This window comes from Pongo abelii, chromosome 18 (assembly GCF_028885655.2).
Source record: "Pongo abelii isolate AG06213 chromosome 18, NHGRI_mPonAbe1-v2.0_pri, whole genome shotgun sequence".
Taxonomy (NCBI): domain Eukaryota; kingdom Metazoa; phylum Chordata; class Mammalia; order Primates; family Hominidae; genus Pongo; species Pongo abelii.
The window spans coordinates 29,848,205-29,920,293 of NC_072003.2; the positions used below are offsets into that span (position 1 = coordinate 29,848,205).

Sequence of the window (72,089 nt, forward strand, 5' to 3'; positions counted from 1 at the left end):
TGAGCTGAGCTTGGCTCATCCTGCCAAGGAAACGCAACCCCGTCTGCAGGTTGGAAAAAGGAGAGACAGGGAGGGGACACCCGCTTCCTTATGATCCTGAAAAAAGAAAAAGAAAGCTAATGTATCCAACTCTCCAAGTTTTCAGAAAAGCACAGGCTTTGGCATCAAATGGAACTGTGTTAAATTTCTCTTCTGTTGTTTACTAGCTGTGTGACAATTAGCAGGTTACTCTCCCTCTCTGAATATTTTTCTTACCTGTATCATGAAGCTAATAATGTGTACTTTTCAGGGTCATTGTGGTAGTTAAATAAAATAATCCATTTCATTCATAAAGTACTTAGCACTGGCGTCAGATACATGTTCATCACCACGACCAAGATATCACCATCATCAATATTAGCAAAGAGCAGTGAGATTCTTTGGATCTGTCCGCAGTTCTTCCTGGTGATTGGGAAGTGCAGGGGCATTGAATGGCAACAATAATGCTTATCAGAGTAAGAGAAGTAGTAATAAAAGGAGAGAGACGGCCAGGCATGATGGCTCATGCCTGTAATCCAGCACTTTGGGAGGCTGATGCGGGAGGATCGCTTGAGCCCAGGAGTTCTATACCAGCCTGGGAAACATAGTGAGACCCCTTCTCTACAAAAAAATTAAAAATTAGTTAAAAATTAGCCAGAGTGGCCAGACGCGGTGACTCACGCCTGTAATCCTAGCACTTTGGGAGGCCAAGGCGGGTGGATTGCCTGAGCTCAGGTGTTCAAGACAAGCCTGGGCAACACGGTGAAACTCTGTCTCTACTAAAACACAAAAAATTAGCCCGGCGTGGCACGGTGCACCTGTAGCCCCAGCTACTCGGGAGGCTGAGGCAGGAAAATCACTTGAACCTGGGAGTCAGAGGTTGCAGTGAGCCAAGATCACGCCACTGCTCTCCAGCCTGGGCGACAGAGTGAGACTCCATCTCCAAAAAAAAAAAAAAAAAAAATTAGCCAGAGCATGGTGGTATACACCTGTAGCCCCAGCTACTTGGTACTTGGGGGGCTGAGGTGGGAGGATTGCTTGGGCCCAGAAGGTCGAGGCTGCAGTCAGCCATGATCCGCCCACTGCACTCCAGCCTGAGTGACAAAGCGTGAACCTGTCTTCCCTTAAAAAAAAAAAGGTAAAATAGGAGAGAGACATTAACATTCAGGCAACCTGACTTTGGCCCAGAAAGCATATGTGGCTATTCACTCCAGGCCCGGTGGCAGCAAAAGCAGTTAGGAAAGACCTTTCAGTGGTTCCTGGAAGCCCTGGTTCCCTTGGGCAGGGACGAAGAGGACACCACAAGGGAAAGTGAGTGAACAGTGGCAGGAAAATGAATCGGGGAGTAGGGAGGAGTTGCCTGCCATTAATCATCATGAAGAATAGGGCCTGGAGAGCTGCCATTGGCTCCACGGTGATTAATGACCTTTTTAATTTCTCTGCGCATTGTCCCAATTATGCAGGGGCACCGAGGGAGGCCCCGCCTTCCCTGGGGAAGCAGGGAGGTCTATGCAGTGCCCTGGAGTGAGACAGAGGACGGCTGTGGGGAGACCCGGAGTTGTTTTCCAAAGAGCTTGGACCTAGAGGGCAGGGCTGGGAGGATTTGCAGCCCAGATTTCAGAACCTGGCCAGTGAGAGACAGTCTGGTCTGTAGAGAAGGCTTGTGATGGACACCATTCTTACCCTGAAACTCAGTGCAAAAAGTAGAATCATTTTCTTACAAGCTCAACTAAATTTTCAGTTTGAGTTCCCATTCTTCTATGGTGACAGAATCTTACTCTTGTTCCTGAGATGTGTCTAAGTTCTGGGTGTCAAGCATGGGCTGGAAGTCTGGAGCAAGGGGCTACTTAAGATTCTTGAACAGGCAACTAGGTTCCGGTTCATCCATCATCCAGTCAGACCCTCAGTTGTCAGTCCATGGAGGCTGCTGCTACAAAACCTCGCATTTCTGTTCACATCCAATGGCTTTCTCTTTGTTGTTACTATGCACCGAGGAGCAATGGGCATCTCGTAAAAGCTACCTATGGTCTCAACTACTGAGAAAGACTGTCAGACCTGTCTAAGCTCTGTGGCCCTCCAAAGTGATGTTCTATTGAGAGTCAAGATGTTAGGGCTACCTCTGACCTATGCCAATCTCTCTCTCATCATCCCTCCTCTTCTCTCTGCAGCTCAGCCCAGGAAAGGGCACAGTGCATCAACCATCCTCTCCTGGTTCCACAGACGCTGGGCATAGAGCCAGTCCTCTAAGCTTCGGCCTCCACCAAGAGTTCAGGCTTTTCCAGCACAAAAGCCAGAGACTACCAGGTTAGTTTTGGTTGCCACCCTGCAGAATTAAGCACAGTACTAAAGTGGGAGTTCACTTGCTTTCTCTCTCTCTCTCTCTCTCTCTCTCTCTCCTCCCCTCAATTTTGAGAAGTAAGGTGGAGGAAGGAAGAGAAATAAAGAGAGAACCAACGGTTAATATCTTATAAATATTATCCTGCCACATGCAGAATGCTATGGAGAGGTTCAGAAGGAATGAGCACATCCCATAGAAAAATCAATAAAATTGTTCATGCAGAGAGCAATATTTCTTCATTATTAAGAGCACAGGCTTTGGCGTCTGACAGATCCTGGTTCAGTCCTGGCACCTATTTACCGCTGTGTCACCTTGAGCAACTGGATTGGTTTCCCCAATCCTCAGTGCTCTTCTCTGTAGAGTGGGGATTACTGGGGGACGAGTTGGAATGGTGCATGTAGAAGGGCTTTGCAAAGTCCCATGGCTGTACCTGTGACAAAGACAGAGCAATTTCATTTGTTAGAGATGGAAGGAGAGAGTGAGCAAATGGGGGAGAGAGTGAGCGAGTGGGTGAGAGAAGGTAACTAAAATTTTGAAAATAAAAACGGGAGGCCAGGCGCAGTGGCTCACACCCGTAATCCCAGTGCTTTGGGAGGCTGAGGCACGTGGATCACATGAGCTCAGGAGTTCGAGACCAGCCTGACGAACATGGCAAAACCCCATCTCTACTAAAAATACAAAAATTAGCCGGGTGTGGTGGTTCACGCCTGTAATCCCAGCTACTCAGGAGGCTGAGGGAGGGAAATTGCCTGAACCCAGGAGACAGAGGTTGCAGTGAGCTGAAATCATGCCACTCCACTCCAGCCTGGGCAACAGAGTGAGGCTCCATCTCAAAAAATAAATAAATAAATAAAATAAATAAAAATAAACACATAGGGGAGTTTGAGAGTTTGAGGTCTCACCTTAGGCCAGCCAGAGAAGTCACAGAGTCAGGAAAGAAATTACAAGATCTAGAAGAAGTAAGGGAAGACTAGTCGCTGGACTTGAATGGTTGGACCATGCCTCGTGGACACAGTGGTGTCAGGAAGGAAGCAAAAAGGAAACCCAAGGCAGTAGAAGGAAAGAGAAAGACACCATGACTTTCTCTTGGAAAGGAGAAACCATGACGAAGAAGTATGACATGAGAGAGACACCATGACTAAGAAGCATCTGAGGGAAAGAACGGTGACTCTTCTCTCCCTCTTCCTTCCTCTCTCCCTCCCTCTCTCCTTCTCACTCCCTCAAACACATACACACACACTCTTACAAATGCACATATGGAGAGAACTTCTCAGTGAGTCACAAACCCATCTATCCTGAAAGTTTCTCAGCAACAAGGGAGACAAGGCTTGGGTTGGCTGAGTGGAGCCTAAAGACAGGAGATGGGTGAGGTAGCACTTTCCAAATTCCAAAGTGCAGATGCAGATCTGAGTCAGGAATTGTGGGGGAACACACACCTCTGCCTGTCCAACAGGCTCCACATGGTGCTGACGCTGCTGTCAGCTATATGCACTGTGTGGCAAGGGATGGGCCATGTGGCATTTAGATGAGATGGCATTACTCAGGGAATTCAAGGGGCCTCCTTCATTGTGTGTTCTGGGAGATAAATTCCCATTCCTTCGTCTCCAATAGTCCTCAATAATCTCTTGGTAACCTGGAAGTGTCAGGTCCCTTTGCTTTTTATTAACTGATTAAGTGAGAGAGAAATAAGGAAATCCAATCTGTCATTTAAGCTTCAGAGGTTGTCTTGGTTTCAGTGAGCCAAAGTTTCCACATCTCCAGGGCCATATTCCGCCAGGAAAAGCTGTGATCCCTCCATTCCTCTCAGAAGTCAGAGAATGAGGACTGTCCTTCTCTCCTTCATTTTCCAGTTTTTGATCTTCCCCAGTCAACACAAAACACACACACACACACACACACACACACACTATCACACATACTGCATGAGTGGAAATAAATAAATTTATTCTACTGAATAAAATAAAAGTCAAGCTCCTCATAATGTCATCCAAGGCCCTGAATTAGAATCCACCTTTCCTTGGTCCACCTTTCCTTCTATCTCTTTTCCTCCCTCACTAAGTTCCAGCCATAGTAGCCTCCTTTCTGCTCCTCTAAGGCAGTGGTCCCCAACTCTGGCTGCTCCTTAGAGTGAGCTGGGGAGCTCTTAAAATATATCAGTGCCCAGGTCAAGCCCCAGACCAATGAGCTCACAAGCTCTTGGGGATAGAAAACAGGTATTCATAAATTCTAAAGCTCTCTAGGGGATTCCAATGTGCAGACAGGTTGAGAATTACAGCTCTAAAGTTCAAGAGCTTCCTACTCTCAGCACTTTGCCTCCCTCCCTCTGCCCTGTCCTTTGCAGCTGACTCCAGCTCTTCTGTCAGCTCTCAACTCAAATGACTCCTCTTCAGTGAAGCCTTCCAGGAACATCTTTGTTTCCTTCCTAGAATTTGTCATACTCTGTAATTCTCCTATTTATTTATATGTGTGTTTATTCTCTGTTTCCTACAGTTTAATGTTAGTCCCATAATGTGAAGAACCACGTCTGGTGTTGTTTGCTGCCATACCTAACATGTAACATAGTGTTTGATCCATAGTACGGGCTTATCAAATGGTTGGTGAATGATTGAAAGGCCATTCAATCATTCTTTATAGAACAATTCAGCATCAGATGCCCAGAAGTTGCTACTTAGTTTAACTCACCTGTTCGTAGAATCACCCTAAGTAAGCAAGCCCCCGAGGCTTGGGCCTTCAGAAAGATGGTGTCTCATATGACTGTATATCTTTCCTTACCTTCCATGATGTCTCCTTAGTCTGTAGTGCCCTCAACCTGGGGACTCCTCAGCTAAGCCTGCTAGCTCAGCATCCTCACCCAGTTCTCTTAAGAAGCCACATCACTCCAGAAAGGAGGAAAACATTTCTCTTCCAGTGTTTCCACCTTCTTGTATCATGTACATTGTGGAACCCAATCATGCATTAAGGTCAACTCAAGGCTCCCAACTGCTGAATTTGCTAGCTCCAAATGAGAAAAGGTGGTACTGGATCCAAAGAGAAGAGTATGTTTGAGGTGCTGCAATCCTAATTATCTTCCTATTCACAGAAGAATTTCTCCACAATTCCCTGACAAGTATGCACCCTCATCAAAATCAATATTCACTTCTACCGGAGCCATGCAGTCATAGTTTTATGGAAGGAAATCTAATCTCTCTGGTTAGCACAACTTTGTCCCTTCCTTTACTAAGCAATAACCTCATCATTATTAACTTAAGGACCATTCACTGATATGGTTTGGATCCGAGTCCCCACCAAATCTCATGTTGAATTGTTTTTTGAAGTTTTTTTGTTGGTTTTTGTTTTGTTTTGTTTTGTTTTGTTTTGTTTTGTTTTGTTTTGAGACAGAGTCTTGCTCTGTTGCCCAGGCTGGAGTGCAGTGGCTCGATCTCGACTTGCTGCAACATCTGCCCCCCCGGGTTCAAGTGATTCTCTTGCCTCAGCCTCCCGAATAGCTGGGATTACAGGCACCCCCCACCGGGTCCAGTTAATTTTTGTATTCTTAGTAGAAATGGGGTTTCACCATGTTGGCCAGGCTGGTCTCAAACTCCTGACCTCTAGTGATCTACTGGCCTCAGCCTCCCAAAGTGCTGAGATTTTAGGTATGAGCCACCACGCCTGGCCTTATGTTGAATTGTAATTCCCAATGTTGGAGGTGAGACTGGGTGGGCGGTGACTGGATCATGGGAATGGGTTTCTCATGAATGGTTTAGCACCATCTTCTTGGTGCTGTTCTCATGATAGTGATAGTGAGTGAATTCTCACGAGATCTGGTTGCTTAAAAGTGTGTGACACTTCCCCCTCACTGTCTCTCACTCCTGCTCTGGCCATGTGACGTGCCTGCTCCCTTTTCTCCTTCCACCATGATTGTGAGTTTCCTGGGGCCTCCCCAGAAGCTGAGCAGATGCCAGCATCATGTTTCCTGTACAGCCTGCAGAACCATGATCCAATTAAACTTATTTTCTTTATAAATCACCCAGTCTCAGATATTTCTTTATAGCAATGCAAGTACTGCCTAATACACTCACGCTTCTCTGAGTGGGGCTAACATGACTGGAAACATCATCAGCTGTGAATTCCTGTATCTTAACCTATCAGGGAAAGGAGTGTCAGATCCCCAAATCTCTCACCTATGGCTCCTCAGTTTATCTAAACATCCAGAAGAGCAGTCCTTCTTGAACTTTTTTTTTTTTTTTTTTTTTGAGATGGAGTCTCGTTCTGTCCCCCAGGCTGGAGTGCAGTGGCGCCATCTCTGCTCATTGCAAGCTCCGCCTCCTGGGTTCACGCCATTCTCCTGCCTCAGCCTCCCGAGTAGCTGGGACTACAGGCGCCCACCGCCACCTCTGGCTAATTTTTTGTATTTTTAGTAGAGACGGGGTTTCACCGTGTTAGCCAGGATGGTCTTGATCTCCTGACCTCATGGTCCGCCCGCCTCAGCCTCCCAAAGTACTGGGATTACAGGCCTGAGCCACCACGCCCACCCCGAACTTTTCATATCCTCCCTAGCCCAACATGAGAAAAAGGAATATTCCCCCCTCTCCCCATGAGATATGCTTCCAGCAGAAATGACCAACCGTAGAAAAAATAAGGTTATCTGCAGATTATGAGCTAATAGCTATAAAGTTTACAGCAGGAGGCCTGGTCCATAGTAGGTGGTTAATTAAAAAAAAAAAAAAAGAAAGAAAAAAAAAGAGAAGTGCAGTTATTACTGCAGTTGCTGCTTCTATGTCTACTACCACTATTACTTGTGTCCCTAGCACTTAGCAAAAGACTTAGTATACATTAGCCGTTTGATGAATGCTTGGTGAATAAATAAGTGAATGAAGGAAAAAGCTGAAGCACCTCTTAAAACTGTATCATCCCACATTCCACAGATGGAAAAGCTGAGTCGTTGCTCTGATGCCAAGGCATTTACCTAAACTGTGCTCATGAGGCCAAAGCTCTGGCACTTGGCTGGTAATTTCCCTGCAATAGGCCTGCCCAGCCTTCTGAGGCTCAGGGACGCACACATTCAACTCCTGTTGCCTGGGAGAATATTTACACAGGACACCACTTCACATAGTCATTAAAACAGGGCTCCAAAATTGATTTGCAGAAACCAAATTGCTAGTATGGATAACTAAATGCCAAATCAGGACTTTATAGATCCCAAAAGGTTGATTCTCTGAAGATGACATTTTTGTTTTAGAATAAAGGGAAGGTACACCTATATTTAAAATTCTACTGAACCAGTTCAGAGTGGAGAAGAATCATTCAGTTGAAGCCTAGTGAAAAAGAAATGGTATTGGTATTTACTTTGAAATGAGCTTATGAACAAAGATATTCTTTTTGTTTTTGTTTTTTTGTACGTGTTTTTTTTTTTTTTTTTTTTTTTTTTTGAGATGGAGTTTTGCCCTTGTTTCCCAGGCTGGAGTACAATGGTGTGACCTTGGCTCACCACAACCTCCACCTCCTGGGTTCAAGCGATTCTCCTGCCTCAGCCTCATGAGTAGCTGGGATTACAGGCATGCACCACCATGCCTGGCTAATTTTGTATTTTTAGTAGAGATGGGGTTTCTCCATGTTGGTCAGGCTGGTCTCGAACTCCCCACCTCAGGTGACATGTTGGTCAGGCTGGTCTCAAACTCCCCATATCAGGTGATCTGCCCACCTTGGCCTCCCAAAGTGCTGGGATTACAGGCGCGAGCCACAACGCCCAGTCAGGACAAAGACATTCTTTTCTGATTGAACAAATAAGATAAAATACATTTTTGGCATATGCAGAGTTGGCCCGGCTCACACTCAAAAAAAAAGAAAAGGGTTGCTATCTTATTTTCACTCTGGCATTGAAAGGAAAGTGATGTAAAACTGACAGAGAAAATAATAATTGCTACTGTTAACTGAGTAGTTATTCTGTAACCAGTACTGCGCCAACAACATCATGATGATTATCTCGATTGTATTAACTTCTTTAGTCTGTTCAGAGAAGCCAAATTGTCCAAAGTTTCCCCCAAAGGAAACAGAATGCTGGGCTTGAAACTCAAGTCTACCCGACTCCAAGAAGCCGTTCTCTAAACTGCTTCCTCCTAGGGCTTAGATGGGATGAGCTTCTCCTCTACACTGTAGAATTATTTATTCAAATCACTGATGTAGGAGGTTGACGGGTACTGAGCTCTGGCATACCTCATCAAATAGCCCATTTCATTAAATCAGTCTCATCCAGCAACAATGGAGAAGGGTGGGAGGGAAATAATAATAAGAAAAAAAACCCCTGCGACGTGGCCATTTTTTCTTAAATGGCTGAAGAACTATGAATGAAACCAAGAACTTTTCGACTCCTCCCCCAAAGTCATCTGTTGTTGAACAAAACTGGAAAAAGTTCCCCTAGAGCTAGAATAAAAATCAAGATTAAGTTAAGCAGTGATTTTAAAACTCATAAAGACCAAATTTTTAAAAAATCTCAAGTGTCTACTAGGAATGTGCGTTTCTCATTAATTCAAAAAGAACTCTTGTTTTCCTACTCTGTGCCACCCTAGCTATTTGGGACTCATCCGTAAATAAAACAGACAAAAATCCTTGTCCTTAGGAAGCTGACACCCTCAGCAGTGGGATGTAGACAACGACAATAAAAATAAATGAAAATTACATACTGTGATAAAAAGTGACAAGTTACTACAGAAAAAAAAATAAGGTATGATAAAAGGGATACAACGTGCTGGGAGAAGAAGACAATGTTGGGCAAATATTTCAAGGAGGCTAAGGAACAAGCCAAGCAGATGTTTCAGGAAAGTGTTTCAATTAGAGGACAGGTCCTGCGGCAGAAACGGGCTGGATGGGATGAAGAACAGCAAGGACATCAGCGCGGGTGGAGAGAAGTAAACAAGGTGAAGAGAAATGGAAGAGGAGGTTTGTGATGGTTAATTTTATGTGTCAACTTGGCTGGGCTAAGGGATGCCTGGAAAGCTGGTAAAACTCTTTTTGGGTGTGTCTGGGAGGATGTTTCTAGAAGAGATTAGCATTTGAATGCGTGAAGACCTAATAAAGCAGATGGCCTTCACCAGTGCAGGTAGGCCTCATCATGCAGTCTATTGAGGGTCTGAATAGAACAAAAAGTTGGAAAAAGGGCAAATTTACTTTTTTCTTGTGCTAAGAGCTCCATCTCCCCCCCGCCCCTGAGACACTGGGTCTGGGCTGGAACTACACCGCTAGCTTTCCTGGATCTCCATCTTGCAGACGGCAGATTGTAAGACTTCTTGGTCTCCAAAATCAGGTGAGCCAATCCCTCATACAAATCTCTTCCTATAAATCAATAGGTCCTAGTGTATTAGGTCGGTGCAAAAGTAATTGCGGTTTTTGCCTTTACTTTCAATGGTAAAAACCGCAATTACTTTAGCACCAACCTGACATCTGTTTCTTTGGAGGACCCTGGTAAATACAAAGTATTGAGGACAAAATTATGCTGGGTCTTAGAAGGCCCTTATAAGCACTTTAACTTTTACTCTGAATGAAATGGGGACCCATGGGCAGGTTTTGAGGAGGGGGTGATCATGGTCTGATTTCTGTCAACAACTCAGGAGGGAGGCCACTTAGGAGGTTATACAGGGGAGAGATGATGAGCAGTGCTGTCAACAGAGTAGGTGAAAATTTGTTAGATTCAGGATAGATGTTGAAGGTATAACCAGCAGGCTTCTCTGAGGGTTCGTATGTGGGGTGCAAGAGAATCAAGAACTTCTCATGTTTTTGGCTTAAGATCTGGATAAATGGATTGCAATGAACTGGAATAAGGATAATCGTTGTTCAGGCAGTTTTGGGAGGAAAGTCAAGAGGGCTCTAGATGTGGCAAACTTAAGATTACTACCCAACATTCCAAGTGAATAGTAGGTTGAGTATGCATTTAGATATATGAATCTAAGTTCAGGGGACAGGTCTGAATCCAGGAATCCAGGGCTTCCCTCTCTTTTTTTCCTGTATTGTGGCTTTAAATAATAATTGGATGCTGGTCATGCCAAAATCTGTAGCTCTAGCTCAGCCCTTGTGCCTGACTCTAGATTCATATAGATTGGCCAATAGTGAGATGGTATCTGGATACCATATGAAATTCAGCATGGTCAGTGGAGAACTCTTGATTTTTCCCTCAAATTTCTAACTTCTCTCCCTCCCTCCCTCTGTCTCTCTCTCTCTCTCTTTCTTCTTTCTTCTTTCTTTCTTTCTTTTTTTTTTTTCAGATCGAGTTTTGCTCCTCTTGCCCAGGCTGGAGTGCAATGGTGTGATTTCAGCTCACTGAACCACCTCCTGAGTTCAAGCGATTCTCCTGCCTCAGCCTTCCAAGTAGCTGGGATTACAGGTACCCATCACCACGCCCTGCTGACTTTTTTTGTATTTTTAATAGAGACGGGGTTTCGCCATATTGGCCAGACTGGTCTTGAACTCCTGACCTCAGGTGATCCGCCCACCTCAGCCTCCCAAAGTGCTGGGATTACAGGCATGAGCCACTGCGGCTGGCCTGTCTTCCCTTTCATGACTTTATAAACTGACACCATCATCTCTCCAGGTTTCTCAAACCTAAAACTTCAGAATCATCTTCAATTCTCTTCTCTTACTCTTCACATACAATCCATCAATAATTGCCTCTTATTCTACCTCCAAAATATACACCAGATTTGTCCAATTTTTTGCTACCTCTACTGCATCCCCCTATTCCAAACCACTATCTCTCACCTGGAATACTACAATAACATCCGTCTTGTCTATTTTCTTCTCTACTGCCTAACCTATATGCTTTCCTTCAAACAACCACCACCATGCACCTCTGGCAGCACAAGTCAAATCATGCACTTACCTCATGACTTCATGCATAAAATCTTTCACTGGCTTACCAGTGACTTAGAATGCATCTAGTCTTCTAATTGTGGCATTAAAAGGCCCTATGTGACCAGGTCCCTACCTATCTCTCCTACCTAAATCCAAGTCAACGCCCCCTACCCTAACTATGATCCAGACACAGAGGGGTTTTTCTGTTTCTTGCATTCTCTGGACTTTATCCCTTTTTAAGACCTCTACATATGCTGTTCTTCATCCAGGAATATTTTACCCACAGATCTCTGCTCGGTCCTGTTTCTTCTCATTATTCAGGTCTTAGGTCAATGTCATCTCTTCAGAATGCCTCTATTTGATCCAATGATAACCTACCCCCTTCACACTGATATATCACACCTTTTTCTTTATAAAGCATATTACTATCTGAAGTGAGCCTATTTAATGTTAGCCAGGTTGTATAGTCCTTCCCCATGTGAATGTGGCATCCATGAGCACTGTCTTGTTCAACACCGTACCCTCCATTGTTTTTTCTGTTTGTTTTTTTGGAGACAGGGTCTCACTCTGTCACCAGGCCAGAGTGCAGTGGCATGATCTCTGCTGACTGAAACCTCCACCACCCTAGGTTCAAGTGATTCTCCTGCCTCAGCCTCCCAAGTAGCTGGGATTACAGGTGTATGCCACCACGCCCAGCTAATTTTTGTATTTTGATAGAGATGGGGTTTCACTATGTTGGCCAGGCTGGTCTCCAACTACTGACCTCAGGTGATCCACCCACCTCGGCCTCCCAAATGCTGGGATTATACGCATGAGCCACCGTGTCTGGCCCCCTGTACCCGCCATTCTTAAACAGTGCTTGACATATATTAGGCATGGTATAAATGCCCATTCTATGAGTAAACTTTTCTTTAAATGGTGCTATAGTGGGCACATTTTAAAGATCAGCTCAAATTAAACAGCTATCCAAATTATGCAGTGTTGAAGAGGTCTTCTGGGACATGACAGTTGAAGTGACAGAACTGTATTCTAAGGTATATCCCCTTCATCTCGTGAATCGAAGAAAATCTAGGTGGCTACTCCATAGGAACTATATCGCCCACCAAATAACAGCTAACCAAATTACTGGAAAGTGCCAGGGAGGAACTGGCCTTAAACAACCTCTCTAAATTTGTGTTAAAAACACAATCCTTAAAGCGATGGCAAATAGCACTCAAATGGAAAGAACTGACTTATAACACATTTTAAATTAAACTTTTGATTTTTAGATAATTGTAGATTCACCTGCAATTGTAAGAAGTAATACAGAGAGATTCTATGTGCTTTTTACTCAATTTCCTACATGGTTAACATCTTGTAAAACTATAGTACAATATTACAACCAGGATATTGACATTGATACAATCCAAGTCCCTAACACATTTTGAAATAAGGAATGTTTTTATTCTTAACTCCTATGGCAGTTCTCCTCTTGTAAGGTCTCACTGTGAGCTCACAAGTGACCAAGGCATGAAGGCATTACCCCCTTTCAAGAGTAACTGCATGTTAAGAGAGATTATGGAGAGCAAAATACAATTAAATATATGAAAATAGGCACAAATTCATTATTACTCAGAGAAATGCATATCAAAACACTGAGATACAACTTTTCCTCAGTCAGAGTAACAAAAATCAGAAAAGTCAGATAACATCCAGTGCTAGCATATGTATGGTGAAACAGGCATTTCCATATTTTTGTTGGAAGCCTTAATATTTTGTCGGGAATTATTACGGCAGTAGCTATTGTAATAAAAAAATACCCTTTGATGTCTCTATTTCAACTTAAGGTAATCTGTTTTACAGAAATAAAAATATCAGTACAGAAACATGAGCATGTTTATTGCAATATTGTTTTGTTTGAAGTGTCAAGCACACCCTCCCAAACACCCTGACACACCCTGAATGTCAATCAGTAGAAGAATGGTTAAATTAATGATGTAAATCCAAACTGAAATATTATGCAGCTATTTAAAAAAGATAAGTTGATCTATTCATATATCTGCAGGAATTTCTGGTGTGATAAATGAGGGGAAGAAAATGAAACTGGAAAGTAGTGTACATAATATAATACAAGTTTAGAAAAAAGAATCTACAAATGTGTATCCATATTTGTGTATGTATAGGAGCATGAAAAAAGTTGTGGCAAGATAAACAGATAATTAGCATTGTTTTTCTCAGAGGCTGGAGGGAGAGTTAGAAGGAGTCAGGGAAAAAAATTATTTACTTCTTTAAATGCCTTTGAATTGTTTGTCTAGTTACAAGAAGGATGCCATGTTGGTTGAGATTTAAAAGAAACCTAATAAGTAAGAAAGGAGAGGGAGAAAAGAACAGAAGATCAAAGATGGTCTTCAAGCCCAAAACAATGAATAGTGATGGCTGAATTTCAAGTATGACAGGCGTCTCTGTACCTGGGGAGGGGACGGGAAAGGGAAGCAAGAGAGAGGAGATGCTACCCTTTAGTCCGGGTCCTGGGAACTTATCTTGGCTTTCATAAACCCTGCTGCACGGGCCAAGGGAGAACAGCAAGACGAACCACACATCTGTAGGAATTTATGCGGATTAAGCTGCCAAACACCACACTGAGAGGAGAGGCAAGCAGCTCATTAAATGGGCCCTCGTAATTGATTTCCACGAAGCAGTTGCCTTTCTTGCAGGCAAGAGTACGGGCATCCGGGCTGCTTCTGCAACCCAGGCACTGCCATAGCAAGGAGCACTTTGATGTATGGCTCCTCCTCACACCAGGAAGGAGGCATCAGTCAACAGATTTCATTCCCTGCTTCCACTGAACCCACAAGAAGCCCAGACCTAGATTTGCATGCTGAGCTGCTGCCACTGCCTCAGGGCCAGATGACATTCTTAGGAATTTCGGGGCAAGACTCTCCAAGCAGTGCCTTGCATGAGAACTGAGAGGAAGAGGTAGAAATCTCCACCTGGGTGCTTTAGAGGAAAAGACTCCAGGGCAGTACAGCTTCAAAATCATCAGCTGCACAGGTATGAATGTGCAGAAAAGCAGAGTCTCTTCTAAAACAGCCACACCCAAGGATTTGAGAAGCAGAAAGCCATATCGGAAATGCCTGCCTACACAAACAATTAAATTGGATTTATGTCACATTGCAAGTCTGCCCCCAAGAACTGTTTTCTCAACACAATTCTGCTAAATCAGATGACATTCAAAGGTATTTTCTTGCCACCCATAAGGCTCCTGAATGAGTCATCTGTAAAAGGAGTTAGTTAACCTCTATATACCTCAGTTTCCTCATTTATATAATGGGAATAATAATAGAACCTACTTCATAAGATTCTTATAAGGATACAATGGATTAGCAAATGAAAATTACTATATGCATCCAGCATATAGTAAACAGTCTGTAAATTCTTGTTCTTTTTTTTAAAGATGTGATTGATAATTTCTCTTACACAGCAGTTTGTTTAAAGTAAGACAGACATACCTGCAGCCCTTGTATCTGTGGCATAACAACACTAGCAGTATTTAACACTAAACACAAGCAGTGTGTGCTATGCCACGCACTCTGCTCTGTGTTGTCCCTACCTTACCTCCTGTCTTCATCCTCACATCACCCTGTGATGTAAGGGCTTCGACTGTCTGCATTTTTTTCTGAGTACTGGAGAATAGTGTGTGTGTGTGTGTGCGCATGTGAGTATTTAGAGTCAAGGTCTCGCTCTGTCGCCCAGGCTGGAGTGCAGTGGCACAATCATAGCTCCCAGCAGCCTCAAACTCCTGGCCTCAAGCAATCCTCCCGCCTCAGCCTCCCAAAGTGCTGGGATTACAGGTGTGAGCCACTGCACCTGGCCTGAGCATCAGAAAATTTAAATATCTTTCTCCTGAAGGTTTTCCAGACAATATTGGGCAAAGCTGAGATTCTCACTCAGCTCTAGCCAACTCCAGATTCTCAGCTCTTACACATGACCCGCACAGCTGGAGCAGGTGAGCAGGAGACTGCACAGAGAGTTTCTCATACCTAGCTCCTTATACCCATAAGGGGAGGGAGAGCATTAGGACAAATACCTAATGCATGTGGGGCTTAAAACTTAGACGAGAGGTTGATAGGTGTAGCAAACCATCATGGCACATGTATGCCTATGCAACAAACCTGCATGTTCTCCACATGTATCCCAGAACTTAAAGTAAAATAAAATAAAATAAAATAAATCAACACAGATTTCTCCCTCCTACCCCACACTCTTAGTAAGTCAGAACCTTGATAGTGGCCCCAGAACTGTTTACTTTGGACAGGCTTCTCAAGTAATTCCTATATAGTTAGCCTAGTGCTTGAATTCCAAAACAGAAATTGATTCCAAAACAGGGTTGGGTTTCTCTTTAACCCACTGAGAATCCTCTAAGGAAGCAAATCCTCTTACCTAGACTAGATCTTTTCATCTGATGTTGGCTATCCTAAGCCGAGTACAAATCTCTACAAGAAAAAACTTTTGTGAATTCTAACCCTTATTTTTAATTAAACTTTTTTAGCCCCAAACTTTTGAGATGCCTGGAAGACCTTTCCTATCTTTCTTTACTTCCCACTTCAGTATTCTGTTTCCGCAGAAGCCTCAGCCTGCCTCATCTATTAAATGACCCACAGTTATGAGCAATGGAAAGATAAATCTGTTTCATTCAATAGAAACATTTACTCAATGAGTCTGAGTCATCAAAGTCTCAGAAATTTTGACACATTCATTAATTTTGTTCAACTTTATTTGTTAACCATAAAAACTAGGAACTATACAAGCTCCGAAGGCTTTGCCTTTTACATGAAGATGTATTTGTTGGAAAGGAGTGCTGAAATGAACATTTCTTTCCACGCAGGGATTCTTAAAGTAATCACACCAAACAAAGTAAAAGAAGAGCTTGGATATGTATTATTCCATTGAATCTAGGTTTACTGAGCACCTGCCGTGTGAAAGGCACTCCCCAGGGTTAAGCAGGAGCCGCTGAAACAGATGTGGCTTCTGTTCTGAAGACGCTTATTCTGGGAGGGGAGATAAGCAAATATAACCGTAACAGGAGGTGGGATGTGGAATGTGTCATGAGACAATGAGATGAGCACTGACTAGTTTTGCCCTTCTAGAACCTGTTTCTTCTTTGGGCAGCAGCACCTGAGTTTTACCTTTAGAATCATACATTATCCACTATGACTCCACGTAACATGGAAGTCACTGACTACCACGCTCCAGCTTCATGGTGGGAGCCCAGTATAGGTTGGCCAGTCAGAGTACTCCATTCCTCTGGCCACGGTGATTGGTTCAGAAATAAGCATGTGTCTCAACACAGTCCAATAGGATTCTCTCCCAGGATCTTAATAGAATCATATAAGAATAGAAACTCTTTCTCCTGAAGTTATTGAGCTGGGGAGACAGCAATGTGAAGCTGCCAGGTCAGGTCCACCCACAGAGAAGAGCTTTCCTGAAAGTGAAGGCGACAAAAGACAGGCCCACATGGCAGTGTTTGTCCTCCTGGACCCAAGTTTACCTGAAGAATAATAATTCTGTGTGTGAAGATCAGGGCTCAAAGTCTGCACCCAGGTGGAGGCGTCAGAGAGGGTTTCCTGAGTCAGTGGCTGTCCAGCCGGGGAAGGATGGGGTTGGAATTGGTTCAAGGGCATAACCACCACTCTGCACACCTTTCACTGGAAGTTTTCCCACCAACAGACCCCCTCCAGCAGCTGCACTCCAGAATCATTTTAATTCAGTCATGGCATGTCTTCCAAGAAATTTTTTTTTTTTTTTTTTTTTTTTGAGACGGAGTCTCGCTCTGTTGCCCAGGCTGGAGTGCAGTGGTGCGATCTCGGCTCACTGCAAGCTCCGCCTCCCGGGTTCATGCCATTCTCCTGCCTCAGCCGCCCGAGAAGCTGGGACTATAGGCGCCCACAACCACGTCCAGCTAATTTTTTGTATTTTTAGTAGAGATGGGGTTTCACCGTGTTAGCCAGGATAGTATCGATCTCCTGACCTCGTGATCCGCCTGCCTCGGCCTCCCAAAGTGCTGGGATTACAGCCGTGAGCCATGCCACCTGGCCAGAATTTTTGTTTTTTTACAATGGGAATAATATATTTTCCTTTTCCTCTATTTTTATCACACAATTATGTGTACAGTAGGTGCTTAAGGAGTGCTTTCTGAATTACAATATCACATTTTTGAGTAATAGGTTAAACTCAATCTCAGAAGACAGACATCCAAGGGTCACCAAACATAATTTAAATGAGGACAGAATCAAAGAAAATGTCATGCTTATCTCAAATTTGATCTACGAAATTGCAGAATTACTTGTTTTTTATTCTAAAAATTCTTGCTTCAGGGACCCCAAAATGATGGTGCCAACAGGCCTCTGAGATTGCATTTCCTATGAGCAGTCTTTTTTCCATAACCTCTCTTATACCTTTATTAATATCACTGCTACTGGAAGGCATGTTCAAAGTCTCCCTCATTCCATCTGCACCCCAGAGTCACCCTGAATAGGAAAGCTTTTTGTTCTGTGTGTCTACACGTATGTGTGTTTTCCAGTTTAATATACTGTTGTTCCATCCAAGCATAAACTTCCCATGAACTCACATGGAAGAGTCGAACAGAAGTTGGAGCACAATAAATGGAAATTGGGCAGCGAGGCTGATAAAAACCAATCCTGGATTACTAAGCAATAAAACACACATGTCACTGGGGTTCATCAAAACGAGATCCTGGGCTTACCAAGCAATAAATTGCATGTGCCACATTGATCGGTCTGGGCTGCTGAGAGCCACTTTGCCAGCAAGGTTTTTCAGACCTAGACAGGGAGAGGAAATGGGATGAGGAGGAGTTTGGAGTCTTATCCAGACTATTTATTTTCCTGAAAGGAAGCAAATCTTTTTTCACCAAGGAGGATCCACTGAGTTACATCCATGCTTATTTGTACCTAATATCCTCTGAGTGGGTTCCAGGATCACCTACCACCACCATCAGTGCCATCCTTCCACAGAACATGTTCTGATTTTCCTTAGTTTAATATTCAAAATTGTCTGGTTTAATTATTTGTTTATTGGCTGTTCTAAGAGTGCAGGAATCTTACCTGTCTGTTTTTTCTCTATATCCCAAACACCTAGATTGAGGTATGAGACTCAGGTCCATGACGTCGCAGGAGACCAATAAGTGTGCATTGAATGATTGAATAAACAAATGAGTGAATTATACGATGGAAAGACAATTGGGCTTGGAGTTAAATTTAAGCCAGGTCTCAACCATGACATTCAAACCCCATGGGACTTCAGTGAAGTAAATGCATATATCTGGAACAATTTCATTACCCATAAGATGAAAGAGTTTGATCATATTTCAGGATCAGCGTGTGTTTCATTTTATAGCAGCTTAACTCTCTAATCAACTGCAATCTCATGCAGAATTTGCATGTTTATGACAGATAAATAGAAGCTGCTCTACTTGAAGTCTGGGAGTGAACAGAAAACAGACTTCCCCCACCTTGGCTGTTAACCACCTCTGATGTCTGTGGTGTCCCAGAACACAGTAAACCACCGGACAAGATGTGAGCATGTTTCTTAATGATTCAGTGATGCTCAAAGTGATGCCAAATGAATTACTCAGGGATAGAGAAGGGATGTACAGCTCAGGCGTAAGTGACAGACACAACCAGGTTTTTTTCCCAGGCCTTCCTGACTCAAAATCCCATGTGTTTCCATCCATCCACCCACCCATCCATTCACCATCTATCCACCTATTCATTCATTCTCCCATTTACCTTCTCATCTAATTATCCACCCATCTTCTTATTGAGCCATTCATTATTCCACTCATCCATCCATGTGTCAATTCATTTATTGAGCAACTATTTTATTGATTTTCAGGAACTAGGAATATACACTGGACAAGCAAGACCACGTTTCTATCTTCGCCAAGCTTCAGTTCTAGTGATGAAGTTAAGTAAGAAAGTTGGAAGACAGGGAAGAGAGATAAAATGTCGGCTAATAGGAAGAAAAATAAATCAGGATGAAAGACTAACAGGGGTGCGGGTGTGCTATTTTACATAAAGAGGTCAGTGGGGCTGGGCGGGCACAGTGGCTCACGCCTGTAATCCCAGCACTTTGGGAGGCTGAGGCAGGCAGATCACTAGGCCAGGAGTTCAACACCAGCCTGGCCAACATAGTGAAACCCCTTCTGTACTAAAAATACAAAAATTAGCCAGGTGTGGTGGTGCATGCCTGTAGTCTCAGCTACTCGGGAGGCTGAGGCAGGAGAATCGCTTGAACCTGGGAGGTGGATGTTGCAGTGAGCCAAGATTGCGCCACTGCACTCCAGCTTGGACAACAGAGTGAGACTTCATCTCACACACACACAAAAAAAAAAAAAAAAAAAAAGGTCGGGGAGGCTTCTTGGAGGAAGTGACTTTTGAACAGAGTTCTGGAACAATCCGGAGTATGTCCTAAGAATAGCAGAAGGAAAAACATCCCTGGCAAAAGAATCTGCAAAGGCCATGAGTTAGGGGTGCTCCGTGACATCCATCTGCCCGTGAAAACAACTGGGCTCAATAACTTGAATGATGCTGAGAGATCATCTGCGAAAAAAGTTTAAGAATGCTTACTTTGCAAGGTTTTCATGAGGATTACATGAGATAATCACTGCTTAGGCATGTGTAATGTATAAAAGGTGCTCAAAGAACAATTGCTGAATAAAGAGAGATAAGTTTGATTCTGCGTTTTCCAGAGTCTCTAATCCACAAGTAGCTGCTGAGCATCTATGGTGTGGAGGCTTCTTGATCAGCCATCCACATCATTATCTCTTTTGGCTATCCAAATTGCTATAAGAGCTAAGTCCTATTATTGTGAAGTTCATATGGCATATGGGGAAACTGAGGCAAGAAGAACGTTAGGTAACCAGTCCAAGGTCCCAGAAGCAAAGAGGAGAAGCCAGGCTTTGACCTCAAGAATCTGATGCCAGAGCCCTTGGGCTCAACCACGGGTCACACTGTCTCCCTGAGTCACTTGGCCCATAGCTGTTGTCATGGAGTTACAGGTCCCAGAGAACAGATTCTGCAAGAGGAATAAGCACAGTGATGAAGATCAGGTGGGCACCTGTTTCCCAGAGGAGACTTCTCTTCTGATGCCGCATTAAGGGGTTGCCTTTTCTCTCTGCTGCCTCCGTATGATTTCTTTTTCAATCAATTATTATTTTTGAGACAGAGAGACACTTTGCACAAGAGAAGCAAAGTGAGGAAGTCAAGGAGAGAGAGGGATTCTGCCATCTCAGTGATTCCTGTAGGTGCTCCCAGAACTCTCATCAGACCCTTGGAGCTTCTAGACCCAAACTTCGATGCCATGTGCTCTGGAGCACGCTCCGTAACCAGTCCCACTCCCATCTCTCCCCAATCCCCGCTCCTTCACTCTCTGTCCTCCAACACTCTCTCTCCCTCTCTCTCTCTTGCTCTGTCCCTCTCTTTCTCTCCCTCTCTCTCTTTCCCTGTTCTCTCCCTCTCTCTCCCCCTCTCTCTTTTTCTCTTTCTCACTCTCTCTCTTTACCTCTCTCTCCCCACCTCCTCCTCTCTCTCTCCACCTCCTGCTTTCTCTCTCCCCTCTCTCCCACTCTGTGTCTCCCGCCTTTCTCTTGCATGCTGTCTGTCCCCCTCCTCCTCTCTCCCTCTGTCTCCCTCCCTCCCCCCTCTCTTTCCACTACTCTTTCTCTCTCTCCCTCTCTCTCCCTTCCCCCTCCCTCTCCACCCCACTCTTTCTCTCTCTCCCACTCCTTCCCTTCCCCCTCTCTTCTTCTCCCTCACTCCCCTCTCTCTCCCCCACTCTTTCTCTTTCCCTTCCCCCCTTTCTCTCTCTCTCCCCTCTGTCTCCCTTTCTCTCTCTCCCCCCTCACCCTTCTCTCTCTCTCCCACTCTCTCTTCCTCCCTCTCTCCCTCTTTCTGTCCCCCATATGCTCTCTCTTTCTCTCCCCCTCTTGCTCTGTCTCTCTCTTTCTCACAGACACACACACGCACACAACTAGAATAAGCCCCCCTCCTCTCTGCTCCCACATCCCCATATTTCTTCTCTCTTAGCCTCAGCACAGCTTCCTCCCTATTGTTAGCTTCCTGGCCTTAGCCGCCCTCGCCTAAAATCATTAATGCGTATTAAGTGATTAGAGTCAGGCAGAGCTGGATTAAAGACCCAGCTGTATCATTATTAGTTCTGTAACCTGAGGCAAGTAACTTATCCCTTTCCTGGTCTTCTATTTTTTGTTTTTATAGACTTAGGGGTACAGTTGCAGTTTTGTTACATGGATGTATTGCCTAGTGGTGAAACCTAAGCTTTCAGTGTAACTATCACCTGAATACTGTATATCATACCCATTAAGTAATTTACCATCCCTCAACCCCTCCCACCCTCCCGCCTTTTGTAGTCTCCAGTGTCTATAATTCCTTTCTGTGTGTCCATGTGTACGTATTATTTAGTTCCCACTTACAAGAGAGAACATGTAGCATTTGACTTTCTGCTTCTGAGCTATTTTCCTTAGATAATGGTCTAAGGAATAAAGACACGATTTCATTCTTTTGATGGCTAAGCAGTATTCCATGTTATATGTACCACAGTTTCTTTGCCCCATCATCCATTGAGGGGCACTTAGGTTGATTCCATGACTTTTCAATTGTAAACAGTGCTGTGATAAACATACGAGTACGGGCGTGTCTTTGATATAATGATTTCTTTTCCTTTGGGTAGATATCCAGTAGTGGAATTGCTGGATAAAATGGTAGTTCTAGTTTTAGTTCTTTGAGTTCTATGAGAAATCTCCATACTGTTTTCCATAGAGGTTGTACTAATTTACATTCCCACAGTGTGTAAACATTTTCTTTTCTAAGCATCCTCACCAATATATGTTGTTTTTTTGACTTTTTAATAGTAGCCATTCATTGTGGTTTTAATTTGCATTTATCTGGCCTCATTTTTTAAAAATCTGTAAGTAAGGATAATAATAGTAAATACTTTATAGGATGATTACAAGTATTAAAGGGTTAATCTTATAAAGGTAATAAGCATAACGCCTGGCACACAATTAGCATTCGATAAAGATTACTTGCATGGTTATGAACATTTCCCAGAGTTCAGAGAGTCTGCCCAGCTTGTTCACTATTGTATTCTCAGCGCCTGGCACGATGCCTGTTCCACAGTAAGAGCTCGATTATTATTTATTGAGTGACTTAATGAGCACATGAAAATCAAAATGGAAAAGGTGAAGAAGGAAAGGAGGCATAACTTGTGGTTATACCCTGAGCATGTTCGTTTGGACACATCATTTCCTCTAACTCTCACAACAGCCTCATGGAAATAGATCTCATTGTTTTTCATTTTACAAAAGAGAGGGGAAATGACCTGTCCAAATCGCAGAGCTAAATAACAGGGCCTATTTTTTAAACAACCACAGAAGAGCTCCCAAAGTTATTACAGGGAACTCCAGCCCTGGTAAAGTATTAATACTATCATTGAACCAATGGAAAATAGAACTGGGAGACAGGCCAATCCATCTGGAGGATGGAGACTGGTGACCCACCCATAGGGTGAAATTTGGTCAATGGATGAGATTATTTGGTTTGCTCAGTGTTTCCAAAAGTGTTAGGTCTACATATAAAATTTTAGAAATTTCTCATAAAATCTGGACTACAGGCTTTTTTGGAAAACCCAGAAGCTCTCCAAACTCAAGACCTCTGTTCCTGCATGAAAGCAAAGAGCTGGAGCTGGCTGGCCCCCTTCTGCAGTGCCATAGCCCCCTTCTCCAGCCCCTCACACAGTGCTTGCTGGTGTACAAACAGCAAACATTGCTCTGTTATCTCTTTCCCGCCTTTTGGCATCTAACATCCCCGAGCCAGTTCAACATTTTCAATCTAAAGGCGGGACTACTGAAGCTCAGAGAAGAGAAGTGGCTTGCCTGAGGCCACAGGCTTAGTGATAGGATCTGGAATTTTAATTCTCCTTCTCCAATGATCTTTACATAAATGCATCATGAATGTGTCCAGGAAGGCTTCTGGATTCAATATGCCATGCCTGGAAATGCCCACAAATTAAAATGACTGCTACAGAGTCCATTTCCAAGAGGAACAGTCAGTGTCTCTTCTTAAGGGTGCAAGGTAAAAGGAGAAAGAATCTGCCGGGCGCGGTGGCTCACGCCTGTAATCCCAGCACTTTAGGAGGCAGAGGCAGGCGGATCACGAGGTCAGGAGATGGAGACCATCCTGGGTAACACGGTGAAACCCCGTCTCTACAAAAAATACAAAAAAATTAGCCGGGCGTGGTGGCGGGCACCTGTAGTCCCAGCTACTGGGGAGGCTGAGGCAGGAGAATGGCGTGAACCCGGGAGGTGGAGCTTGCAGTGAGCCGAGATCGCGCCACTGCACTCCAGCCTGGGCGACAGAGCAAGATTCCGTCCCAAAAAAAAAAAAGAAAAAGAAAAAAAAAAAAGGAAAAATGATCGTGACAACACAGGAGGTAGGAGCTGAGACAGGAGACCCCCAAAATCAGTTTGTGACCCATCCCCACTCCCAACTGGTTCATTGTCATTCAGAAAGCTAGTTAGATACCTGGGGTGGTGTTCCAAGATTAAAGACCCTCCTGCTGTTACAGAATCAGAAATTGTTAGCCGGTATTTACTTTTCCCTCTAGAAGCCTCAAGATGTTGCTGGGACATGTCCAACCATGGGATCCTTCTGCCTCTGTGACGGCAGAGAATCAGGAGGCCAGAGACCACATTCAATGGCTCAGTTCCTTTTGTGATATGTCGCACTTGTCAAATCTTCAAAGCCCAGCATCTTAGTTTAGTGACACAGCATTCTAGAAGCACAAATGTGGAAATGTAGAAAATCTCAAATGATGAATGAGCTTTTTGAACAAGGTTAGTCAACCCTAGAAAGTAAGATAAGGAAAAGTAGTGCAAAGCAAACGAACTCTTTGGGCTAAATAAGGAGCGAGCGAGGGTCTTTCCTGTGGTCTCAGATGTTGTCCCACTCTAGGTACCCTCTGCCAGAGTTGCACCAGAAGTGTCAGCAGGTAAGAAATTTCATGTATTGGCAACCCCCGTAGGGTGTGTGCGTGTGTGTATGTGTGACAGTCCTGAAGCACAGTATGATTTCTCATGCAAAATCGATCCTTCTCCTGCTACATAAACACCCTTACATCCAATAGTGCTCCCATTTGTGAAAGGCCAATATGTGAGAAAGTGATTTGTTTATGCTACTAAGAGTAAGCAGGAAACAATATATATTGTTGTCTTAGAGAAAAGGGAAAAACAAATCAGATTTGTGCATTGAAAGTCAGTGATTACACTGGCGATGACCATAGTACAATAAGTATAAACTTGATTATTTCTAGAGGCTCATTTTCTTGGTGGTGTTTGTACTTAAACTGATATTGTGAGTGGAGAGAGGGAGCCCTCCCTCCGTGATATTTATGCTTTCAAGCCTATTTGCTCGGGATGTATCCGGGCCTATGGATGAAGTCCAAGCTCTCCAGCAGAGTCTGGCCCCTGCTGTCTTCTTTAGCCTCATCCAAAGGCAGTGCTTCTTCCAGCACCGCCCTGTAGCCTACACAATGGCCATGCCAACCTCCTCACAGATCCCCACATTCTTCGTACTCACTCACATGTCCCAACATGAGCACATGCTGTTTCCTCTGCCTGGAACAATCCCTTAACCACACATGTGGAAAATGATTTTTTTTTTTTTTTTTGAGATGGAGTCTCACTGTGTCACCCAGGCTAGAGCGCAGTGGCATGGTCTTGGCTCACTGCAACCTCCGCCTCCTCGATTCAAGTGATTCTCCTGCCTCAGCTTCCCGAATAGCTGGGATTACAGGCGGCTGCCACCACATCCAGCTAATTTTTGTACTTTTGGTAGAGATGGGGTTTCACCATGTTGGCCAGGCTGGTCTTGAACTCCTGATCTCAAATGATCAGCCTGCCTCGGCCTCCCAAAGTTCTGGGATTACAGGTGTGAGCCACCGTGTCCGGCTGGAAAATGGATTTATACTTGAGTAAAGGTCAAATAATAACCCATAACCTCATCCCCTGACTTCTCAGCAGAGTTCACGACCCTTCCTCTTTCTTTCTGGTGGCTTTTGGGTATCTGCCTCATAGTACTTATCCTGTCCTATTGGAATAATCTGTTTATGTGCCTGTCACCTGCAGTTAGCTATAAGCATCTCTCAGGTAAGAATAGCTTCTGCATTTCTGCATCCCCAGCACCTAAAATGAAGTAAAAGATGCACACACATAAATGTTTGAAAAATGTATGTTGAATTGTGTTAATAAATGAATTAGTAAAAATCTTAGAATCTCATATTGGCTTGCTATTTTATTGATGAAAGATACTAATGATGGGCCACTTTGAAGTGCCTCTTCTAAAAATCACATGCCCCCACCTCTCTTTTAAAAGCTGGCCTGGACCTTCCAGAGAAGTTGGGTTGGTGCAAAAGTAATTGCAGTTTTTGTATTGTTTAAATTTGACATTTGATATTGGAATACATTCTTAATAAATGTGGTTATGTTATGCATCATTAAATGCACATGTCTCGCTCTATGTTTTTTGCTAATGACTTATTACTTGCTGTTTACTTTATATTTATTTTAGACTATGGAAGTGGTATTAGACAAAAAACAAATTTGAGCAATTTTCTTATTCGAATTCAAAACAGCTCATACAGCAACAGAGACAATTTGCAACATCAACAATACATTAGGGCCAGGAGCTGCTACGCACAGTGCAGTGGTGGTTCAAGAAGTTTTGCAAAGGACACAAAAGCCTTGAAGATGAGGAGCATAGTGGCCGGCCATCAGAAGTTGACAATGACCAATGGACAGCAATCATCAAAACTGATCCTCTTACAACCACACAAGAAGTTGCTGAAGAACTCAACATCGACCATTCTAAGTCATTTGGCATTTGAAGTAACTTGGAAATGTGAAAAAGTTCAATAAGTGGGTGCCTCATGAGCTGAGCAAAAATAAAAACAAATTGTCATTTTGAAATGTCGTCTTCTCTTATTCTACGCAACAACAATGAACCATTTCTCAATCAGATTGTGACGTGCAATGAAAAGTGGATGTCATATGACAACTGAAGACGACCAGCTCAATGGTTGAACTGAGAAGAAGCTCCAAAGCACTTTGCACCTTGCTGTTTGCTGGTCTGCTGCCGGTCTGATCCACTACCACTTTCTGAATCCCGGGGAAACGATTACATCTGAGAAGCATGCTCAGCAAATCAATGAGATGCACTGAAAACTGCAAGGCCTGCAGCGGCATTGCTCAACAGATAGGGGCCAATTCTTCTCCTCAACAACACCTGACCACACATTGCACAACCAATACTTCAAATGTTGAACAAATTTGGCTATGAGTTTCCACTTGAGTGAAACAGTAGATGGGAGGAAAGGTGTGAACCACACAGGATTATCTTTGTTGTTCACTTAGCTAATGCTTTTGAGTTCCTGCCATGTACCAGTCACCATGCTAAGACATGGAGATGCAGCAACGAATAAAACAGACCAAGTTCCCTTCCTCATGGATCTTAAGATCCAAGTGCAGGGATGGGATCAGCAAACTAGAACACGTGCCAAAGTTGCCCCACATCTGTTTTTGTAAATAAAATTTTATTGGGAAACAACTGCACAAATTAATGTACACATCATCTATGGCTGCTTTTTCTCTACAGCAGCAGAGTTGAGTCATTGTGATGACATTGTGTGGTCCACGAAGCTGAAAATATTTGCCCATCTGGCTGTTTACAGAAAAAGTACCTTAGTTTCATGTCTTGTGGAAAATGCACACAATAAATAATTAAATACAGCCAGGCACAGTGGCTTATGCCTGTAATCCCAGCACTTTGGGAGGCCAAGGCAGGTGGATCACCTGAGGTCAGGAGTTCGAGACCAGCCTGGCCAACATGGGAAATCCCATCTCTACTAAAACTACAAAAATTAGCTGGGCATGGTGGTGGGTGCCTGTAATCACAGCTACTCAGGATGCTGAGGCAGGAGAATCACTTGAACCCAGGAGACGGAGGTTGCAGTGACCCGAGATCATGCCATTGCACTCCAGCCTGGGCAACAAGAGCGAAACTCCATCTCAAAAAAATAAAATGAAATAAAATTAATAATTAAATACATTAATGACCCAGCTTATTCCTGTATTCCTGTGTGATATTTCCATAAGACAATGTAATATAGAGTAATGAAGGGTAGGGCTGGTGACCTTAAGATGATCAGGTGAGTCTCTCTTAGAAAGTGATATTTTGACTGCAACAGGTAGTATAAGACAAATGCCCTAACGTAGAAAAGAGTCAGGACCCAAATGAAGCTAGAGTAGCCAGCTAGATTCATGGGGAGAGGGCACCATCTGCCATACAGGCAGGATTCCATCTATGCAGGGCTTTGCAGGGCACAGGAAAAGGGTTGGGTTTTAATTTTATTGCAACAAGAAATCTTGAAGTCAAGAACTGAACTGACCACTGTAGCTCCAGTGCACAGAATGGATTGCCTGGTGCAAAAATGCGAGTAATGCAATCAAGTGACTGCACTCAGTCCAGGTGTGGCAAAGATGGGCTATGCATGTGCCGAAACTTTTACCACTTTTGCAGGGGTAGGGAAAGTGGGAAGGTAGAGGATATGGTAAGGTAGTATTTCTAGATTCTCTCACAGTTAGGTGTGGCCATGTGGCTAAGTTTTAACCCATGAAAAATGAGCATAAATCATATACCCCTGCCAGGCCTGATCCATAAAACTTCACTGCATTTTCCTCCTCCAGGCAGATGAGCAATCTTTAAAGCCATATTCCAAAGATGGTGAGGTCACAGCTACAGAAGACCAGAACTCTGGATTGCCATTTGAAAGAGAGTTTCCCACTCATTGGGAGCACCCGTTTTGAACTTTACATAACAGTGATATAAACATTTATGATATTTGAGTCATTATACATTTTTGGGTTTGTTTGTTACAGCATTATTTTGACTGTGGTCACTGATAGCTCAGACTAGGGTTGTGGTTGTAGAAACTTGATTACCCAGCAGCTATGGGTGTGCCAAGCTGGCTTAGGGTTCTGGGTAAAGGTCAACATCTCTCTTCCTCTTTGCAACCTTTCCTAGGAGCTAAACACCATTCAGCACTTAGCTGGCCCTTTCTGGGCTCTGCTAGTCCTCTTGGATATCTGCCTACCCCATTGCTTCTGGCTTTTATGCCCCCCAGAACTTCCCTGCTCCCCAGGGACTGTCTGTTTGATTCCAGTTGCCTGGGCAGCTCTACCTCGTGCATAATGATGTTCCATAGCCCATGTTTTATTTCTTGGGTTTTCAATCCTTTCATAAAAAGTGCATGCTGGATGAAAGGTTTTACATACCAAACAGGCCAGAGATTTAGGGCGGCCAGCTTAGTGATTCAAAAATGTTCCTTTTCTTTTTTTTAATTTTTATTATGATTGCTCTGAAAGAAATCTCTATTGCTTGATATTAACAAATGTAGCCACCAAAGCAGATGCACATACCCACAAACACCAGGAGAATTAATTTACAGTTAGATCCGTTTCATCCTTTTTTTCCCAAAGCAATGCTGCAAAGACAAGAGCTTTATTGCAGTCAGCCACTAGCCTCGAGCCTTCTATTTCTGCACCCGAGTCCACCAGGCAATGGAGATGACAAGAAAACTTCATGGGGAAGACCCTGGGCACACTCTTCTGGATAGATATGTCCTGGAGTGACAGTTATCTTCTAATTTAACTAGAATCTGAAATCTGAGAGGTGTAAATTCTAACAGTAAAACTAATAGCACCTCACATGTAGGTAAAGCTCTTTGCTTACAAAAGTGCTCACACATCTGTTAGCTCCAATGGCTTCTGCAAGGGAGGGAATAAGGCATCTGAAATTGCTGCCATACCTTGGTTGCAATAATATTAGCTATCATTTTGTGCACTTCTTATGTGCTAAGCACTGTGTTTAGCACCATACATACATTAACTCATTTAATGCTCATAACATCCCAATGGTCTCATTATCTTTACATTAAAGAAGAAGAGACTGAATAATAGACAAAATAGCTTGCCCAAGGAAACCAATCTAGTAAGTAGTGGAGCAGGGATTTGAATTCAGGAAGTCCAAATTCAGAGCCCATGGTCTTAGGCACTATGCTGTTTTGGAAAACTCTGGATTTGGAGTTAAGATGTTCAAATTCTTGCCAAAATTCTTTATTAATAAAATAAGTTTTTTGGCTGGGGAAAATTTGTCTGTTTTTCTTAAACATAGCATCCTCCTTTTCTTATTGTAATAGACTGTTAAACGAATCTATAGCTTTGTTCATGCCTCCTTGCATCCAAGCCCCTGGGTTGGCCCCTCCCACCTTGGCACTGAGCTTGGTCATGTGACTTGTTTTGGCCAGTAGGACAATAACAAAGGTGATTCTGTCATAAACTTGAAAACACTTGTGCAATGAGAATTTTCCTCTCATGCTGCTCTTGGGAACCCTGTGACCATGATGTGAATGGCTCTAGATGAGCTAAGAGCCACTACACAATAAGACACACATAGTAATCACCCCAGCTCAGGTAGAAACAACCTCCAGAAATGTGAATGAGATCATGCTAGTTCATTCAGTCCTAGTAGAGCCACCAGTCTTTCAAGATCAGAAGAACCCTTAAGACAATCCAGAAAATAGTAAAAAAAATAAATGTTTGTTATTTGAAGTCACTAAGTTTTGGGATTGTTTTTTATGGATGGATGGATGAATGGATGTGTCAATGGATGTGTGGGTGGATGAATGTGTGGGTGGATGAATGATGGATGGATGTGTAGGTGAGTGGGTGGGTGAATAATTCGATGGATGGATGGATATGTGGATAGATGTGTGAGTTGATATGTGGGTAGATGGATAGATGTGTGGGTGGGTGGATGGATATGTGGGTGGATGGATGGATGGATGTGTGTGTGGGGTGGATGGATAAATGAATGGAAGGATGGATGGATGGATGAATGTATGAGTAGATGGATGGATAGATGGATGGATGTGTGGGTGGATATGTGGAGGAGAGTGGATGGATGGTTGGATGAATGAATGAATGAATGAATGTGTTTGGGGGATGAATGAATGGATGGATAGATGGACGGATGAATGTGTGGATGGATGTGTGGAGGTGAGTGCATAGGTGAATGGATGTGTCAGTAGATGGACAGATATATGGATGTGTGAGTGGAAGGATAGATAGATGTGTAAGGGAGAGTGAATGGATGATGGATGGATGAAAGTGTGAAGGGAGTGGCTGGATGATGAATGTGTGGGTAGATGGATGGATGGATGAATGGATGGGTGTGTGGGTGAGTGGGTAGGTGGATGAATGAATGATGGGCAGATGGATGGATGTGTGTATGGATGGCTGAGTGGATGGATGGATGGATGGATGGATGGACAGATGTGTAGGAGGACAGAATTGATCATGGATGGATGGATGTGTAGGAGGACAGAATGGATCATGGATGGATGGATGTGGTGGGAAGTGGATGAATGGATGGGTTGCTAGATATGTGGGTGTATGGATGGATGGATTTATGGATGTGTGGGTGGATATGTGGCTGGCTGGCTGGAAGTGTGCATGGGTGGATGGATACATGGATAAGTTGATCAGTTAACCTATCAATTGGTCAAGCAATCACTGAAATAAATATACAGAAAAGATGGAAGAGAATAAAGCTCAGGCAAAGTAACCGACACTAAGGCTATTGCAGTAGATGTGGTGGTGAGAATCAGATATTAGAGATATTGAGAGGCATTTACAACTGCACTTGGTAGCCAATTGAATATGGAGGAACAGAGAATCAAGGAAATTACTCCTAAATTTCTGGCTTAGGTGATGGGGATTGGTGGAGTCATTTACTAAAAAGGAAACTAGAATAAGGAGAATGTTTTCTTGTATCCCCCCATCCACATTCACAGAGATTGCCATCTTGAACATAGTGCCATGACTTGTACCTGGAATTTTCAAGGGTCCTCCCTATTGTGATCCCTCTAGGATTCTCCTTAACACCCAGCACAGCACTAGGAGTTGAGGGAGTTCTAGAGAATTCTTGCTGAACCATACCTCAAGAGTACGTCTTCATGACCATGATGTCACAACAGGGACATAGAACTCTCTTGGCTGAGTCAGGACATAATCCTGTCCACAGGCACCCCAAGGCAGCAATGACCAACACATGTCCTGCCCAGCTATGACCAGGGACAAACAGTCCAGGTTTTTTCTTAACAATCCAGTGCCCACTGTGAACAAAGAGATGCCAAGGCCATGAGCATCAATCTTATGTAAGGCAACCTCTTTAGAGAGAGGCACTGCAGTTCAGTGGTCCAGAGAGAGAGAGAAATGCGTATACCACTGTGAAAATGCTTCCAATAGCTCTTCATAATATTTTTAAAAACTAAGATAAAAATAACTTTTCATAAAGTTAAATTTATTAAAAATGTAAAGGAATGACCTTTATTCTGAGATTATGCCTTTCCTCCTTTTTTATGTGAGGATGTCCCTCCTGTATGAATTGATGATAATAAATGGTAGTTCTTATATCTTTCTAATGACCTATTCAACAATATTAGAAATCAGTAACTTTATGTGAATTCTGGTTTTGTGTTTAATTTTAATGACAGTGGTACAGTGATAGTCAATAGATGCTGGTCATTAACCAGACACTGTCCCAAATGCTTAATGTGTAATAACGAATTTGACGCTCAGAACCACCCTATGAAGTGGGTGCTTTTATTATTTCTACTTTTACATGAGCAAAATGAGACCAGAGATGTTTAATGAGTTGCCTGAGGTCATATAAATGTAGGTTTCAGACTCTGTATTACCTGTGCAACTTGACGAGCCTGTTCCAGTTAGTCCACTCATTCCCTCACATATTCATTCAACTAGTATTTACTGAATACCACCCATGTGCCTGGTGCTGTGCCAGGCATTGGAGATGGCACAGCAAACAAGACAGACAGGGTGTCTGCCTTCCTGTACTTACAGTATACCAGGAAAGACACAAAGCAATCACTTTGGCTCATAGCTCCAATAGGGACCAAAGATGCTACCGGGACATGATCATATGAGGTGGACCTTCTACTGGGAGGATCAAATAAGTTAAAGGTTTTTCCTTTCAAAGGCTCACTTGAAAAATACCTCTTTTTTTTTTCCTCTAGAGGATCTCCTTTTTTTTTCTCCTTGTTGAAACTCACACTGCTAATAAAGACATATCTAAGACTGGGTAATTTATAAAGAAAAAGAGATTTAATAGACTCACAGTTTCACGTGGTTGGGTCGGCCTCACAGTCATGGCAGAAGGCAAGGGAGGAGCAAAGGCACATCTTCCATGGCAGCAGGCAAGGATATGTGCAGGAGAGCTCCCCTTTATAAAACCATCAGATCTCGTGAGACTTATTCACCACCATGAGAACAGGATGGGAAACACCTGCCCCCATGATTCAATTACCTCCCACTGAGTCCCTCCCATGACATGTGGGAATTATAGGAGCTACAATTCAAGGTGAGATTTGGGTGGGGACCCAGCCAAATCATAACACCATAAATTTGGAATTTGTGCAAGAACAGCCTTCACTAACTCAAAAAAAAAAAAAAAAAAAAAAAAACAGGTCAGGCCGGGCGTGGTGGCTCACGCTTGTAATCCCAGCACTTTGGGAGGCCAAGACAGGCAGATCATGAGGTCAGGAGATCAAGGCCATCCTGGCTAACACGGTGAAACCCCGTCTCTACTAAAAAAATACAAAAAAAATTAGCCGGGCGTGGTGTCAGGTGCTTGAAGTCCCAGCTACTCTGGAGGCTGAGGCAGAAGAATGGCACGAACCCGGGAGGCAGAGCTTGCAGTGAGCCAAGATTGCGCCACTGCACTCCAGCCTGGGAGACAGAGAGAGACTCCATCAAAAAAAAAAAAAAAAGAATCACTTGAACCCAGGAGGTGGAGGTTGCAGTGAGCTGAGATTGTGCCATTGCACTCCAGCCTGGGTGACAGGAGCAAAACTCAAAAAAAAAGACGAATAAAAAAAATAAGACCAAAAAATAAAAAGAGGCCAAGGAAGACTGTTCAGTCTCCCTCTAACCTAGGATAAAGGAGTCCTGACAGCTTATACCTGAAGAAGGAGAACACAATTTCTCCCCACCTTCCACCTCATGCCAATGAGGTCGAATCCAATTCTGGGACTGTGCACAAGGGAGCAAAAATCACAAACAGACTTATCAAACATCAACTGCTCTCAAAACCCACTATGTATCAGAATCTCCTGATGGAGGTGGATTTAAAAACAGATTATAACTCAATAATTCTAAACTGTCTCTCTGACATCTGCATTTTTAACATTCTCCCAAGGTAGTTCTTATGCACTCCAAAGTTTGAGAACTAGTAGTGTGTGTCTCTGTTCTTTCCTGCTTCATGCCTCCATGCCAAGGTCTCTCTCACTTCACCTTCCCTTGTGCACATGTAATGGTGCTCTCATTTCAAGCATGGGGGCCAGCTGATGACTGCATTGGGATTTGGGTTTAGGAGGAAGTAGAAACTCTCACAGTTCTTTAGAAGGTGCTATTTTCTCTATTATCCCAGCTATTCCTGAGACCCTCCCATCAGGTGTGGTCCATTGGGCCCTCTAATAGCAAGGTGATGCCTTGTTTGCTGTTGAGATCACTCGATTGCCTCTCAGCATTCCATGTATAATAACCTCTCAGCATTCCATGTAAGGAAGCAATGTGATTGTGAGTGCAAGAGCAAGACAGCCCTGGACTCTAGCTGAATTCTATCACAGCTCCTGTTACTTCCGATAGCACTATCTGGCCCAGTTCACAGATAACCAGCACATGGGCTCTCTGAAATACAGATCATGCCCCTCCTGGAATTAGCAAGGGTGTCGTTTGCAGGGAGCAGCAGACTAGAACTGGTAATTCTAAACCTGTGCCAAGATCTTTCTCCATCTCTAGTGTGCTAACATTTGGTGTAGTTCAGCAGACGGGAGGGCTAGATTTGGGCACACATCTGTGTCCTAGACAAAGCTGCTTGGGAAGAGAGCCTAGATCCAGATTGAGAGATCTCATTCACTGAATGTGGTATGATAATCTGTATTCCTTTCTAAGGCCAGCTGAGGTTCACTTCAATCTGGCCAGGACAGCTTGGCTGATGGGTTGGAGGCAGAAGTTTGCGGTACGACATGGAATTTCCCATCTCTGGTTCTCCTCTCTTCATTATCCTTTTTCTTGCTTTTATTCCCACCTTAGAAGTCAACATACTAATAAACTCTATTCAGGATGGTGGAGTTGGGTGACCTTACTACCAGAGGGTACATTCAAGAACATAGGGTGGAATACTTTATAAATCAGCTAATAAATAGAAATAAGAGGGTATTATTGTAGAGAGAATATCTTGGTCTACTGGATTGAACCTCAGTGTCCACATCTGTAAAGTAGAACCAATATGACCTAGTACAAAGTGCTTCGGACAAGCCGCAGGTGGCACCTTGATATTGTGTGTCTGGTTGTTGTTAAAATTGCAGCAGAGTTCTCTCAAACCCAAGGACTGAAAACAAATTAAAAGGCAAGTTCTTGGCCGGGCATGATGGTTCACACCTGTGATCCCAGCACTTTGGGAGGCAGAGGCGGGCAGATCACCTGAGGTTAGGAGTTCGAGACCAGCCTGGCCAACATGATGAAACCCCGTCTCTACTAAAAATAGGAAAATTATCTGGGGGTTGTGGTGGGTGCTTGTAATCCCAGCTACTCAGGAGGCTGAGACAGGAGAATCACCTGAACCCTAGAGGCAGAGGTTGCAGTGAGCTGAGCCAGGGGTGACAAGAGTGAAACTCCACTAAAAAAAAAAAAAAGGCAAGTTCTTGTACCACTCTGCCTCTATAAAACAGGTTTTCTTTAGCAAGGACCTGGAGAAAAAGAGTTAACAGGAAGGAAGGCTTTAGGGTTAGTAGAAAAACAGAAAACTATGTTTTGGACTTTGAAATAAGAACCTCTAATGAATGAGATAGACTTCTAAAAAAAGGACTTTAACTTGTAGTTAGGGCAGAAACAGTAGGAAAGAAATATAAAAGGAGAAGTAGATGAGGCAGAACCTCATAGGCTCCTGTAAACAGCCTTAGCCCTGCATGGGGGAGAGAAAGTCTGAAGCTGATGTGAGAGGCATCTTTTCATTTTGAAATCCTGAAAGGGTCCACATAAAAGAAGCAGGTGAATGCCAGAGGGATGTGGAAACGGAAGGTTAAAGTAATGTGCTAGTCCATTTTGCATTGATAGAAAGAAATACCTGAGAGTGGGTAATTTTTAAAGAGCTATATTTGGCTCATGGTTCTGTAGGCTGTACAAGAAGCAAGATGCCAGCATTGGCTTCTGGTGAGGCCTCAGGAAGCTTCCACTCATGGTGAAAGGGAAGAGGAGCCGGCATGTCACATGGCTAGAGAGGGAGCAAGAGAGAGGAAGAGGTGCCAGGATCTTTAACAACCAGCTCTCCTGTGAACTCATAGAGTGAGAACCCACTCTTTACCACATGGAGGGCACCAAGCTGTTCAGGACGGATCCACCCCCATGACCCAAACACCTCCCTCTAAGCTCCACCTCCCGCATTGGGGGTCACATTTCAACATGGGATTTGGAAGGGACAAATAGCCAAACCATATCAAAGAAGTTGAGAAAGTCTTCACTGCAATAGGAAAAGTGATGGCTGCAAAAGGTGTTTATGCTCACACCTAAGTTAGAAGAGTTGCCAGAAGCCTGAGAAATTCAACAGCGAAGAGACACAATGTTTCAGGTAGAAGCATGTGACAGAGAAAATTGGCTTTCCTGACATCGAAAGAGGTACGCATGTGGGAAGTATCACCCAACAGGAGCCCCATTGCTGAAATCTGAGAAACTTGAGACCAGGACCTTAGACAGAGCTCACGCGAGCCCAGAGGACAGAGGGAAATAAAGGCATCTTAAATATGAAAAAGGGCCAGGCGCGGTGGCTCAAGCTTGTAATCCCCACACTTTGGGAGGCCGAGGTGGGTGGATCACGAGGTCAGGAGTTCGAAGCCAGCCTGGCCAACATAGTGAAACCCCGTCTCTATTAAAAATACAAAAAATTAGCTGGGCGTGATGTCGGGCGCCTGTAATCCCAGCTACTGGGAGGCTGAGGAGAATCACTTGCACCTACGAGGCAGAGGCTGCAGTGAGCTGAGACCACACCATTGCACTCCAGCCCAGGCAACAGTGCAAGACTCCAAAAAAAAAAAAAAAAAGTACGATATGTGAGATAGCGGCCAACAAAAAGACGCAAAATTGGAGGCATCCCCACTGCACATTTTCAAACTCAGCTAGAAAAATAACTACCTAAAGCTAATATTTACTGAGCACTTACTGAGTAGTAGGCACTCCTGTAAACTCTTACATGGTTCATCTCATTTCATCTCTAAGTGTATACAAATTACACATTTCAATAGAAAAGGCAATGGGGTGGTGAAAATTCTCTCTGAGATTTGACAAGTATGATGTCACAATCAACCTTTGGGTTGAAGCTGTTTAATTGGGCTTTAGGATTACAGGACTGCAGATGACGCTGGACAATTGACCTGAATGTACTAAAACTGAAATGTCATTCCCTTTTTATTTACTCTGATTTCCATCTATGCTTGCTGCTCTCAAATAAAAATGAGACTTTTTTATAGTCTAAGGCTGGTTGCAGCAACCAGATGGAGATTGTAAGAACCATTTGGACTCTGCCTGAAAATATCTCCCCTCTTTTTGAGATGAATACTATTTTACAAAAAAAAAAAACTTGTGCTCACCCTATGATTCTGATAGCTCCAAATATTTGGAAAGATGTGATACATGAGAGACATTTGTTTTGAAGTGTCTGGCTTCGAGAGACTAAAGGAACAATAGCAGCTCAAAGGGAGACAGTATAGATTCCAGCTGCATAACAAGGCAATCAGAATGTTATGAGATACCAGAGTGAGGCATCTTTGACTGTAACAAAGCACAATAAGAAGGTTATGGAGTAAGAGAAAATAATTTTGTATTTTTTATCTCTTATGCTTGTCTGGAAACATAAGACTGATTTGGAAAAGGAAGAAATGGATCGTGTTAGCTTTAATAAAATAAGAAAATTTTGAAAGCATTTTATATTGCCAATATCCAGTTATAATTGGACAATTTTATTATTTCAAGAACACTATGTAATCCTCTCTGGAGAACTTGTGTAAATATATAACTAAGTATAATTTTTACAAACAAACTGGACCATTAGTTTCACCTTGAGTTTCAGGATAGAATCCCCTGGAAACTTTTCCCAAAATTAAAAAGAAGTTAAAATCCAAATACGTTTTAGGGCTCTATATTAGTCAGGGTTCTCTAGAGGGCCAGGACTGATAGGATAGATGCATATACAAAGAGGAGTTTATTAAGGAATATTGACTCACATGATCACAAGGTGAAGTCCCACAATAGAACATCTGCAAGCTGAGGGGTAAGGAAGCCAGTCCAAGTCCCAAAACCTGAAAAGTAGGGAAGTTTATAGTGCAGCCTTTGGTCTGTGGCCGATAGCCCAAGACCCCCTGGCAAACCACTGGTGTAGGCCCAAGAGTCCAAAAGCTGAAGATCTTGGAGTCTGATGATGTTCAAGGGCAGGAAGCATCCAGCACAGGAGAAAGAGTGAGGCCAGAAGATTCATCCAGTCTAGTCCTTCCACGTTCCTCTGCCTGCTTTTATCCTAGCTGCACTGGCAGCTGATTTTTGTAAGGATTAAATGAGATGATGTATGAATGGATGTAGAATGCTGCCTCACATTCTATGCAGGCTGGGTCTATGTCTCCCATTCCACTGTCTCAAATGTTAATCTCCTTTGGGGACACCCTCTCAAACACACCCAGGAACATTACTTGACATCTTTGAATCTAATCAAGTTTACACCCAATATTCACCACCACAGGCTCTATATGGCCAAGTCTTGACATGAGATCACATTTAGAGAATAATAGTTGCCATTTTTTGCATGCTTACATTATGCAAGACAGCATTCTATGTTCATTCATCCGTCATCTCATTTAATCTTTACAAAAGTTCTTGTGAGATGGGCCCTGTTATTAGACCTTGTCCAAGTCACCTGCTACCCCTTGGCTGAGTTACTATAATGATCTCCCAACTGGTCTCCTTCATTTTACTCATGAATCCCTGCAATTGTTTCTGACATGCCACATTCAGAGGGATCCATTTAAAACACAAATTATATAAAGTTTCTCCTCTGCTTAAAACCCTCCCATGGCTCCCAATTGTACTCATCATAAAAGCCAAATTTCTTATTTTGGTGTACAAATTCCTGTCTGACCAAATACTCTGTTAACCGTCTGACCTCACCACTGAACGAAAGGGCTGTGTGCGGTGGCTCATGGTACTGCAGGCTGTACAAACCTTGTGGCCATCCTCCTTGCTCACTTCCTCCCAGCCATGCTGGCGTCATTGTTCCTTGGATATGCACTCTCCTGAAGCCAATTTGGCTTTCATTTGCTCAAATGTCACCTTCTTAATGAAGCCGACTCTAATTACTCTATTTCAAATTGCATTCCACCCACCAGGTTTCCCCATCTCCTCTCCCCTCTTCCATTTCAACATAACACTTTTAATTTCTTTATTTATTGTATTTGTTTTTCATTGTCTGTCTCCTCACATAAAAATGCAATTCCCAAGAGAAAACAGATTTGAGTTTGCTTTATTCACTGGTGTTGACCAAGCGCCTAAAAAACAGCGCCTGGCACATATGGACACCAATAATCATTTGTAGAAAAAAATGTAATAATTCCAGTTTTAAAATGAGGAAACTGTGAAACAGTGGCATGGAAAAATTAAAGAACTCACCCAAGGTCAAAGCCCAGGTAGCTTGGCCAATAGAGCCAATGCATTTATGTCCTCCAAAAAATGCAATTCATTAGCCAAAATGTGAGTTAAAGGTGACTTCTATCAGAAATTCCCTTCACTCCACAACCTTTTCACCATAGACTCCTGTCTTTTCTCTCCCTCACATAGATGGAGATCTATGTCTTACAGAAATAGAGAGAGAGAGGGAGAGAGGTATGATAGACAGACGATAGATGATAGATAGATAGGTAGATAGATAGATAGATAGATAGATAGACAGACAGATGGATAGATAGATAGATAGATAGATAGATAGATAGATAGATAGATAGACAGATAGATGACATTGACAGGGATAAACCCACAAGAGAAATCCTTGGCTCCTTTATAATTACTCTCATTTACACAAAATAACCCAGAATCTCCAGTGAGAGGGAGCTGTAGGCTGAGAATAAATGAGGAGTTATCAATGTTAGAATACTGACTGGGGCAAGGATTAAGCTATTAATACCAATACATTTAAAAGTGTGGGCTGGGCATGGTGGCTCATGCCTGTAATCCCAGCACTTTGGGAGGCCGAGGCAGGTGAATCACGAGGTCAAGAGATTGAGACTATCCTGACCAACATGGCAAAACCCCGTCTCTGCTAAAAATACAAAAATTAGCTGGGGGTGGTGGTGCGCACCTGTAGTCCCAGCTACTCAGGAGGCCGAGGCAGGAGAATTGCTTGAACTGGGACGCGGAGGTTGCAGTGAGCTGAGATTGCACCACTGCACTCCAGCCTGGCAACAGAGCAGGACTCTGTCTCAAAAAAAAAAAAAAAAAAGTTTGTTCTTTTGTATGTATACCCTGTTCCAGTTCTGATTTAGTAGATCTGATTTAGCAGATGAGATCCACCAGATTTTTTTTTCAAACTTCACATGTGAGTCTTAAATGCACCTCTTGTTAGGAAGCCCTAGAGAGGATGTGTCCTCTTATTCTACTCTATAGTAACTGTGGAGTGGCCTTGGTTGAACCAATGCACTGGTGCCTTTGTAAAGACTTCTTCAGACAAAGTCACAAAAGTGGCTGAACACTCATCTGATTGCCATGTTTTTAGAATCAGTTGTAAAGATTGGAGAAGAACCCTACAAAAAGCAGGCATGGCTTTTCTAGGACTTCATCACCCTCCTCCTTTGAGGAAGCAGCAACACACCTGACTCTTCACAGCCCTGGATGATAAGAACATACTGTTCATAGAAGCAGATTTGCAGCCCTCTCCTCCTCTCAACCCCACACAAAGAAGAATGGAGGCTCTTTTGTGGATTAAAGATCCAACTGGATCATGGCCCAAGAATGTAAAGTCTTCAGTTAAACACCTTGTGTCCTGTGCAGAATGCCCTATTGAGTCTGACTTTCCCCCTGCAGTTTGCTTCTCTGTCATGCCAACATGTCCATCAGCTGCTGCTTCTAGGAGAAAAAAGCTCACCTTCCTCCTCCACTTTAGAATGCCAACAACAAGCAGATAAGCTTCAGAGTAATGGAAATCTGGGACCAGCCACCTAGATTCTCAAGACATTTTTCTGCCCCCACAACTTGAGATTTCATTCCTACGCTGGGCTCTCACGGTTCTATGCAGACCAGAATAATTAGGTGTTAACTATGTAGCGCGTATTAGTCCATTCTCACACTGCTAACAAAGACATACCCAAGACTGGGTCATTTATAAAGGAAAGAGGTTTAATGGACTCACAGTTCCACCTGGCTGGGGAGGCCTCACAGTCATGGTGGAAGGTAAATGAGGAGCAAAGCCATGTCTTACATGGCAGCAGGCAAGAGACCTTGTGCAGGGGAACTCTCCTTTATAAAACCATCAGAGAGTATGAGATTTATTCACTACCATCAAAACAGTATGGGAGAAACCACCCCCATGATTCAATAATCTCCACTTGGCTCCACCCTTAGCATGTGGGGATTATTACAATTCAAGGTGAGATTTGGGTAGGGACACAGCAAAACCATATCATAGAGTCCCACTCATCCAAGTAACCTGCATGCTCCCCAGGCACACTCAACAGCCGAACTTGGGTATCTACTCATGTAGGAGCTGTCCTGCCCTATTCTTATATCAACTATGACCAGAAAAGAGCCATGGAGACTCAGCCCAGCCCTGACTAGAAGTGAGAACTAGACCAACGTTGTCAGAAATCTGATATCTTTGTCCCTGGAGTAGGTCCTCAGCAAGTCATATCCTTTCTTAGCCACACAAATGTACAAATCTGGAAATCCCAAACCCATATTGACTGGTTAGAGCCTTCACTAGCAGTCTCCTTCCTATGGGGGAACAGCACCCCCATGCACTTAGGCATCAGTGGAGGTCCTAATACAAATTGAACTGAAACTCCAGGACAGGATGATTTCACCCAGGCTGCCACTGAGTAGTTCACATTGTGGTCCTCACTACCAGGGCCAAACACACTGAATAGTAATGCTTGCCCACTCAACCTCAGAATAGGAACACTTCATACATCCCCACTGCTGACTTCCTCTATCTCTTCCACAGCCCTGCAGTTACAGCTGAGACCACTCAAGCAAAGACACCCACTCCCCCCAGATGGAATAACTCCCCCAGACCCCTCGATCCCCTACCCTTCTTTGCCCTCATCCCAGGAGCCAGCACCCTTGAGCCACCCAGATGGAAGCTTTCTCCCAGACGCGTCCTCCAGAGTGCAGCCGCACATGGGGAAGCTGACACAATGTCTTCAAACATTTTTAATTGCCCTGTCAAACTGACAATTATAGAACTAATTATTGAGGAGACAATAACAGATACACTGACTGAATCAAGCATCAACCGAGTTTTTATGTAATTATGCAATTTAATGAATTGAAGGCTACAGAAATGGACTATTGCTGGTTAATTAGGGACTCCCTTTATGCTAATAATGCCATTTATTTTTGACTCGCAGTATTTATTTTCAGTGTCGAAAGCATTGGACACGTCTTCCTCTGACACCAGCATGTTGAGTGTTTTTCAGAGGGTTTGGCTGCCAATTGTGCTATTTATAGGCAGCAAGCTTATTCCATTCACTGACTGAAGAGCTCCAAAAGGCTCCTATTATATTACAAGCACCTCGTTTTAGACCTAGAATAGATTTTAATTATCCTGCTGGCTGGGTGAGGTTCCCTGTCTTCCTGCTCCTGAGATCTTGGGGAACAGAAAATTAAGGGGTTGTGGCAGATGGTCCCCAAACTGTACCCCGTCAAGGTCAGCCCATGCAAAAAGGCAGAGATACCCTTTTATGCTTTGTCCTTATTCCGCAGCCTCCCGTGTTCTCCCTGGATCCCTTTCCTAGCACATTACATGGTGAGAAACCAAAGTGCAGAGCAGTGGTTCTCAACCAGAGGCCAGGGGATACTTGTCAATGTCTAGAGGCCTTTTGGGTTATCACCACAAGGGCTCAAGTAAGGAGAGGTCAGGGAAACTGCTGAGCACCGTGCAATGCACAGGACAGCTCCATAAACAAACAAAGAATTATCTTGCCCCAAATGTCGATAGGGCTGAATTTGAGAAACCTCGGGATAGAGTATCAATAATCACGAAGCAAGTGGATTTTTGCCACTCCGGTTCTGCAGAGGAAAACAAATATTTCACAGCATCTAAACCATGATAGAACTGTCAAAAGTATGTGAAGTCAGCTACAAAATTGCAAAACATGAGTCACAGTTATGTTTGTTCTGAAACAGCATGAAAACTCACAGGATTCTTTTTCTTTTTATGAAAATAGAAAAATGATGAGCATTCTTTCCCAGAAAAGCCAGGGTTCTTGCCTTTCTCTTTGGTCACCTAACACCAATGAATGAAAACTTGACTGTGACAGTTGTTAATTATCTGGAGCAAAATGCAAAAACAAAGGAGAATGTGATCAGGTTTTCATAAAGCAAAACTCAGCCAATTTTTCATTTTCAGATTTCATTTTCTTCCTACTCTCTAAGAAGACATCTTGTGTTTTGCCTGCCCAGCTTTCTTTCTTTTCCTCACTTTTTAAAAGAATTCTCTCTCACTTATTTTCAGTCTGTTGGGTTTGGATGACATGAGCCAGACCTCTAGGACACATGGTGGCATGAGATCCAGGCCTGGCCAATCCTTGTAGACTATTCTCCAGCCACCTCATCAATTTGTCAGGTAAGTGTGAGTGACCCAGGAGTTAACCTGTGACTTTTGATAAAGCAAATGCATTTTATTCTTGTCAGCTAGACTGGACTCTGAAATGGTGAAAATCTGGATCTGATTGAAACATCTTTGTCACACTTAGAGGAAAACATTCCTAAGATATGAAAGCCCAAGAAGGTGAGGGAGGTGGAGGAGGGGAAGAAGGAGCAGGAAGAGGAGGAGGAAAATGAGGAATGAAGAAGGTGAAAGAGGAGGAGAAGGAGGAGGAAGAAGAGTTGAAGGAGGAGGAGGAGGTAGAAGAGACGGAGGAACAGGAAGAAGAGAAAGAGAAGGAGGAGATTAAAGAGGAGGAGGAGAAAGATAAAGAATAGAGGAGGAGAGAGGAGGAGGAAGAGGAAGTGGAAGAGAAGGAGTAGATGGAAGAGGAGTAGGAGGAAGAAGAAAAGAAGGAGGAGAAAGGAGAGGAGGAAGCAGAGAAAGAGAAGGAGGAGGAGGAAGAAGAAGAGGAGGAGGTGGAGGTGGAAAAGGAGGAGAAGGAGAAAGAAGAAGAGGAAGAGGACATGGAGGTGGAGATGTAAGACGAGGAAAAGGAGGAAGAGGCGGTGAAGAAGGAGGAGCAGGAGAAGGAAGAGGAGGAGGAGGTCAAAAAGGAGAAGAAGGAGGAGGAAAAGGAGAAGAGGGAAGGGGATGTGGAGGAGGAGAAGGGAAGGGAGAAAGAGGAAGAGGGAGAAGGATAGGAAGGGGAGAAGGATAACAAAGGACAAAAGTATAGATAGATTAGATAGATAGATAGATAGATAGATAGATAGATAGATAGATAGATAATCTTGGTTCTAGCTGTTTCTACAGCCTGATAATTGCCCAACTTTTCAGTATCGTGGGCAATAAATTATCTTCTGGTTTAAGAGTCACCTCCTCATTCTTCTCTTCTAGCTTTTCCTCCTCTGCCACGCCTCTAAATACCAGTGCTCAGAGGACTCTCTCCAGGGACCTTTTCCCTCTCCACTCTTCCCTGTCTTCACTGAAGTCTTGTCCTCACTTCTTTTCTCGGTTACCATTCATGTGTTGAGGACTCTTGATTTAATACTCCCAGGCTTCATCTCTGTTCAGATATCACCATTGCCTGCTGGAAATCTCCAACTGGAAGCCTCAGCAACACCCAAAACCCACCTTCTCATGGCTGCACTCCTTGCCTTCCCTCCAGCCTTTCTTCCCCTACAATTCCGGTCTCATGGGAGGAATCGTCACTTACTAGGGACCCAGGTTAGGAAATGGTCACTATCCTCAAGTCCTCCCTTTCTCTCATCCTTGATATCTTGGCTCTGCCACCACTTGGCCCTGCCACCACTTGGCCCTTATCTCTCCCACCTCTACCCCTCCCTACTTCTTCACTCCTCCGCATATTCTTTTGGTTTTTTTATTTTTTTATTTTTGAGACGGAGTCTCGCTCTGTCACCCAGGCAGGAGTGCAGTGGCTTGATCTGGGCTCACTGCAAGCTCCGCCTCCTGGGTTCACGCCATTCTCCTGCCTCAGCCTCCCAAATGGCTGGGACTGCAGGCGCCTGTCACCACGCCTGGCTAATTTTTTTGTATTTTTAGTAGAGACAGGGTTTTACTGTGTTAGCCAGGATGGTCTCAATCTCCTGACCTCGTGATCCACCCACCTCGGCCTCCCAAATTGCAAGGATTACAGGCGTGAGCGACCGCATCTGGCCTCCTCTGCATATTCTATTCTGCACACCAAACAGGCATTTCCCTCCATCCCGCTCCTGGCTTTGCTTGGAAGGCCTTCCCAGACTTCTCAAAATGGGTGAGACACTCCTGCTTTGTACTCACAATCTACATCACTTATCATTAAAATTGTTTACTTTGATAATAGCTACAGTTAATGAGCTTTTTTTTTTTTTTTTTTTTTTTTTTTGACAGAGTCTTGCTCTTTCTCACCCAGGCTGGAGTGCAGTGGTGCAGTCTCAGCTCACTGCAGCCTCTGCCTGGTTCAAGAGGTTCTCCTGTCTCAGCCTCCTGAGTAGCTGGGACTACAGGCATGTGCCACCACACCTGGCTAATTCTGTATTTTTAGTAGAAATGGGATTTCACCATGTTGGCCAGGCTGGTCTTGAACTCCTGACCTCAGGCGATTCACCTGCCTCAGCCTCCCAAAGTGCTGGGATTACAGTCATGAGCCACCACACCCGGCCAATGAGCTTTTTATGCTCAAGATTTTTACCCAAATTATCCTTAATGCTTCTAGCATATCCTTAAAGGAAGACACTGTTATCTCCATTCTACAGATGAAGGAAATAAGAGTACAGAGAGCATCTGTCAGTTGCTCAAAGTTGGACAGCCAGGAAAAAAGCAGAACTGAGTTCTGATCCAGGCAGGCTGGTCACAAATCCTACGTATTGACCATAATGCCACACTGCCCGTTCATCCTTTCAAGCTGAAAAGTCAGCTTTTTAGGGATGGCACAGCTTTCATCTGTGTGTCCCTACTAGCCAGAAGTGCCACACATTGTCAATGAATGTTTGTCTGGTTTAATTAATGAAGTAATAAATGAATAAAATCCCATTCCTCTTTCTGGACATAGGTGTTTGTTTTGTTTTGTTTCTTCTGCAACAGGCAGGGTTGAGTCACAGTCAACTTTCAGATTCTATGATGCTATAATTCTAACAAACTCAATCCAACTAACAAACTTGCAAACATAAGTGACTCATCGGTTTCTGTCCTTGTATCAGTCATTTTCTATCTGAGAAGAGCTTGATCATGTGGAGTTTGCATTGTCCAAGGAGAGATGCCAAGTGAACCATCATTTTAGAAATCACTTTCTCTGCCTTCATTCCTTTCCACTTCAAAAGTTTCAATCGATGAAATAAATGATACTCAAAGTCTCAAATCACCTGGCCCTCCTCCTCCTGATACTCTCTCTCTAAAAAAAAAAAAAAAAGCAGATTGGGGGAGGGGAAAAGGGGGAAAGCTTTATGCTCTATAATGAAACCAGGAGAAAATGATGTTCGCTTGCTAGATTGGCACCAGCTTCTCTTCTAACTGGATTCAGAGCAGATCTAATTAGCTGGGCTGAGACCAGGAAAGAGAATTTTTGCATGGTTTGCACCTCCTCAGAATTCCATGGCAACAAAACCATCTGGAATGAGAGTGACAATTACAGTATATTTAATGTTAATAACCTTACTAGATTCAGGTGCAAAGCATGCTGGAATTTCAGCAGCATGGGCTGAGGAGAAGTGGAGAAGCTGAGATGGATAGGATGGGGAACTCCAGAGATAGATGCAACCACTTTTCCCAAAGACATAGACTGATAGTGTAATATACATAATCCAAAGTATCCCACAGTCTTGGGTTCTATCCTGGTCTGCATCAAGACCCCAAATTGTCCACAGTGATTAGTAGATAAATACAGAAAGAATCCAGGTAGCAGATGACACTTAAGTCTAACGTGTGGGAAGATTATAATTTCTATCCATTTATAGCAAGACTTCAGAAAATGGCTGAGAGAACAGGAAACAAAGTTCTATACCCTTGGTAGAAGAAGCTGACAAAATCCAGAGAGAATATAGAAACTAAAGTCAAAAGAGTAGGAGGACAGATTAGCAATGCAATTCCAATGGACAAGTAAAGATCTAGGCAAGGTAACTGAGGCAGATGCAACATGGCAGATGCCAAGAGAGAAGAGGCAAGGGTTGAAAACTCCAATGCCTGTGGAAGTCAGAGAAATAACCTAAGTAAGCCAAGTGGTTCAGAAAAAACTGGTGACCTGGAGGGCACAGGTCCCATCTAAGGGGCAGCTGCTAGTCAACTCCAGTCCATTGGGCGGTCCCAATGTTGCTGAGTCTTCCAAGTTTTCAAGACAAGCCAGAAATCCAGAGTTTGTATGGAATCCCACACATTTTAACTCTTGACAATGAGTTTCTTATATTTTAAGATACATTGCAGCCCATACAAAATTTTCTGAAGGCTAAGTATGATTCTGCAGCCTCCCCGTTTGAGACAATCCACAGCAAGGGATTGTGGAAGCTCAGAGCTCCCTCCAGCACCCGGGATATTGGCTCCATAGTGACAGCACTCATTCCAGAGACAACTCCTGCTGGTAGCTACGGATCCTGATGTTCAGGTTATACTTGGAGAATTGGGAGGGGAGATGGTCAGGGACCTCAGATGGAAGTCTTCATGACTTCAGAAATATAAGACTAAGGAGGCTAAGGCTCACACCAATCCCAAAACCACAGTCAGAGTTAAAGGAATGTTGGGAGAAATTCGTGCACTGTGTGCAGAATCAGAGCAGGAGAATTTGCTGATGATTGACACTCAAATAAATAAATAAATAACCAGCTGATCTTTTTATTTTATTTTTTTCTGGGACAGAGTCTCACTCTGTCGCCCAGGCTGAGGTGCAGTGTCATGATCTCAGCTCACCACAACCTCTCTCCCAGGTTCAAGCGATTCTACTGCCTCAGCCTCCCAAGCAGCTAGGATTACAGGTGTGTGCCACCACACGGGACTAATTATTGTTCTTTTTTGCTTGTTTGTTTTTAAGCAGAGTCTTGCTCTGTCACCAAGGCTGGGGTGCAATGGCCCAATCTCAGCTCACTGCAACCTCCACCTCATGGATTCAAGAGATTCTCCTGCCTCAGCCTCCCGAGTAGCTGGGATTACAGGTGTCGGTCACCATGCCTGGCTATTTTTTGTATTATTTTTTAGTTGAGATGGGATTTCACCATGTTGGCCAGGCTATAACCAGCTGATTCTGAAGGGCTCCACTCAGATCCCCTCACCATGCACACTACTCACCATTTCTATCCACACAAGAGGCATTAATCCTCATGGGAACAGCCTTTAACCAATGGCTGCAGGGTGATGTGGGTAATTACTCTTGTCCACTGCTCTTGTGTTGAGATCACTCTAAGGTATTCCACATCTCACCCCAGTGTCCCCCAGTGGGATTGAACCCTCGTTTTCCACAGCCTGCTCAGTGATGCACCCATTATTGACTTCCTTTCCTTCATCTCACACCCCAGTTACATGGCACTATTTCCTAGGATCACCTCCCAAATAAACTACATGCACCCACATCCCTGCCCTAGGGTTGGCTCCTGGGGGACTCAAATTAAGGCAATAGTTTTCTTTTCATTTCATTTTACTTTAAGTTCTGGGATACATGTGCAGAACATGCAAGTTTGTTACATAGGTATATATGTGCCATGGTGGTTTGCTGCACCTATCAACTCATCATCTAGGTTTTAAGCCCTGCATGCATTAGCTACTTGTCATGATGTTCTCTCTCCTCTTCCCCAACCGATAGGCTCTGGTGTGTGATGTTCCCTTCCCTGTGTTCATCTATTCTCACTGTTCACCTCCCACTTACAAGTGAGAACATGTAGTGTTTTGGTTTTCTGTTGCTGTGTCAGCTTGTTGCGGATGATGGCTTCCAACTTCATCCATGTCCCTGCAAAGGACACGATCTCATTCCTTTTTATGGCTGCATAGTACTCCATGGTATATATGTACCAGTTTCTTTATCCAGTCTATCATTGATGGGCATTTGAGTTGGTTCCATGTCTTTGCTGGCAATAGTTTTTCAAGCGTGAGGACCCAACCTTAGAGACAATGGATGGACGGGGTAATGAATGTCTTTGATTCTATGGATTATAGAGGGAGCTATGGGAAAAAGGACTGGATACAATGCATATTCCTGGGGATCCTGAGAGCAAACCCTAGGCTTTAACTATTTATATATCAACCCTGAGGAATCTTCTTGAGTTAAAAATCCGGTTTGGGTCATTTCTCTCTCTTTCTCTCTCACTTGTCTCAGCCGGTGGCATATAATGTGCAATACACACTGTTTTTTGGGATTTCCGCCTCTGGTTTCTGTGTCAAGGAATTAACAATATGTAAATGAATTCCTAAGTACATCAAGGAAGATCCTGCTCAAAAGAACCCAAAGCAATCCCTTTTATAAAGGGTCAAAGACACTAGTTGCACAAATAACTCCTCTTCAGGCTGTTGAACTTTTCCTAATCTGTTGTTTCATAGGATTCGTTTATTATAATCTGGTCATGGCCACACATTACTTGACTGCATTCAGCCGATCCACAGAGACTTAAGAAAAGTCCTCCAAGAATCCAAAATTTCTGTCACAAGTCAATGCCCTCCCTTAAAGACTGTTTACTCATGTGTTACGCAGAGCTGTAACGAATATAAGTGATCTTGGAGGAGGGACTTCTGGAAACAGGCCATCAGGGTAGTGTACAAAAATGAGAGTGGATAGCTAGTAACAGAGAAGAAAAGCAGAAAATGCATTAGGACAAACAGAAGATCTCAAAAAGCATAGCATTTCAAGTGATTTAGCTTAGGTTCAAACACTTCTGTGCACCCTCCCAACACAAGTGTGGCAAATGATAGCGTCTGTGAGATGACTGTGCACACACACACATGCACACACACATGCACACACATGCAGGCACGCACATCCCAGTTTCCCGCACATGCTCACTGGTTTGATAGCACACACTGAGAGTAAAGTAAAAGAAAGCAAAGTCAAAGAAGTATGTTTGTCAGCCCTGGCACAAGCTTTGATGGGGACAAGGGCACTAGCAAGTAGTATATAGGAAAATGAGTGGGAAGCAAAAGACATAGTTGCCTCAAAAGAAAGGGGGGGGAGGTGTGGGCCTGGTGTGGTGGCTCATACCTGTAATCCCAGCACTCTGGGAGGCCAAAGCAGGTGGATCAAGAGGTCAAGAGATCGAGACCAGCCTGGCTAATACAGTGAAACCCCGTATCTACTAAAAATACAAAAATTAGCTGGGTGTGGTGGCACATGCCTGTAGTCCCAGCTACTCGGGAGGCTAAGGCAGGAGAATCGTTTGAACCTGGGAGGCAGAGGTTGCAGTGAGCTGAGATTGCGCCACTGTGCTGCAGCCTGGGTGACAGAGAGAGACTCTGTCTCAAAAAAAAAAAAAAAAAAAAGACATAGTTGCATCACTTCCTTGTTGGGAACCATATTCAGGGTCCAAATCCTAAAATGCCTGGAAGATCCAGTTAGACCCAGGACATGTCAAGCAGCAAGAGTAGGAGTCTCTTACCTTTCCGTGTCCCAGCCCCATCCTATGAATGGGAAAGGGAGTGGTACTATCAGACCTCATGCACCATAGGAGCCAAAACCCAGCACAGATCCTGGCACTCAGTTCTACTGTCTATCCAGTGCTCAGTTATTAGAGGGGGCCAATTTCCATGCTCTCCTCCTCACCACCAAATAGATGCAGAGCCCAAGGATGAAATTTTTTGCAAGGATGAAAACAGGTGGTACAGGCAGCACATGATGGAAGGCATTCTCGAGGCAAAGCCCAGGAAATGTACTGATGATCATCTTTCTGGGAGCAGAATCAAAACAACTGGTGAAATGCTAAAGAGCCTTCCCCATCTGTTTCTCCGTTCAGCCCCCCCACTTCTAAGGACATGTCAAGCGTCCCAAGAATACGCCACATCTCCTCATCTGTCATATCTGCTATTAACTGAGTAGGAAAGTTAGTTTCCAACCGTAGGATCCAAGCCATGTGAAAGTTCCTCCTCTTCCCCCTGCCTCCCTGTTTCCAGAATGCTTGTCTCTCCATGACTGGGGATAATGCTACATGTATCTCGCCCTTCTGACTTTCTCACTCTTTTCCTCCTTTTCTCTCCCTCCTGCACATCACAATGCAAAGCCAGTGTTAGGGACATTGTCAATGTAGGAGGGAAGGACTGGAGTCTGTTGCATCTGCCTGGCCCAGGAGTAGCAGACACTGAGATGATTCTGTTGGCCCAGGAGGAGTTACACAAGAGGAAGGTGAGAATCAAAGGACATGGAGTGAGCATTGCAAGTGGAGAGTCTAGCACATCCTAAGAAAGTAGCTTGAGACAGGCAGATGAGAGTGGGCTCATTCATAGCAGGTAGTTTCTTGTCATAGAACTGTGGGAGCAGAGGCGGGACAACTCCCTGCCAAAGCTGTAGAGAGTCTGTCTTCCGTGGGTGGATCATTGTTCCAGATCAGAGGTTCACAAATAGGGTGGTGCATCAGAATTACCTACAAAGATATGAAAAATACATTCATTTCCAGGCATCACATAAAAATTTCTGGGAGTGGGACCTGAGAGTCTGTAACACTTTATGCTCCTTGATAATTCCAATGAATTAATAGCTGGTCTACCGAGCAGTTTGGGAATGATTCCTACGTTTCCTTCTAACTTGGATATCCTACGAGTTGAGTCACAGTGTGGTCTTGCCTTCACATAAACCATGTGAAATTACTTTTTGTAGGCAAAATGGTCAAACACAGGCAATATTATGTGGTTCAACATAATATAATATTCTGGCCTGGAGCACCATGCAAGATCCCTGGATTTTAAATACTGTTTTTAGGTATGCAACATTTTTTGTAAGCAAAATAAAATGCCTATCATTTCCAGGAAAATTAAGAGAAGATAATTTGAAAATGCTTATACAGAACATAACACCTAAAAATGATGAATGACTATAATAAAGATCCTTTTAAATGTGTGGCCAAGATCACAAAAACTACAAGAAATCTCCTGGGATGACAAGAGTTAGGAGAGAAGACAAGACATAAGCAGACATAGCAACTGGCCCTGGGATGTATAGACTGTATGGTAAGTAAGCAAGATGTTTTGATGCCTGCAGGGAGATGAGAGATGAGGCTGTGGGCACAGGAAGAAAAGGAACTGGACCATACATATATGACTGAAATAGGATAATTCACAGGGCTACATCCCAGAGAAAATATGAACCAGAATGGCGCTGCCCATTGGCACAGGGCAATGGTAAGGAAATATTCATGTCTTTTCCCTGATATGGGTCTGATATTTGAGTTTCCCCTGGGCTCCCAAGCTGATCAATTAACATAGAAACCAGCCCCAGTTTGCTGCTACTCCCAATAACCTGAAAGAAGTAAAAACTCCTGAGCAGGGGAGAAACACCACCACACCAGACTACACAGGATTCCCACAGATAAAGTCCCACTGAAGATGAGCTCTCAACCCAACAATCACAAAAAGGAAAGAAAACAGTGCACTATGAGCAAAGTCAGCAGACACCAAAACTATCAAGATTGCATGCCCAAGAACTTTAGAGAAACAGCCTATGCAATAGAAATTCTCAGAGATCTGACACAGCATCCCAACATATGTGAAGCCAATAAGAGTAGAGATATTTTGGTTTAAAAAAAAAGGTGGGGGTAGAGGGAAGGCCTGGGGAAGCCCCAAGGCACCTGAGTGCTCCTCAGACAGAACACAGGTGGAACACTGTGGATGAGAAGAGACATGAGAAGTCCACCAGCTTCTGCAGGCAGTGTAGGCCATGAACATCCCTCCTTTTGGTTCTTTCTCCTTCCCTTCTTTCCTCTACTTCTGCCTCACAAGGAGGTATTGATTATTGCCACTTATAAGGGGACCCGTTTCAACTCCTCCTGCTGCCATTTAATAGCTGTAAAACTTGGAGGAAGTCCCTTAAACTTTCTTTGTTTTCCTCATATGCAAAATGGGGATGCATTACCCTGAGTTATTCTGCAGATCACAAAAGGCCATGTGTTCTTGTCCTGAAGCACCCAAGGGCTCCAAAATAGAGCAAATGCACATCACAACCAGAATAGCTCCACTTTTTATGGGTTGTATAATATTTGGTTGAGAAAGACCCATATGATGAGAATATAAGGAGACAAGTTAAAATTATGTTTGTACAAATGACAAACTCAATAAATTGCAGTTGAGACACAGTCTCACTCTGTCACCCAGGCTGGAGTGCAGTGGCGTGATCTTAGCTCACAGCAACCTCCACCTTCCAGGTTCAGACAATTCTCCTGCCTCAGCCTCCTGAGTTGCTGGGATTACAGGTCCCTGCCACCACACCCAGCTAATTTTTTTGTATTTTCAGTAGAGACAGGGTTTCATCATGTGGATCAGGCTGCTCTCGAATTCCTGACCTCAGGTAATCCACCCACCTTGACCTCCCAAAGTGTTGGGATTAAGGCGTGAGCCACCACACCTGGCCTGACATTTCTTGAAGATGAAAGAATAATTATCACAGAGCTAGTCACTTGCTCCCCACTCACTCACACTCCCTGATTCATTGTCCGCACTTCTGTGCTCTACTTCATGTCCCAGGAAGCTGTTCCCTGTGGACTGTCTCCCCTGGACTCCCTTGCTCTCAGCCTTCTAGCTGTACTTGGGCAATGGGGGCTACTGACCCATGTCTGGATCTGGAAGGCAGGAGGAAAGAGGAGAGAGGTTGACATCAAAGTATTCCTTTCCCTTTTCCTCCCTTATTCAACTCCTGCAGCTCCTCAATACAGTTCTTCCTGGAGTCCTATAACACCATCTCTTCCACTTTTACCTTCACTGCTAAGAGTACCAAAGACTTCTCCCTCTAACAAGACTTAGTTGCTTCAGCCTCCCTTCCTGGCCCCATTAACCCTACCTGGACCTTTGTAACATCATTTTGAGTTTCTGCATTTCCCCCCAGAATGAACTATGTTTTCTGTTCAACCCTGACTGATTCAACTCTGTAGAATAAGTCCAAATCTCATTCCTTTAGGGAAAAGAAACTCATTCATTGGGAATAGTCAATTTATTCTTATTTTTTAAACCTCAATGAGTCTCACTTTTTGTACCTGCAAAATGGCCATAAATGTTCTCATCTCTTGTGCTTACAAAATAAAAACTTAGAGAAACTTGAATGTCCCTGAAAACAACACCAATTAAAGAGAAACACTTCTTCCTGGAAAGGAATCTCTCATCAGTCCAATCCTGAATCTTGTGGGTCACTATCATGTCAAGTTCTGCAACCAGAGAGAGGAGAGGAAGAAATTTTAGCTTTCTTAAAGAGAGTATTTGAGAGATTGAAGCTTCTTAATTCTTCATTGTGAAGGGAAAATTGGGCACTAAATTATTTATTGTATTTTAAATTCACTGACAGAAGCAGTTTTGAAAACCTCACTGTTCTTTTTGAAAATAATTAACCTAGTTTAATGTTTTAAATCTTTTTAACATATCTCCTATTAAGTGGTAAAATGAGGGGGAAATAATGTTCAAAGAATAGGCTAACAGTAGAAAGGAGAGGAATCCATAGCCCTGTTCTTCCAGGATCCATGGATGGGGGGCGATGGGGAGCTAGAGGCTAATTCTAGCTTCAACCTCCGTGAGATATGTCTTGTTCAGAACTAGTGTGTAGCAGGGAAGAGATGACCATTTTTATGGGGTTCAGTGCAAAGACTTAGAACTCCCAAGACTTGAATTCCAAGTGAAGCAACCCTAATTGATTGCAAATAATAGAAAGCCCAACACAAACAGCTTAAGCAAAAAGATGATCTATTTGTTTATATACATAATATATCCATGGGTAAGGCTGGCTTTGAGAAGCCAGTCAGCATATCTTATTCCCTGGGCCTCGGTAATTGGTTCAGAAATGTCTACATGATCCAATCAGAGACAATGAGGTATTATGAGCCTTTCCTTCAAAATCTGGCTAAGGACAAATGTCCTAATGGGCTTCTTATAGGGAAAGGTGTTACAAATGTTGTCCCTAGAATGTAATTTTCCTTGCTTCATCTCTCAGTTCTTCTTCCTCTGGGAGAACAATACTCGCACATAGTTTCCCCTCCCACTTATCAGATGCTGACTTTGTATAGCTTTGTATTTGATTGACTTTGTGTGGACTCTGGGAAAACACTCCACCCAGGCTACCTTGCCCAGTGGCTTCTAGTTGGGTTTGCCCAACAGTGGGCCCTGGCAGAAGAACAGAAAGTGAGAGAGGACTCATGGAATCAGCTCCACTCCCAGCTTTGGTGCCCTGGAACTGAGTAGGAGAGAGGAAAGATCCTTCTTAAAAATATTCCCAGGAAAAGGCTTGTTCCCTCTCATTTGCTCTGGCTAGGTCACATGCACACCTCCAAAATGGCTATGTGGCCAGAGAAATAAGATGCTGAAATCGGCTCAGGCCCAGCACACATGCCCTATCCATAAGGCTCTGGCACAGGAATTGGACTACAGATACATGCCTAAAATAGGATAATTCGAAGGGCTACGTCCCAGAGAAAATACAAACCAGAATGCTGCTGCACGGGGAGATGGTAAGGAAACATTCATGTGTTGTCCCTCACATAGGTCTGGATTTTGAGTTTACCCTGTGCTCCCAAGCTGATCAATTAACATAGAAACCAGCGCTAGGTTGCTGCTACTCGCAGCTACCTGAAAGAAGTAAAAAGCCCTGAGCAGGGAAGAAACACCACTACACCAGACCACACAGGACCTGAAGTTCATTAGCTGAATCTGGTGGAAGGTGTTAATTCAAAGGAAAATTTACTATATTTGGAAAATATTTATGCATGAATATTTAAGTCACCCCCTACAGGAATTGCTTACATTTCTACTGGAGGACCTCCATCTTTACCCATTTTATTCTGGATAGATTTAAGTAAAAATTTTGTATTTTGCCCATCTCAGCATAACCAAGGTGGAGATGAAGGCAAAATGCAGAAGACAGCCATTATGGGGATCAAGTGTGTGCATTGGCTGCACTATTTCAGCCCCATTTTTCCTAGTGTTCAGATGCTTTTCTTGAAAAGCAGCACAGAGGTGACTAGAATAGCAGCAAGGCCTGAGGGATCAGCTCAAAGCAGATCAAACCAAGAGCAAGGGCACCAAGAGCTTTTTACACACATGTAGTGTCTAAGTCCATTTTATGCTACTATAGCAAAGTGCTTGAGACTGGGTTATCAATGTTTTCACCCTTTATTTTAGATTCAGGGGGTACATATGCAGGTTTGTTTCCTAGGTATATTGCATACTGCTGACGTTTGGGATACAAATGATCCTGTCACCCAGGTACTGACCATAGTACCCAACAGTCAGTTTTTCTATTCTTGCCCTGCTCCCTCTTTCCCCTTTCTAGTGGTCCCCAGTGTCTACTGTTTCCTTCTTTATGTCAATGCATACCCAATGTTTAGCTCCAACTCATAAGTGACAGCATGCAGTATTTGGTTTTCTGTTCCTGTGTTAATTTGCTTAAGATAACAGCCTCCAGCTGCATCCATGTTGCCACAGAAAAACATGATTTCATTCTTTTTTATGGCTGCATAGTATTCCTTGGTGTATATGTATCACATTTTGTTTATACAGTCCTCTCTTGATGCCACTTAAGTTGACTCCATGTCTTTGCTGCTGTGAATAGTGCTGCAATGAACATGTATGAGTATGTGTCTTTTTGGCAGAATAATTTGTTTTCATTTGGGTATATACCCAGTAATGGGATTACTGGGTCAAATGATGGTTCTGTTTTAAGTTCTTTGAGAAATCTTCAACTGCTTTCCATAGCAGCTGAACTGACTTACATTGAGACTGCATAATTCATAAAAATCAGAGATTCATTTCTTATAGTTCTGGTGTCTGGAAGTACAAAATCAAAAAGCTCATATCTGGGGAGGGCCTTTGTGCTGTGTCACCCCATGATGAAAGGCAGAAGGGCAAGAGAGCAAGAGGGGTGCTGATCTTGCTTTTATAACAAAACTGCTCCCAAGATGACACTAATCCATTCATAAGAGCAGAGCCTTCATGACCTGATTACCTTTTAAGGGTCCACTTGTTGCATTGGGGATTAAGTTTCCAACACATGAGTCTTGGGGGACACATCTAAACCACAGCATATGGGTATCTTGGGCTGGCTTAAAATAACCGACATAGGTGGGCTTTTAGAACCAGAAATATGCATTCAAAGTCAATATAGGTAAAGAAGGGAGCCCTCCACTTTGGGCATAGTGAGGAATATTAATCAGAGAAAGAAGAAAGTTGGAACAGGAAACTGTCAATGGGACTATAAGGTGAGTTTTGTTTACAAGAAGCAAGGCAGGAACCCAGTGATTGAAACTAAGTCAAGAAGTCAGATTAGGGTTAAGAGTCAAACAGGCTCAAGCAAATCTTACAGGCTTTAGGGAAGCCAGAGTTTCCTTGAAAAGCCAAGATCTTGGTCTCTGAGCTCATCTGCAACTATGGGGTGGGAGATAACTAGCTCTCCTCTGAGTAACAAACGTGGGAATCTGCGTCACTATACTGTTTGCACATATAGGCCACACAACTCAATCCAACAAATATCTGTTAATCATTCACTAAGCCCCAAGCACTGTACTGAATGCTGGCAGCAAAGAAAAGAACAAGAACTAACAAAAACCAAAATAGGCAGTGCTTTCTAGGCGCTACCTCTGTGCCAAACATAGTGCTAAGCACTTGACATAAATTAACTCACTTAATCTTCACAACAAGACAGAGATAAATGACTGCTATCCCCATTGTCCAGATGGGAATACCGAGTCACAGAGAGATGCAGTAACCTGCCTGAGGTCACACAGGAGGAGCTGTGATTCAAAACTCACTCAGCCAGACACTAAATGAGTTTAATCCAGAGTTGGAGAGAAGAGAGTGGCCATAGAAATCTCTTTATCTCTTTTTCTTTTTTCTTTTTTTTCTTTTCTTTTTTTTTTTTTGAGATGGAGTCTCCCTCTGCCGCTCAGGCTGGAATGTTGTGGCACAATCTCATTCACTGCAACCTCTGCCTCCCCGGTTCAAGCAATTCTCCTGCCTCAGGCTCCCAAGTAGCTGGGATTACAGGTGTGCACCACTACGCCTGGCTAATTTTTATATGTTTAGTAGAGATGGGAGTTTCACCATGTTGGCCAGGCTGGTCTCGAGCTCCTGACCTAAAGTGATCCCCCACCTTGGCCTCCTAAAGTGCTGGGATTACAAGCGTAAGCCACCACGCCCAGCCAGAAATCTCATTCAAAGATGTGCCATGTACATGGAGTCCCTAAGAATAAGAAAAAGTTCCACAAATGAATGAGGTGTGTGTGTTGAGTGGGCAGGATGATTATTTCAAGCAGAAAAAAATTGAAGAGGAGAGGACTTGAAAAGAGAGGGGTGGGAGCACTGGTCCCAGGAATCAACGGATATCAGTATAGTTGGAGGACAAAGAACAAAAGTGGAGACAGACAATGGTGCTGGAGAAAGTGGCAGAACTGAACAACTTACAGGTTGAACTAATAACACAAGAGTGTGTGCTGAGCATAATGAGAAAGTCCTGAAAGTATAGCAGATATGAGTGTTTCTCCACCACAGTAATTAAGTACATGAAATGTCGTAGCATTTCCCGCTTTGTCCCTATTAACAAATTAAATCCGACTCTGAGCACCTAGCCTGGCAGGAAACCAGATCGGAATTATTGTCGGAGTTTCTTTGTCCAAATTACCCCAGGATCTTACAAAAGTCTCAGGAGGCTTACACAGTCCAGACTTCTGGGTCACACCTGTCACCTGACATCCAGACAAGCTACTTAGTTCATGCAAAATGAAAATATCAGGGCCCCTTGTTAAAAGATTATTAATAACTCTAAGATGGTGACAGCAGAGCTCTTTTTCCTTTTTCTTTTTTTTTTTTTTTTTTTTTTTTGAGACAAGAGTCTCGCTGTGTCGCCCAGGCTGGAGGGCAGTGGCACCGTCTCGGCTCACTGCAACCTCTGCCTCCCTGGTTCAAGCAATTCTCCTGCCTCAGCCCCCTGAGTAGCTGGGATTACAGGCGTGCACCACCACTCCCGGCTAATTTTTGTATTTTTAGTAGACACCGGGTTTCACCATGTTGGCCAGGCTGGTTTTGAACTCTTGACCCCAAGTGATCCACCCACCTCGGCCTCCCAAAGTGCTGGGATTACAGGCATGAGCCACCACGCCTGGCCCAACAGAGCATTAAACCAAGCACAGGGATCTTCTTCATTTGGGGCCCCATGTGACTACCAGTTTGCGTGCCCCCAAGGATGGGCTTGCCTGATAACATGTTATTTTTGCAATTATTTGAGGCCCCTTGAAGCTATACATCAGTGCTACTTCTCTCAGCTTTGGACTTAGGGTCTTTAGCAAGGCTTGTGCCTTAGCATCTCAGCCAGTCCCCCTACATGTTCCATGTCACCATTTTCCTAAGTCTGCCACTTCCCAAGGGCACCACAGGGAAACAGGGCTCAAGACAGAACCCCAAAACCTGTCCTCACTTTTAAGAACACTCTGCCAACTCAGATCACTTCAGTCTCCACTCATCAAATATCTCTGCATCTCCGAACTTTGCCTTTGGACAAAAGAAGCCACAGGTGGCTGAAATGCACCTTGCACATCAATTTGAGGAAAAGGGAGGCAGATGGTTCTTACTTTTTCTTTAACAGCAGCAAAAAAGAAAACACATAGCACTCACTCAATACATTATCCTGCAGGGAAGTGACATGGTCAGATTTATGTTCTGTAAAGATCTCTCTGGCCACAGTGTAGAAAATAGATTATGTGAGGCGGGAAGGGGGGACAAGAGGGAATGTGGAAATACCAAATAGAAGGCTATTTCAGAGTCCAAGAGAGAAATAATAATAGCCTGGAATGTCGGTGCAGATAAAAAAAAGAAACAGACACATCGAAAAGATATTTGGAATATTGTGGCAGACATCAATAGCTGCCGGCTCCAATACCCACTCTCCTTATGACTAATAGATCTCAATCATGTCCTGGTTGGCAAAATGTGTGTTTAAAAATACTTCCCAATCTTCCTTGCAAATAAGTGTGACTATATAATTCAGTTGTGGCCAGTAAAATATAAGAAGATACCGGGTGAGGTTTCTGGGGTTTTAAAAAGGAAACAGACTGGATGGCTTCTATTTTTGCATTTCCTTTCATGCTTTGCCCTTTGTCCTGCCTGGAATGTGGATGCCATACTAGGAGGTACAGCAACCATCTTGGGGCCATGAGGGAATAAGTGTAATACAAAATACACTGATGGTATCATAGAGCTGTTAAATAAGCCCTAGGCTGACTCACTCCAGATTTCTTGTTGCTTGAAAAAAATAAACCTCTTTTTATTGGTCAGAGTGATTGAATTTCCTATTACATGTCATCCCTAATTGATTCAGATATGGACCCAACAAGATTTAGAGTAGATTGAGACGTGGTAGTTCAGAAGTGGGCGTCAGCACCTCTGGAGAACTCCAGTCAAACCCACCGCAGAAACTCCAACCCCACCGTAAAGCAAGTTAAGCCAAATGTGAAGCTCAAAGAAGCTGTAATGTTTAGGAGGGGGAATATATTTGGGTCATAAACCTATTTCCTCCAAAATATTAAATCAACAGTAGAAGAACCCTCCACCTCTCTGGGCCGATGTGTTTACGAGCAGAGGGGATTATGACCCAAAGCTCTGGCAAAAAACAAAAAACAAAAAGTAGATTTACTAGGGAACTCCAGGGCTGCATTTTACTAGCTAAGAGCACAGGCTTCAGAATCATAAACAGCTGGGTTCTAATCCCTGCTCCATCATGTACTAGCTGTGTGTTCCTGGGTCATGTCACTTTACCACTCTACACTCAGTTTACTCATCTGAAAAGTGGAGTTTGTAATATGTGATTTCATAGAGTGTTGTCATGAGAATTGAATGAACTAATGCATATAAAGTAACTGGCTGAATCTGGCATGTATAAGTGCACCCAAAAATGTAAGACTCCTTCCTCCATTCCTTCTCCCACTAGCTTCTTTCTTTCTTCCCAGGTTCTCCCCCTCTTCACCTACCACAGGGAGGCATTGCCTTTTCCAAAGACTGAACTACTAAGGCACAGCTCAACCTTTCTAGGGATAGAAATGCTACCATCCCATTTTACAGACAAAGAAGCAGGACTCAGGTAATCAGAGAAGGGCCTGGAACTGAGGTCTCCTGCCATTCAGCCTCATGCTTTCTGCCCCATGAAACTGCTTGCATCTGTAATCTCTCCACTGAGAGATCAGAAAACTGGACACAGGAAACAGATGCTGGGAAATAATATGAGGAGTGCTGACAGGACCTGAAACCGTTCACTGGGCTCCATTCCTCTAGGATGCTGTAATCCCTTGACTCAGTGCATATTTTGGAGTACTGATAGTGCACCATGACTATTAGAAACTATTGGCTATCCACAAGATCTACTCTTCCTTCCACCTATGCACCAGGTATACTACAATTCCCAGACTCCCTTGCAGTTGGTGTGGTCATGTGATAAGTTATAGCCAATGAAATGACAGCAGAAGTGATGACGTAGGCCACTTCAAGGTCTGGTCCCTAAAGCCTAGCATGCTTGATCCTCCATGTTTTTTTTCTCTTCTGCTGGTTGCTTAGAAATATTGTAGGACATTAAAAGATGGAAGAGCCACAGAGTGGAAGGGGTCAGTCTCTGAATGATCCTGTGCAGATAAGCCTCCCTGTTGATTTGAACACTCAATCAGGACTGTTACATAAGTAAATAATACACATCAAATGTGTTAATCCATTCCACATTTGAGTCTACCTATGATTACAATACAAGCTAATCTACTCCAAGTAGCACGCATGCCAAAGCATGACTGAAAATAAGATGAAAGCATGAATATGCCCAGGAGAATTCAAATTTGGAGCCTCATTTTTTTAATGTTTATGATTTTGATTTTTGGAGGAGAACTTTAAAATAAATTAGTAATATTTGCACAAAGTAAACGTAACTGCATTACGAAAGCATATGCAGTAAAAACTGAGTTTCCTTTCTACCCTGAACCTCAAGTTCCCCAATTCCCCCTTCAGGAAAGAACCACAATAACTAAATTCTTGGATAATCTTTTAGAAATGTTCTACATCTGTACAAATATACAGTATAGATCCCCCATGTACTTTGTTTTATATATATATATAGTATTATATATATATATAGTGTGTGTGTATATTTTTCTATGTACCAGAAATATATAAATATATATAAATAGATTGTGTGTGTGTATATATATATATATGATTGTAATATATGATTGCATATACTCTTTTTCACCATTAGTGTTTTCCCTTAACCATGTATCTTGAAGAGCGTCTTTCTTCAGTATACAAAAAACTTTTAAACGAATGTGCCATAGGCAATTATATAGATATACTCTTGGTTGTTTTAACAGGTTTCCTATTAATGGATATTTATGTTGAGACCTTTAGGTAATTTCCAATAGTTTGACATTGCAAACAATGTTGAAGTGGGTATCCTTGTGCACATAGCTTTGCATACAAGTCCTTAGAACCAAACCATATCACATTGGGTATGCTAATTACATACCAATAAAAATATTAAACAACAGGCAGGAAAAGAAAACATAAAGAAACTTTGGTCCAGAAATTTGTAAGGACACGTGGGGATTACAATTCGAGATGAGATTTGGGTGGGGACACAGAGCCAAACCATATTAGATGGAGTATGCCAATTACACACCAATAAAAATATTAAACAACAAGCAGAAAAAAAAACAATATGTAGAAGCTGTGGCCTAGAAATATCTGTGTTCCCACCCAAATCTCATCTCCAATTGCAATCCCCACATGTCAAAGGAGGGACCTGTAATCCCTACATGTGGAGAAAGACAGGCGATTGGATAATGGGAGCAGTTTCCCCCATGCTGTCCTCGTGATAGTGAGTGAGTTCTCACAAGATCTTATGGTTTTATAAGTGGTTGACAGTCCCTCCTTCACACACCCACACTTAACTCCTGAAGTCTTCTGAAGGCACCTGCTTCCCCTTCTGCCACAATTGTAAGTTTCCTGAGGCCGCCCCAGCCATGCCGAATTGTGATTCAATTAAATCGCCTTTGTTTATAAATTACCCAGTCTTGGGTATTATCTTTATAGAAGTGTGCGAGTAGACTAATACACAATCCCATAGAGACATAAGATTATTCTGCTTATCTGTTTGTTTGTTTTTCTTAAATGAGCTTTTGTAGTTTGTGCCATTCAAGGAAATTTTCCATTTCATCTAAGTTGTCCAATGTATTAGCAAAAAGCTGTTCTTAATATCCCCATATGATCCTTTTAATAGCTATAGAATCTGTAGTGATTATGTACCTCTGTGCCTTTCATTCTTGATATCGGCAATGTGTACCTTCTCTCACTCTCTGTGGGTTTATAGTTTTCATCAGATTTGGGAAATTGCTGGCCATTATTTCTGCAAATATTTTTTCATCTCACTCATTTTGTCCTTAGGGCACTCTGACCAAATATGTGTCCAGCTACTGTTCTCCATTCATTTTTTTTTTCTAATCTTCTTTCTCTCTGTGTTTCATTTTGGGTAGTTTCTACTGCTGTGTCTTCACTTTCATTCATCTTTTCTTCTGTTATGTCTAAGTTGCTCTTGATTCCATCCAGAGCATGTGTATATTTTTTGAATCATAGTCACTATAGATCTTATCTTCAGAAACACAATTTGAGTCTTTTTTAGGATTGCCAGATTTAACAAATAAAATACAAGACTCCCAGTTAAATTTGAATTTTAGATAAATGGTGAACGATTTTTAGAGTATATGCAATAGTTGGGACACACACTAAAAAAATCTACTATTTGTCTGAAATTCAAATTTGACTGAAGAGCTTTCATCTTATCTGGAAACCTGAGTCTTATATTTTACATATTTCTATTTGCAATACTCAACCTTACTGCTAGTTTCTTGAATATATAGAACACAGTTATAACTCTTTTAATGTCCTTGTTTCTCAGTTCTGCCACCTGTGTTATTTCTCAGTAGGTTTTAATTGATTGATATTTCTCCTCATTATGGGTCATATTTTTCTACTTTTTTTCATTCCTGGTAATTATTTGTTGAGTGGCAGACGATGTGAATTTTACCTTATTGGATGCTGGGTATTTTTATATTCCTATGAATATTTTTGAGCTCTCTTATGGGATCCAGTAAAGTTATGGAAAACAGTTTGGACCTTTTGAGTCTTGCTTTTAAACTTTCTTTGGCAGGACTGCTGAGTACTCCTTCTAGAACTCTACCCAGTGTCCAAGGATTATTGTAAGGTTTTCCACTCAGGCTGGTGGGAACAGGAACTATTCTCAGCCCTGTGGAAGCTCCCCCGTTGTTCTTCTAATCCTCTCAAGTGGTTTCTCCTTGATCTCTGGTGGTTTCCTTTTCCTGACATGCATGGGCTGATCATGACTCAACTGAAGACAAGAAGGGTCCTTTACTAAACTCCAGATCTCTTTCCTCCTCCTCCTCCTCCTCCTCCTCTTCCTTCTCATATTCCTCTTCCTCCTCCTCCTCCTCTTCCTCCTCCTCATCCTCCTTTTCCTTCTCGTATTCCTCTTCCTCTTCCTCCTCTTCCTCCTCCTCTTCCTCCTCCTCTTCCTCCTCCTCTTCCTCCTCCTCTTCCTCCTCCTCTTCCTCCTCCTCTTCCTCCTTCTCTTCCTCCTCCTCCCTACTCTCTGACCTGTGAACTCTAGTACTTTGCCCTGAGAGCTTTAGCTGCTTCGCTCTCCCCAGACTCCCAGCCTTATTTCTTCAACTTAGAGAGTCCACTGGGCTCTGCCCAGGTTTCTCTTCTCTGTGCTGTGGACCATAAATGCCCTCCCGGCAGTAACCTTTGGCCTCCTGCTCAGCCTTGTGTGACCCAGTCAGCCCATTTGGCTTCAAGGGATCCTCCTGTGTATGTGCGCACCCTGAGAGTCTTAGATTTCATCCTATAAAGACTGTGCCAGGTCTGCCATCCCAAGGATACAGCAAGTAACATCTCCACTACATGGCCTGAAAGGTGTTAGAATGGCAGCCTTTCCCAGAGCTTCACTGGGGAATCAAGGAACTATGAGTCTAAAGAAGAGGTAGAAAGAATAAAAACTCAGCAGGCAAGAGTCAGCACACATGAGATAGATCATCTGTCCTGCATAAAAGGGAACAGGGGAGTGGCTGCTGGGAGGCAGGGGTGGAAGCATTGGAGGGCAGAGTGCCAGGAGCCTGCAATATCACATGTAAAATGAAATGCCAGTATCAAGGCTCTGAAGAGCTCTGACAGGCAATCAGTACCCCAGCTGAGATGGGAGCAGGTGTCTCCTCCCCAGGAAGGGCCACAGGGATGGATGTCAAGAGGAGATAGGAAGCAGGAGGAAGAAAGAGTGTCACATGCTGGCTGGAAAGTTGAGAATTCTTACCCCATGTCTGAGGAGTGCAGCGAGAACCCTGTAGTTTTGCCTGCTCAACCTTCATCCCTTCACCTCTTCTGGAAATACCATTTTGATTTTCGTTTGGGGGCTCCCTCCCTCACTCCCAGTCCATGTAATTCTAAGGAGATTAACCCATCGCCAGGCTCTACATGTAGGCATGTGACTCAAGCCAGCCCCAGCAAAGCCAAACCAGGAACTTTTATTAGAGCCATAAGAAGATACTGTTTTTACTAAGATTGCTCAGTTAGTAGGATATAAACATGACATTGCAGACAACCAACTAGGCACTCTGCAGTGAAATTCTCCCTGATACTAAAGTCAGCATAGAGGGAAGCAGAACCAGAGGGTAGAGGAAGATTCCTGAGGACATTTTTGAACACCTAGACCCCACCATACCTGAACCCATAGCCTCCTAAATGTTTTATTTTAGTGAGACAATGAGTTCCCCTTTTAAAATTAAATATATTAAACTCTTACAAGTAGAGATTGCTATAAACATGCTTCTAACGTGTACTCCTAGACTCAGTTCTTGAATAGAGAACTAGAATTTTTTAGCTGGAAGCTCTACCACTCTCCCCGCTCCTCAGGAGACTCACTCTTGAAGGTGGCCAAGCATCAAAGGTGTCTTGTCTGCTCAGGCTGGCTCTGGCCACATGTTGCTGGGCCTTGCCCAGAGTTCAGCTTCTCACTTGGGATCCCTGGAGGGCTCTTCCCATTGCTCTGGGTCTCTGAGGGGTGTATTTGCAAGTCCCATCTCCTCAGATTTTACCTACATACACTTTTTTTTCTTTCGAGATGGGGTTTCATTCTGTCACCCAAGCTATAGTGCATTGGCATGATCTTGGCTCACTACAACCTCCACATCCTGGGATCAAGCCATACTCCCATCTCAACCTCCTGAGTAGCTGGGATTACATGCACCACCACGCCTGGCTAATTTTTACGTTTTTTATAGAGACAGGGTTTCAGCATATTATCCAGGCTGGTCTCAAGCTCCTGGGCTCAAGCAATCTGCCCCTGCCTCAGCCTCCCAAAGTGCTGGGATTACAGGTGTGAGCCACCACACCCGGCCCCTACAGACATTTTAATATCATAGTTTATATTTAAAAATTTTAAAAAATCAGATGTTTAACTTTTCTGAAAATCAAAAGAACTGGGAAATTTGGTCCCAGGGGTCTTCATGGAGGTAAGGAGCAGCTGCTCCCCTTACGCTGACCAGGTGCTCTCCAGTTTGCCACAGTCCTCCCCATCCCCTGTCATATCCCATCCCGGCCCATGTCATGCACTTTTCTTGCCCACCTGGCACCTTCACGAAGGTGAGTCCGCGAGACCTTTACAGTGAGAGAGCTGAGCCCAGGCCTCCGAGGAGTAGGGGCGGTTCACCTGGAAGGAAGAAGACAGGGGAAGGACTTCTCTTTATCTGGGATACTCTATGTTCCAGGCAAGATATCCAGCACAGGCAGTAATGATCTGAAAAAGACGGGCTCTGCTCACAGCCTGGTGAGGAAGACAGATGTGTAAATCCCAGCATCTCTCTCTTTCCCATGGCTATAGTGTGGTTCCTTTGATCTTCCAAATCCTATGTTGAAGTGTGATCCCCAGTGTTGGAGGTGGGGCCTAATGGGAGGGGTTTTGGTTATTGGGGTGGATCCCTCATGAATGGCTTGGTGTGTCCTCATGGTAATCAGTGAATTCTTGCTCTATTAGTTCCTGCAAGAGCTGGTTACTAAAGGGAGCCCAGTATCTCCCTCCCTCTTCTGCTTCTTCTCTCACATGTGATCTCTGCACACAACAGCTCCCTTTTACCTTCAGCCATGAGTAGAAGCGGCCTGAGGCCCTCTTCAGAAGCCTAAGCAGACGTGGTCACCATGTTTCTTGTACAGCCTGAAGAGCCATGAGCCAAATAAACCTCTTTTTTTATAAATTGCCCAGCCTCGGTCATCCCTTTCTAGCAACATAAATGGACTAAGACATTGCCGAAGTGCCCAGCATGGCAGAGTACAACCATCTCATGCCACTGAGATGAAAGTTCTGGAGAGGAGTTGGAAATGAGCTATGAATGTGAACATGATATTTCTTGCAAGTCTCATGTTTTCACATGAAAATAGGCATAAAACTTTTATATTCAACCTCTTCATATTAAAAAAAAGTTTTACTCAAAAAATAAAAAATTAAAAAAAGGCTGGGCGTGGTGGCTCACACCTGTAATCCCAGCACTTTGGGAGGCTGAGGCGGGTAGATTGCCTGAACCCAGGCATTTAAGACTAGCCTGAGCAACATGGTGAAACCCCATCTCTACTAAAAATACAAAAAAAGAAAAAATTAGCTGGGCATGGTGGCAGGCATCTGTAACCCCAGCTACTCAGGAGGCTGACGCAGGAGAATCGTTTGAACCTGGGAAGTGAAGGTTGCAGTGAGCCAAGACCACACCATTGCACTCCAGCCTGGGCAACAGAGCAAGACTGTCTCAAATAAATAAATAAGTAAATAAATGAATAAATAAAAAGAAGTTTTATACAATTGAGATTCCAGCAAAGTGAGCCTTGTTTATCCTGAAACCTCGTGTGTTCTCCTGACAAATGGAGGTGAACCCCAGGAGTTATAGGTACCCCACTTTGAGAAGCAGACATAAAATAGAAAATGATAATGAATGTAGTAAGTCCTGTACCAGACACTGTCCTGTGTCGGGACATTTGCACTGGCTCTTCGTCTGCCTGGAAGGATCTTACCCTCAGATGCCTCCATGGCTAACTCTCTCATCTCCACGTTTTTGCACAAGCATCACATCAATGCAGCTCATTGTCATCACCCCATCTAAATTGCCACCGCCCCTTCTCTGCAACACTCCTGCATCTCTTTATCCAATTCTTTTTTTTCCTCCGTGGCATTTATCACTTTTTAATCACCTTAAATACTTTTCTGATGTCTTGTGTCTACTGTTTATTTCCCCCTCTGGACATTAAGCTCCACAAGAGCTGGCATTTTTGTCTGATGTGTTCATTGCTGCATCTCCAGCTCCTAAGACAGAAACTGGCATAGAGCAGGACTTTAAGAAGTATTTTTAAAGAAATGAATGAATAAATGAACAAATGGATGGTATGTCCTCTCCTGGGAGGGAGGACACTCGAGCTGACTTGATCACAATGTTGTACATCTGCTTTGTCTAGAAAGGTAAAATATGAAAGTACATGAGTGCTTTTGAAGCCAAAGAACTAAAGGACCATGAGAAGCAAGATATAATCTCACTTTGTTCCCCATGCTCTGAATCCTTCTGAGGCTAACCCATCTACCTGCAGTCCCAGACCCTCCCGCCACTGGACCAGGCTACCTGCAGCTCACGGCTGGACTACACCACGACTTTGTGGACACATCATCACCCGTCCTTGCCTGCTTCCTCCACGCTTCTCCCCACCCAAGGCTGGTGCCAGAACAGACAGCATTTTCTGAATTAGAAAACGGCACCCCCTAGGGGTTTGTAGCCCCACAGGCACAGGACTTGGTAGACTGACATATGCTGGTATTGGATGAACATGCAAAACTGACCCCACTCTGACGCAAGCAAGATGCCCCATGCTGTGTCCCTTATACAAGACACAGCCCTGCACAACTGTTGCTTGGTAGCCCTGTGAACATCCCATCATGGCCAGAGTTTTTTTCCAGCAATTCAGGTGTGCAATAAATGTCACAGTACTTTATTTGTCTAAAATCAAATTAAATCTTACTCTAATCCCCCCGTTTCCCCAGGCTGGAGAGAAATTCAATCTGAGTATTATTGAAGCTCTCCTCCCACGGTTTGAACAGTTTCCTGGAGGGTCTTAGGAAATAAAAGGAGTAAGTCCTTCAGATGGATGCTGATGCCTAGGTCTGTGCATGTTGGGGAGAGGAGACACAAGAAGGGGAACATTCCCAGAAAAGTTTGGAGGACCAGCACCACAGACCATGGGGCCAGCATGAGCTGTGTCAAAGGCCAGGACTGTACTGTGAGGTTGGAGGAGGGACCTATGCTTTGTTTAAGGTGATGAGTTCATTCTCATATTCTTGCCCTGAAACATATTCAGAGACAGCTATTTGATCATCCACTCATCCATCCATTCATCCATCCATCATTCAACAAATACACATTGGGTTTTTACTTTATGCCAGACCCAGGGGATATATTGCTGAAGGAAACAGATGCAGCCCCTACTTAACTAGAGCATACAAGTAGCAGGGAAACAGATAATATGTAAACAACCAAGTGAATATATTGTTATAAATGATGGTCAATGCTTTAAAAGAAAAAGGAGGATGCTATGCAAGAGAATAACTAGGTAGTTCAGGGCAGCCTTACTGAGGCAATAGGTGAGCCGACACCTAGGATGTGACAAGAAGTGAGACAGGCAGAATGGGCATGGAGCTTTCTGGCCAGCAGGGCAGCAGGAGGAAGGTTCTGCAGCAGGAAGGAGTCTGGGTGTGGATGCATTTTTCTCAAGACTGGGGCCACCGCCTTCATCAGGCCCTCAAATTGACCTTGACATCCACTGACTTTAAGAGCCCTAAGCCTTGTCTGCTTTTATTCTTTTTTTTTTTTTTTTTTTTGAGATGGAGTCTTTCTGTTGCCCAGGCTGGAGTGCAGTGGTGCAATCTCAGCTCACTGCAACCTCCACCTTCTGGGTTCAAGTGATTCTGCTGCCTGAGCCTCCCGAGTAGCTGGGATTACAGGTGCCTGTCACCACACCCGGCTAATTTTTGTACTTTTAGTAGAGACAGGGTTTCACCATGTTGTCCAGGCTGGTCTCAAACTCCTGGCCTCAAGTGATCTGCCCACCTCGGCCTCTCAAAGTACTGGGATTAGAGGTGTGAGCCACTGCACCTGGCCTACTTTTATTCTTTATATATATGCACACTCCCGAGGAAGACTGATGTCATGCAGCAAATTCCAGGACTGAAAATCTCAGGGGTAGAGTGCTGTTTCTATGATGTAGCATTTTTACAGGCTCTCTTTCATCCCTTTCTTCTTGCTCGCCCTCCCTCCCCACCTCCCATCCTGACCCCCGCTGAAACACACAGTCACGGGGCAGGTCCTCAAGTAGGTACAACTCAAAATGCTAGAGCAATGGAGCAGCAGGATTGCGAGGGAGAAACACAGCTTATAAACTGTCTCCCAACCCAGGCAGGTACCAGTGAAATGTTTGACAGCTCAGGAGATGGATCGGCAATACGGCTTGGGCCACACTTCCAGGGCGGAACTGAAGCCATCCTTCCTGGGAATGGTCTCATAGATCAGCCTGCACACGCTTGTCAGCCCAGCCTCCAAACGCTGTCCCTTACCATCTCGGTTTCCTCATGGCTCCACTCCAGGCCTCCAGGCTCTGGGGGCTCTGTCTTGAGCTGGAGTCAGCCTAGGGAGGCTCAGACTCCTGAACACTAGACCCAAAGGAAGACCTCAGGCAGAGGAAAGGCCACGAAAGAAATCGCAGCGGGAGAGATGACTTAGCAAGGGTTTCCGACACATGCTTCTCTGGTTCCTTGAGGTGCACTTAAACTCTATTTTAATAAAATAGTTAATACAATTTTACAAAGACCACACGCATTGTGTTTTCCACATGCCAGAGACTGTGCCCAATCTACCAACAAGTCAATGCATGTAGATAGATGGTCAACCTATATGCATTGACTCATTTAATCCTCAGGACATCTTATGAGTTAGGTGTTATTAGCTCAGTTTAGAGATGAGCACACTGAGGCGGGAGAGGGTGCAGTCAAGGAGCTGAGACACAGCAGAGTGAGGCCATCTGGGCTCTCCAAGAAGCAGCTGCTGATACAGAGTTGGAAGACAAGGAGCTGAGAGGAGATAATGCCTATGAAAGGAAAGAGGCAGAGGCAGGAGGCTGGAGCCTCAGACAGCTCTGCAGGCTTCACAAAGTTGGATGCAGGAGCTGCAAAGCAAAGGATGCCCATCAGAGTCCTGGGTTGAGTGGAAATTGCCAGACCCTGCTACCACCGCCTTGCTTAGGACTAGAGGCTATTCCAAAAAGAACAAGACCTCCCATCAGAAGTTGGCGCAGATCCTGAAGGAGATAATAGCTAGCCACATTCCTCACAGCTGCACAGAGGGCCCTTTCTTGAAGGGAGATCTGAGCGGTACTTCCCGGTGTCTACCATACAGAGATAGGATTCGAATCCTGTTCATCTACAGGCCAAGCAACTAACCCCTACGGGAGCCTGCTGTCACTTCCCTAAAGCATAAAGCCTGAAATGCAGAAGGAACCTCTGAGAGCCTGCTGTCCACCTGCCTCCCTGTAGAGATGAGCTACAGAAGTTAAGCAACCGGGCCAAGGTCACACAGCAAACCAGTGGTGGGGCTGGGTCTCTTTTCTTAGAGACAGGACACCAACTAGATTCCTGTGCTGTCTTTCTCCAGGTTTGTCCTGGAACTGGGGTCCACAGGCCTGTAATTTGGAAAAGCAGCCATCTGATTCTGGCCCCATCCCCACATGCTCTCAGGGACCCTCTGTCCTGAGAAGCAGGGGAAGATTAGGCAAAATCACAGTTCTCTCACACCCCCAAGCTCTCTTGGCCAGTTGGAGTAAACGCACTGGGGAGGCTTTGAGGCAAAGGCCAATGGAGGCACACAGGAGAAGGGAAGCAGGAGTCAAGGAAGGCTTCCTGGAGGAGGAAACACTGTTGCTGAGTCTTGAAAGATGAGTTAGTGTCTGAGTGGGGAATGATTGGGCAGGGAGGACAAGCTGAGGTGCAGGACAATGTCAGCAGAGATGTAACAGGAAGAAAGAGTAGTCCACATTCTGGAAACTGCTGATGGTTTATG

General features: G+C 43.7%; 1 long non-coding RNA gene across 2 annotated transcripts; it reads right to left on the reverse strand.

Annotated features, from left to right (window-relative positions):
* Positions 1-23,139: 23,139 nt before the first annotated feature.
* LOC129050956 (uncharacterized) lies at positions 23,140-36,659 on the reverse strand. 2 transcript variants are annotated; one of them, XR_008514892.1, is made up of 4 exons: positions 36,598-36,659; positions 32,500-32,604; positions 23,773-24,022; positions 23,140-23,453 (listed from the first exon to the last, which is right to left on the reverse strand). It is a non-coding gene; the product is annotated as an uncharacterized LOC129050956 (long non-coding RNA). The 2 variants fall into 2 exon arrangements; XR_008514893.1 differs by lacking the exons at positions 32,500-32,604; positions 36,598-36,659 and adding an exon at positions 31,193-31,241.
* Positions 36,660-72,089: the final 35,430 nt, after the last annotated feature.